Consider the following 72,089-nt stretch of genomic DNA (forward strand, 5'->3'; position numbering starts at 1 on the left):
ACAAACTCAAATCTTGATGGAAAACCTGTCAGCTGATGTTCATCGCTCGAAAATGCTGCAACTTTATGTCACTGGTCAGTCATTATTAATCTTTCTGTACTTTGTTAAAGTCTGATGCATCATTCTACAATTTCTATATCCATTTTTAACCATTACCCATTACCAAGGACTTAAAAAAAATTGCAAATTCACTGTCTAAATTTAGCAAAAATCATCATAAAATCGAAAGGAAGCTGTATGTTGAAGTCAATCGTTAGTCCACATGGACCTTGTACAATTGGACTTGGAAAACGAGGACATGGAATTCAATATGGGTTCTGGGGAAGAAGAAGAAGAGACTGTTCATGTTTTAGGACAACAACGTCAATATGATGATAATTATAAAATGACAATGAATTAGCCGAAAGGGCTCGGACTTCTCTGTCAATTTCTAATGGGAATGATGGGGATTTCCATCTCGAGCGCTATGAGGGAATGGAATTTGATTCTGAACAGGCTGGTAGAATTGCTTACAAGTCGTATGTGCGGAGGGTTGGGTTTAGCACCCGGAGTAGTGTGTATCAGAGGTCACGGGGTGATGGGTCCATCATTTATCGCCAAGTTGTGTGTTCGAGAGAGGGGTTTAGACGCGAAAAATCGGTTGAAGCGCCAGCGTACTGTCACAAGAATCGGTTGTCAATTGACTGTCAAGAGACAGGATTCTGGGAAATGGGCTGTGACAAAGTTTGTAAAGGAGCATAATCACGAACTTGTGCCACCGGATAAGGTGCATCCTTTGCTCGCATAGGCATGTGTCTGGACCTGCTCGAAGCTTGATCGATACCCTTCAAGCAGCTGGAATGGGGCCAAGTGGGGTGATGACGGTGTTGGCAATTGAATCAGGTAGAATTAGTAATGTTGGTTTCGCAAAGGTTGATTGCCAGAATTACATGAGCAGCAGCCGACAGAGGACCCTTGGAAATGGGGTCAGCATATCATTGATTATGTGAAGCATATGAAGGCTGAGGATCCTGGTCCTTTTTATGCTATCCGAGGCGATCTCGACAATGCACATGGAAACATTTTTTGGACCGATTCAACTTCTAGGATGAATTATATAAGTAATTTGGAGACAAGTTTACTTTTGACATAACTTATAGGACTAACTGTTACAGGGTTCCCTTTGCCCCATTTACAGGAGTGAACGATGCTGGTATTGTTCGGTTGTGCATTGCTCCTCAATGAGTCTTAGTCCTCCTTTGTTTGGCTATTCGAGACTTGGCTTGATGCTATGTCTGTTTGTCCTCCAATATCCATCACTATTGACCACTAGAGCCGGTCATGTAATTGTCGGGGCCTGAGACGAAGTCCGTAAATTAGGGCCCGGCGAAGTTAACGTAAATGCAAAATTCAACGGTGTATTATGCGATCCATTACTAACTTAAAAAACTAACATTAAAAAAACAATCAAATATATTATAAAAAAGATTTATATTATAAACTATCAAAACCAACAATGTTTCAAACAATTAGTTAAATAATATTCATCTTGCTATTTTAGAGGCAAAAATATCAATTAAATCTGAATAATTTAGTTGCTCAATCATTTCTTTCTCTATTGATAACATAGCCAACCCGTTTAATCTTTTTTGTGACATAGTTGATGGGAGATAGGTTTTGATCAACTTCAATTTCGAGAAACTTCTTTCCGCAGATGTAATTATAACCGGTATGGTTAATAAAATTTTGTAAGCAATATAAGTATTTGAGAAACAAACATTCAATGTCTTCAAATATTGTAGCATTTCAATTGTTCTTGTTGCTTCACTTGGTATATAACACTTCAAGACTTGTAACTCCAAACATAAATCATCTCCACTGATGTTCAAACGCCTATTATGTTGAAGATATTTCTCAAGATTCATACAAGAGTTCAACAAACTTGAACAAAGGCAGCTGTAATTTGGGTATTTCCGAATGCCTATCACTTCTGTAAATGGAATATATTTAGGGAAGCACAGGATAAACTGTCCCATATATTCCACTCTTGTCCTTCTTTTGAAGCAGAAATTCCATAAATGCGTTAATGAGACTGGAACAATAGAGTTCAAATTATGTTGGGTTTCTCTTCTTGAGTGATATGGTTTAACAGATAGTGACTGGCTTAAGTTGATGTATGATGATCGGCTGCAGTGGGTACCAGTTTTTCTCCTTGGTGCATTCTTTGGGGAGATGTATATTGCCCAGTCCATTGAGAACGTAAATTCATTCTTTAGTGGATATATCAATGCATCTAGAAATATACAAGTCCTAATTAAGCAGTGTGAGAAAGCCATTGCCTGTAGACGGGAAAAAGAAGTGAAGGCAGATTACAATACCATAAATACTATGGCAGTTCCATCTCCTATGGAAAACAGGCAGCTAGCATCTATACAAGGACAATATTTATGAAATTTCAGGAGGAATTGGTTGAGACTCTGGCTAATCAGGCCACAATCAATGATATAGGAGTGGACATCCTCTATCAGGTGGCAAAGTATGGAGAAGGCCATAAGGCATACTTTATTCGGTTCAATGTTTTTGAAAACAAAGCTAATTGTAGCTGCCAAATGTTTGAGTTTTCCGGAATTCTTTGCAGGCATATTATATTAGCAGTTTTCAGGATGACAAACCTTTTAACACTTCCATCTCGTTATATTTTGAAACGGTGGACGAGAAAAGCCAAGAGTGAGGTTGTATTGGATGAGAGCAATCTTGGTTTGGAAAATAATCCTCAAGAGTCCTTCACTGCTCGCTATGATAATCTAATCACGGGACGGAAGCCATCAAATATGTAGAAGACGGAGCAAATTCTGTACATGTTTACCATGTAGCAGTGAATGCTCTACGTGAGGCCGCAAGGAAGGTTGCTGCTGCAAAGCAGAACACACCATCTGTTGTTCAGAGCACTCAGATCATTATGTGGAATCAGGGGATCGATGTAAATGAAATACATGGTGATCCCAATGTAAATTCTTTTCTCATAATGTAGTTTTCAGTTTGCATGGTTTTGGCGAAGCACTGTACTTTCCTTACATTCAAAATTGAATATTCATATCGTTTGATATTTGATCAAAGCATGTATATTACCACTCACTTATTGAATAAAAATTAAGCTTCAATGAAAGCTTCCATATTTGGGAAAAGCCAATATTGAGATTGATTAAAGAAAGTTTTGATGATAAATTGAAGGGCCTAATAATTTGTGAAAATTTAACTTCATAGTGGTAAAATTATGTAGATTCTTAAGCTGCCTAATAAAAGTATGTGTGGGACTTATAGGTTTTTCCTTTATGTATCAAGTTTACACTCCCCCTTACTCAGGGGCGGAGCCAGCTTAGGACCAGTGCGGGCAGCACTCTGCGTCTGATTATGGTGCCTTTCTTCAACTGGTACTCTCTTGGTTTGATTATGGTGTTTTTCTTTTTTAAAGTTGAAGCCCCACATGTTGGCATATGGTAATGAGTGAAAAAGCCCAACAAATGCCCAATAAGGTAATACCATCAACCAATATTCCAACCCAATTTTCAATTTCAACCCATTCGTAATTCATTCATCATTCTTCCATGCTCCACCCGTGTCCGCCGACCTCCCGCCTCCGAGTCTTTGACTTTTATCTGCCGCCTCCGACGTTGAACTTCTCAATCGAGGCAACCAGCAGACCTTTGAGCCCTAGACGCAGGTCACGCAAGCAGCAGCACCACCTTTGAAATAGAGTCCTTGAACTTCTCAAGACGCGGCAGCCGGCAGCAGACCCTGAGTCCTTGACCTTTGATTCGCGACACCATCACCGGCACAACAGAAGAAGAAGGTAAGCCCCTTGATTTTGACTCCTGAACTCTAAAGCCTACTCAAGTTTTTGTTTAGTTTTTATTTGTTCACAGTTATTTACTTATTTTGATTTGTGTAGTTGTAATTGTTTCTTTTTAACATATGAAATTACTTTTGAAATGCTATTGAAATGCTTGAAATCTTGAATTGCTTTTGAATGCTCTTGAAATTAGACCTAGGAGCCTCAGGCTTGTGAAGCCCTCGAGCCTGATTGACTAATTCGGTGATTCCTGAAGATGCTCCCAGCCTACTCAAGTTTCAGTGTTAATGGACTCACTACTCCGTGACTGTGAGTTCACTTACTCTATGACTGAAGCTTGATTCCAATTTCATGTTGCTAAAATGCTAAATTTCTAATGCTGCCTCCGTGACTGTGAAATCATTCTGTAACTGTGAGTTGCTAATCATTTATGACTAAAAACTCAACGGCGCGGACAAAATTGTGCCCGCACTGAAAAAGAATCCTGGCTCCGCCCCTGCCCTTACTCAGTGGAAAAATAATTATATTGTACTAATAATTACGATATCATACTTATGGACTTCTCTAATTAATTGATATGTGAACACGAATTACTACGTTAATATGATTATTTTTGAATTGGCACTAGGTTGAATGACGGAACTATACTTGAATACTTTTGAACTAGATTTCCCATTTTATTTCTCCTCTCTTTCTTTTTTTTAGTTAATACCATCATTGCTTTAAATGGATTTTCAAGCATGCATAAGATATTTATTATGCATGATTAGAGATAATTATTTGTTTATGTGAACTGGAGCAGAACTTGGAAGTAAATTATCTTATTTCATACTTTACGTTTACAATTCTAGGCTTCAATAAATAATATACAAATAGGGACTAATAAGGTAACTATCTAAACATGAAAGAAAGAAGTTTACCTAATCAAAATATGGCTATACAATAATACTAAATCAATACAAAATCAATCCCATAATAATTACTTGATTTCTACCCTCCCCCTCAAGTTGGATTCTAGATATTGACCATGTCCAACTTGTAAATGAAATCCTCAAAGTTTTGTCGCGATAGTCCTTTGGTGAAAATATTTGTAATTTGTTCTTTGGTGGGCACATAAGTCATGCATATAATCTCATCTTCAACTTTTTTTATTGATGAAGTGTCTATCTACTTCCACATGTTAGGTTCAATCACGTTGAATTGGATTGAGAGATATGTTAATAACCGCTTTGTTGTCGCAATAGAGTTTGATTGGAAGTTTTACCATAGCTTGTAATTTATCCAATAATTTCTTTATGCAATCCTTCACATATTTCTTGTGCAGCTACTCTAAACTTAGCTTTAGCACTACTTCTAGCTACCACATTCTGATTCTTATTTTTCCAAGTTACCAAATTTCCCTAGATGAATCTACAAGATTATTGCAAAGGTACAAGCAAATAGATTTAAAGAGGTGTCTGGAAAAGTGGTGTCTAAATTTCATAATGTGGCACTAGATATTGGATTCTGTACTTATAGGAAATGAATGTATTGACTTGAAATTGTGCATAGGGGTTTCAGAGATATTATGTAAGTTTGATATTCATAAAACCTATGACCACGTGAATTGGGGATTCCTCTTGTATATGCTCAGGTGATGTCGCTTGGAGGATAAGTGGTGTAGATGGATTCAATTTCGTATCTCTGCGGTTTCCTTTTCAGTTTTGGTGAACGACACTCCTGAGGGTTTTTTTCGGAGTGGCAGAGATTTGAGATAAGGGAATCCTTTGTCTTCTTTGCTATTTGTTATTGTTATGAAGACTGTCAGTAGGATGCTTAAGAAGGCTGTGAGGGAGAGCCTGTTAAGGGATTTTATGATTGACCAATTGCAGGTATCCCATTTTTTATTTGAAGACGACATATTGATTTTCTGTGATACAGATGCTAAGCAATTCAGGAACTTGCATCGTCTGTTTCTATGCTTTGAAGCTGTATCTGGATTGAAGATAAATTGGGAAAATGAACTATCGCAGTGGGAGATATCGATAATGTGGAGGAGTTGGCAGCCATATTGGATTGTAGGGTTGCGCAGCTACCTATGTCATATCTTGGGCTCTCCTTGGGAGCACGCTTTAAAAAGTATACATATTTGGAACAGTATTGTAGAAAAGGTGGAGAGGAGGCTAGCGAGTAGGAAACATATGTACCTCTCAAAGGGATGTCATCTTACCCTCATTAAGTCCACCCTATCAAATCTCCCTACTTATTTCGTGTCATTTTCCTATTTCTGTCTCAATGGCAAAAAGATTAGAGAGGATTCAGAGAGAATGTTTATGGGGAGGGTTTGGGGAAGAGAGGAAACTTCACTTGGTTAATTGGGGTGCAATTTATTTTCTCATAAGGACGGGGGGCCTCGGATTGAGGAGTCTGGTATTGTTTAATAAAGCTTTGTTGGGTAAGTGGTTGTGATGATTCGACGTGGAGAGGGAAAGCTATTGGAGAGAAATTATAGAGGCGAAATATGGTGTTATCGAGGGGGATGGTGCTCAATCGAGGTTCGTGGCTCTTATGGGATGAGTTTGTGGAGGTATATCTGACGAGGGTGGAGACACTTTCTGGATAGATTGACGTTTGCGGTTGGGAATGACAATACTATTAGATTTTAGGAAGATTGGTGGTGTGAAAATCGACTGTTAAGAGTGGGATTTCTTTCTCTGTATCGTATTGTTTTGATGTCATCTGCTATGGTGAATGAGGTCTTACATGTACATAATGAGAATCTCAGTTGGAACATTGCTTTTGGGAGGGGTTTGCAGGATTGGGAGTTGGATGATTATGCGATACTTGTGACCTCTTTATACTAGAAGCACATTAGGGTAGAAGAGGGTGATTGTAGCAGGTGGAGGTTGATACGAGATGGTATTTTCTCAGTTGGTACTTATTTTAGGTTCTTATTGAGACCTGTGGAGAGCTCATTCCCCTGGAAGATGGTATGACAATGTAAAGTGTCCCCTTAGGTAGCATTTTTACTATGGACGGTTGGAAAGAGACAGCTGTTAACGGTAGATAACCTCCAAATATAGGGTTTTTATGTTACAGAGTGGTGATATATGTGTAGGAGGAATGGAGAGACGATTGATTAGTTGTCTTCATTGTGACGGTGCTCGTTCCCTGTGGAATGATATTCTGACTTCTCAACACATGGATTAGGTTTTTCCGCTGAGTATGGACGATGTATTGAAAGCATAGAGGAGAAAATTTCGTAATAAGGATATCAAGCTTGTTTGAGATCTTATTCCAGGATGCATCGTCTGATATGTGTGGAGGGAGAGAAACAGCTGCTATTTTGATGATCATTCAGGGAAGCAGAGCATATTAAAGAATTATTTCATTTGACATTGTATACTTGGTTTAATGCTGTGGCTACTATTTATATAGACATGCTGCCCAGTTTTATGTTGTTTCTTTCTTGTAGAAATTGATAATACACTTCAAGAATAGTCCGTTTTCAAGGATACCCTTTGAGATATCTAAGGATTCTATCTTCTGTTTCTAAGTGAGCTTCTTTTGGAGAGTGTATGTGTTGGCTTACCACTCTTACTGCAAATACATTATCAGGTCTAGTGTGAGAGAGATATATTAATTTTTCGACTAGTCATTGATATCTGTCCTTTTTGATTAACTTTCCCGTGCTTTTATCTTTTCTTCATACGTCCATTAGTGTATCACTTGATTTGTATCAAAGCATGCCGGTCTCAGTTAGAAGATCAAGTATGTATTTTTGTTGTGAAAGATCGATAACTTTCTTAGATCTGGTCACTTCCATTCCTAAGAAATATCGTATATGTCCCAAGTCTTTTACTTCAAATTCTATAACTAGGCTTTTCTTAACTTCAAATTCTGTAAGCCTTCGATTTCTACTATATTATCTCCAGTCAGTATAATGTCATCAACGTATACAATAGAGATCGTTTTCTTCCCCGTCTCAGATACTTGGTAGAATATTGTATGATCTGATTGTTCTTGCTGATATCTTTGACTTCTCCATACTTGTGCAAATCTGTAGACCCATGCTCCTGGTGATTGTTTGAGGTCGTACAATGATTTTTTTAAGTTTACACACCATATTTCTTTCATCATTTTTACAGAAACTAGGGAGTTGTGTCATGAATACCTCTTCTTCCAATTCTCCATTCAAGAATGTGTTTTTAATGTCAAATTGTTGGAAAGGCCAATCTACGTTTGCTGCTAAGGACAACTCGGAAAGTATTTCATTTTACTACGAGGGCAAAAGTTTTTGTGTAATCAATGCCGTAGGTCTGTGCATATCCTTTTGCAAGAAGTCAAGTTTTGTACTGCTCTATTATCTTATCAGCTTTGTACTTCACATTAAAGACCCATTTGAGCTCGATAGTTTTTTTTTCCTCTTGGACATTCTACCACATTCCAAGTTTTTTTTTTCCAATGCTCACATTTCTTCAAAAACTGCTTCTTTCCATTTTGGAATAGCCATGGCCTCCAAAATATATTTTGATATTTTTGTGCCGTCGAGGTTATAAGAAAAACTGTGAAATCTTGCAGATAGAATGTTATAGGAAACAAATTTTGAGATAAGATGGAGAATATATGACCGGGGCTGTTTTATGAGAGTGATGGGTAGGTCACTTTCTGAGGCTTATTATTTGAAGAAGTTTCATTTGGATATGGAGTTATGGTCGGTTCCAACTCTATTGGTACATCAGGTCTGAGTTCACTTTGTACGTTGATTTTGGCTTCTTTGAGTAAACTAATATCTCATTGTTAACTTGCTTTTTTGCATCTCCTATTGAGTTTAAATTTCCCTTTGTACATGGCATGTTAGGACCATGAGGAGTGATTGATTCCATGTTTATGATTGGTTAAGTAGGGGTGAGAGTAAAGTCTAAGAGTTGATTTGAGCTCAAGAGTCGATCTTCACTCAACTTTTCCTCCCTGAAGATAGGGTTTTTGAAAGGATGGAATTTTTTCAAAAAATGTGACATCACTACTAGCAAATACCTTTTTTTGTTGATGGATCATAGCTTTGTAGCCCTTTTGGGTAGCCGAGTCGTTGAGTTTACTTCAGTGATGATGGTATATATGGACAAAAGCAATACACCCAAATATTCGAAGAGGTAAGTTTGGTGGCAACTGGGAAAAAATTTCTGAAGTATTTGGAGAGGTGATTTGAATGAGAGGAATTAGCTGGGCAATCTGTTTATAAGATATGTCGATGTTAAGATGGTATGCCCCCAAAAATATTTCGGCATATTTATGGTGAACATTAAGATACGGGGTATTTCTAGGAGGTGTCTATTCTTCCATTCAACAATCCCATTTTTGTTGCGAAGTATCGACACAAGAGTTTTGGTGAATTATTTCTTATTTGTGAAGAAATTCTTTCAAGATAGTGTTAAAATGTTCTGTGCCATTTTCAATCTGCAAGATTTATATTTGTGTTTGAAATTGTGTTTGAATCATAAAATGAAGGTTTATGAGCATAGTTCGTACATCAGACTTTTCTTTTAGTAGATAAACCCAACACAATCTAATATGGTCATTTATAAATGTTATGAGCTATTTTTTGTTAGTTCGACTCGAGATTACTGAGGGACCTTATAAATCAATATGAATTAAAGTGAATGGTTCATATGGTTTTTATGTAGATTGTGAGAAGGAGTTATGATGTGCTTCACATGTTCTCAATTTTCACATTGGAAATCAAAGATCTTTTTATTTGGAAAAACAATGAAGGAAGTGCATGATGTAAATATTGAAAATTAGGATGATCCATTCTAAAATGCCATAACAAAGATTCACTATCACTCAAAGAAAAAACAGAATCACGAGTTGCAATTTGATTTTGTTTTCTCATATCAGGCTCTTCAAAGTAGTAGAGCCCGTCACATTCTTTAGCATTGTTAATCTTCTTTCTCGATGATAGGTCCTGAAAAAATGCAGTGAGATAAGAGGAATTTAGCTGAGCAATTGGAGTTTTTCTTTAATTTACTAATTGACATCAATTTGCAAGACAAGTTTGGAACATAAAGGACAGACTTTATTGTTATAAGGTCAGAGATTTGAATAGTCCCTTTCCCTGCTACGGGTGAGAGTGAGTCATTTGCAATTTTATCTTTGATATTATCAACACGGGTGGAATATGTGAAGAAAAGATGGTAAGAGTCCATCATGTAATTAGATGCACCTGAATCAATAATCCAGGGAGCTTTGGAGTGAGTGGTTATGTGTAATGTTCTAAAAGAATTACCTTTTTTTGGCTAGAGAACTTGATGGACGATTGAAAATTTGAGAACATTTTGTACAGTTGCTCTAATTGCTTAAGGTTAAATGCACTACTTTGAGTAGAATTATGTTTTTCTTCAATCTGATCAACACAAGCTTGGTACTTGTGTTTCCTATTATTCTATCTTGGTTTCTAATCAGTTGGCTTTCCATGTAGATCCCAACAATCGTTCTCTTTATGTCTCAGTTTACAACAGTGATCACACCAGGGACGTCCTCGTTGTTTTTCTTCGGGCTCATTAGCTCTAAGCCCATTTCCTTTAGTTAATGGACCCATTTCATTTGGCCCATTCCATTTTGAATTATTAATACTCGGTCCATTATGCATGTGGTTAGCTCCAGCCCTTTTTTATCACTTAGGCTGACCCATTAGGCCTAATACCTTTGGAAATCAAGGCTTACCCATTTTCTTCTTCTTCAACCCCTTCATTTCCGTCATTCAACATAATCTTCTAGTGATTTTCTTCTCTGCGCACCTCAGCGAAGACCTCCCAAGGTGATTGCAGCGGTTGACGGCTCAAAATCCTCCTTCACGTCATCCAAGTCTCGATTCAGGCTGGCCAAGAACTCATAGACCCTCTCGTTTTCCAGTTTCTTTTTGTATCTCACTGTGTCGGCCAAGCAGTCCCACTTTTCTTCAGTGTTTTGATCGAGTTCTTGCCACAAGGAGCTTATCTCTAGATAGTGTTCAGTCACTTCCCTGTCTTTCTATCTCATTTGCCATAGTTTAGTTTTGATCTCAAATATTTTGTTAGAATCTTCCGTGTTGGAGTACATATCACGAACCACATTCCATAGGTCCTTTGTTGTGGGAAGGAATATATATGGTTTTCCAATTATTGGTTTCATGGAGTTAACCAACCATGCAGTCACCAACAAATTTTTCAATCTCTATCTCTGTAGTCAGGCGGCATCAATTAAGGCTGGATGTTACTTCTCTCGGGTAAGGTACCTGAGTTTTCCTTTCCCTTCGACAATGAGCTTAATTGATTGAGCCCATTCTCGATAATTTTTATCGTTCAATTTTTTTCACGATGAGTTGGACCAAGGAATTGTCCAGTCCACCTGAGCCCATGGACATGAGGGATTCTACCTCATTGATTTGAGGCTCGAGTGTCGTCGATTGGTTGTTTTTTTCTGAGAGTTCTACCATTGGTCGTTGACGGCTAGGTCAGATAGTACCAAGCTCTGATGCCATGTGAATTGGAGCAGAACTTGGAAGTAAATTATCTTATTTCATACTTCTTAAACGTTTACAATTCTAGGCCTCAATATATGGTATACAGACAGGGACCAATAAGGTAACTATCTAAACATGGAAGAAAGAAATTTACTTAAATGTAAATATGGCTATACAATAATACTGTATCAATACACAATCAATCTCATAATAATTATGGGATTTCTATAGTTTACTTTTTAAAAGAAGCACCAAATATGAATATTTTGTAGGAATTAATCCAAATATTAAATGAAAAGGTGTGTAAAAATTGGAAAATGAAAAGGTGTGACTACGTGTCAATTTCGACCAAATATTCGGACTTGATCCGATGGTCAAATTACAAAAGTAAATAGACTAACTTATTCTACTCGTCGAGTAGATCGTCGTGGTATATTTGGAATCTCGAAACCAATTTCGGATGAGTGAGAAATTGCGGACCAAAATTGGAAGAAATGAAGTGTTGTAACTTTTCGAAAGGTGCAGGTTTTGACCAAGTGTTGCAACTTTTTTTGAAAGGATGTATGTTTTGGCCCACACTACTTCATTTGCACCCTTTCTACATCTATAAATAGAACCCTATTGACATGGTTTTGGGTACACCAATTGTATTGAGCATTCATTCTCTTCTTGCAATTCTCTTCTTTCTAATTCTATAGCATTTCATACAGTTCCTTTGTAGAGGGGAAATTCTGTCAAAAGTTCGTCGGTTTCTTGTGGTTTGAAGTGGTGCTACCAGAAGTTGTGAATCCATTGTATATTGGGAGACAAGTGTCATTCACCGTGAGCACAGTAGTGGGGCAATTTGTCTTAAGGAAAGAGATAACGTCTCGCCTTGGATTATTCTCCATTTCTACTCCTTTTTAATCCTTATTTTGCGTAATCTTTATACCAAAATTGTCCAAATTTTCATTCATATAAATTGTGTTTTGATCACGCTCTTGCGAGTTAAAACTGGTCAAACAAATATATCAAAAACCAACCCTTACATAACCCTTTTTATAAGTTATCTCCAACAATTTAAGACAAATTTGTGTCTTTGTGGTTGGTCGTGGACAAATATTACTTTGTTTGAATAGTGTTTTGTTCTGTTTGTGCAACAGAAATGACTGCCATCGGGTCTTCGTCAAGTCAAAATGGTTCCAATAATGTGGTACCACCCGTGACCATACCATTGCATAATACTATTATCCCACATGGGAAAAAGCCGGAAAATTTTGCAGGAGTAGACTTCAAGAGGTAACAAAAGATGTTTTATCTCACCATCCTTAATTTGGCTAATTTCTAAAGGAAACTGCACCGGCTGTACAAGAAGGGGAAAATAATCGTGAATTGATTATTGCTTTGGATACATGGAAACACTCGGACTTCCTATGCAAGAACTATATCCTAAACGCATTGGATAATACACTATATGGGGTGTATAGTTCAAAGAAATTAGTCAAGGAACTATGAGATTCTTTGGAAACAAAGTACAAAATCGACGATGTCGGAACAAAGAAGTTCATTATTGACAAATTTTTGGACTACGAGATGGTGGATACCAAAACCGTAATTAGTCAAGTGCAAGAGATTCAAGTCTTGTTACACGATATCCACGCCGAGAAAATGGAATTGAGTGAATCATTCCAAGTGACTGCCATTATTGAGAAACTCCTTCCTATATGGAGAGATTTCAAAAATTACCTCAAGCACAAACGCAAGGAAATGAATTTGGAAGAATTGATTTTGCGCTTGAGGATTGAAAAAGACAATCGAAAAATCGAACGAAGGCTGGTTGATCAAGATGGTGCAAATTTTGTTGAAATGGAACTAAAGGGAATAAATAAGAAATGAAAGGCTCCTAATTATCCACTGCGAAGAGACAATTCCAAGAAGGCTAAGAAGTTCAAAGGGAATTGTTACAACTGTGGCAATGTTGGACATCATTCAAGTGAATGTCGAAAGCCAAAGAAGAATGCTCAAGCCCACATGATTGCAAATAACACTCTATCCGATGGACTGCAAGAAATGAGTTTATCTGCAGTAGTGTCCAAATGCAACATGATTGGAAATACTAGAGAATAGTGGATTGACACCGGCGCTACACGATATGTGTGTGCGGACAAGGGGATGATCTCCAACTATCAAGAATTGAATGGGGAACAACTATACATGAGAAATTCTGCAAGTTTCAAAGTTGAAGGACAAGGCGAAGTCACTTTGAAGATGACATCCGGGAAAGAACTCGTCCTCAACAATGTCCTACATATGTCGGATATAAGAAAGAATTTAGTGTCCAGGTCTCTACTTAGCAAGAATGGTTTTAAACTTGTATTTGTATCCGATAAATTTGTGTTGTCTAAAAATGAGATGTATGTAGGGAAATGATACATGTGTGATGAAATGTTCAAATTGAACGTTCTTACAATTGTACCGAAACAAGTCGTTATGAATAAAACTATAAATTTCGTTTACTTGCTTGAGCCTTCATGTTTGTGGTATAGTCGATTAGGACATGTGAATTACAAATCGTTGCGCAAACTAATGAATCAAAGTTTAATTCTGGCGCATAAAATCAATCCTAATCATAAATGTGAAATATGTGTTGAAGCAAAATTAGCTAAAACACCGTTCCATTCAATACAAAGGAACACAAGCCCTCTTGAATTGATCCATAGCTATATATGCGATCTAAAATTTGTACAAACTCGAGGTGGTAAGAAATACTTTGTGACATTTATTGATTATTGTACAAAGTTTTGCTATGTCTTTCTTTTGAGAAGTAAAGACGAAGCCTTAGATGCATTCAAAACCTATAAGACTGAAGTTGAAACACAACTTGAAAAACGAATCAAAAATATTCGTAGTAATAGAAGAGGTGAATATGGGGCACCGTTTGAAGACTTTTGTTCTGAACATGGAATTGTTCATCAAACAACGGTACCTTACTCTCCTCAATCAAATTGTGTTGCAGAATGCAAAAATCGAACACTTAAAGAAATGATGAATGCCATGTTAATAAGTTCGGATTTACCACAGAACATGTGGGGAAATGTTATTTTAACGACAAATAGTCTTCTTAATAAAATACCTCTTAAGAAAATGGTAGAGACACCATATGAACTATGGAAAAACTATCCTCCATCCTACCTGTACTTGAAAATGTGGGGGTGTTTGGCTAAGGTTGAGGTACCTAAGCCTGAACAAGTGAAAATCGGTCCTAAAACGATAGATTGCATATTTATTGGATACACCAATAATAGTAGTGCATATCGATTTCTTGTACACAAATTCGAAATATAAGACGTACACGAAGGGACCATAATTGAATCAAGGAATGCGACGTTCTTTGAAAATATTTTTCCTTGCAAAGATTAGGGAAATACGAGTTCTAACAAGAGAACATATAAAACTACCAATGGAACTTCAAATGAGGAAGAACCAAAACGTAGTAAAAGGGCTAGGACTTCCAAGACATTTGGCCCAAATTTTCTAACCTATATGGTAGAGGATGATCCAAAGATTTTCGATGAAGCAATGTCTACGCTGAAAGCACCGTATTGAAAAGAAGTTATTAATAATGAGATAGATTCTATAATACAAAATCATACATGGGAGTTGGTTGATTTACCTCCCGGTAACAAGCCTTTAGAATGCAAATGGATATTCAAAAAGAAATTGAAAACTGACGGATACATTGATAAATATAAGGCTAGATTTGTTGCTAAAGGATATAGGCAAAATGAAGGACTTGATTTCTTTGATACCTATTCACCCGTGACTAGAATCACGTCGATAAGGTTGTTAATTGCAATTGCGACAATACAGAATCTTGAGATTCATCAAATGGATGTAAAAACAGCATTCCTAAACGGTGAGTTAGAAGAGGAGATTTACATGGAGCAACCTGAAGGGTTCGTTTCTCCTAACCAAAAACACAAAGTGTGTAAACTTGTCAAGTTCTTGTATGGATTAAAACATGCTCCTAAACAATGGCACCAAAAGTTTGACAAAATAATGTTGTCAAATGGATTCAAGATCAACGAATGTGATAAATGTGTATATATTAAACATACACCATATGCCTATATAATTGTTTGTCTATATGTGGACGACATGTTAATAATGGGCAATAGTCACGAAATGTTGCTTAACACCAAAAAGATGCTAACAAAGCATTTCGATATGAAAGATATGGGTGTAGCAGATGTAATCTTAGGGATTAAAATATCTAGAACGCAGGGTGAAATTGTACTTTCACAATCTCACTATATAGAAAAAGTACTTAAAAAGTTTGACGTGTTTGAGGAAAGTCCTGCGAAAAATCTTCTTGATCCGAGTATGCACTTAGTCAAGAATACGGGTGAAAGGATATCACAATTAAGATAGTCACAAATAATTGGCAGTCTTATGTATATTACAAACTGCACTCGACTGAATATTGCTTTTGCGGTGAATAAACTTAGTAGATTTACAAGTAATTCAAACTGTGATCATTGGAAGGCTTTGACGAGGGTTTTAAGGCACTTGAAGTATACCTTAACCTATAGATTACACTTCACAAAATATCCTATGGTACTAGAAGGATATTGTGATGCGAATTGGATATCCGATATGAAGGATTCCAAGTCTACTAGTGGTTATGTATTCACCATTGGTGGAGCTGCTGTATCATGAAAATCAATAAAGGAAACGTGCATAGCTCGATCAACGATGAAATCTGAGTTTATTGCTTTGGACAAAGCTGGAGAAGAAGCAGAATGGCTTCGAAATTTCTTAGAAGATGTTCCATGTTGGCCCAAGCCAGTACCTGCGATAAGTATACATTGTGATCGTCAATCAGCAATTGGAAGGGCTCAACGCAGCATGTATAATGGTAAGTCTAGACATATTCGTCGTAGACACAACACCATTAAGCAACTGATCTCAAATGACGTTATCTCCATAGATTATATGAAATTAAAGGAGAATATGGCGGATCCACTGACGAAAAGTTTGCCTAGAGATCAAATGTGTTGGCTATCGAGAGGAATGGGATTAAAGCCTACTACGTGAGAGTTTTTGCAATGGTAACCCTTCCTTATTAACTGGAGATCCCAAGATCTTGGTTCAAAGGGACAACTAAGTTGTGAAAATTCCATGAGCACTTAGGAAATTAGAATTCCTAACTCATTCCTATGATAAAAAGTGCTTTTTGCAGAGTAAATAGAGGCTAATATTATCTTTTAATGATTCCTATATCTTGATTAAATCAAGTGGCGTAGGGCAGAATACTCTTAATAGGAGGTCACCTATGTAAGTGTGAAGTGGGGCTGCTTCGATAAGAATTGTTTAAAGTTTGAATTCTTTAAACACTTCTGAAACCAAGAAGGGTTCAGGGCCAAAATGAACCAAGTCATGAGAACTAAGTACAGAATAGGTAAGATATCTGTGTGAGTACTTTTGTCTTGACTTACACCAAAGGTTGAGTGGTTCAAGTCCTATGGTTTACCAATTAGCCGAGTAAGGCCGATAGTATTTCACTAAGGGAGGTTCAAGGCCAGAAGCCACCATCCCTGATGCAGTATTTTTTTGCACCCTCTCTACATTGCATCATATCATCGCATTTGCATATACGTACCCGAATTTCGATTCATGTTGGGGATTGTAGGAATTGGTTCAAATATTAAATGAAAAGGTATGTAAAAATTGGAAAATGAAAAAGTGTGACTACGTGTCAACTTCGACCAAATATTCGGACTTGATCCGATGGTCAAATTACAAAAGTAAACAGACCAGCTTATTCTACTTGTCAAGTAGATCGTCGTGGTATATTTGGAATCTCGAAACCAATTTCGGATGAATGAGAAATTGCGGACCAAAGTTGGAAGAAATGAAGTGTTGCAACTTTTCGAAAGGTGCAGGTTTTGGCCAAGTGTTGCAACTTCTTTTGAAAGGATGCATGTTTTGGCCCACACTACTTCATTTGCACCCTTTCTACATCTATAAATAGAACCCTATGGACATGGTTTTGGGTACACCAATTGCATTGAGCATTCATTCTCCTCTTGCAATTCTCTTCTTTCTAATTCTATAGCATTTCATACATTTTCTTTGTAGAGGGAAAATTCTGTCAAAAGTTCGTCGATTTCTTGTGGTTTGAAGTGCTGCTATCACAAGTTGTGAATCCATTGTATTTTGGGAGACAAGTGCCATTCACCGTGAACACCGTAGCGGGGTAATTTGTCTTAAGGAAAGAGATAACGTCTCGCCTTGGATTATTCTCCATTTCTACTCATTCTTAATCCTTGTTTTGCGTAATCTTTATATCGAAACTGTCCAAATTTTCATTCATATAAATTGTGTTTTGATCACGCTTTGCGGGTTAAAGCTGGTCAAACAAATATATCAAAAACAAACCCTTACATAACCTTTTTTATAAGTTGTCTCCAACATATTTCCATTCAGAGTATTGTCCCAATAGGATATGATGGCATTAATATATAAATATTCTGTAATTAGATAACAAGCTCTAGAAGCAATTATTGCGTTCATGTATGTGCAAGTGTTCTATGACACCACTTTGCCCTTGTTTGATGACCATTATTTTGAGAAAATGGAGTTTTGAATAGTGAATTTTTGGAGAATGTGTGGTTAAAAAATAGGGAAAAGTTATGGATTCAGATGCAAAATATTTTATTGTGTAAATGTGTGATTGATAATTAGTATGAGAATTAAAAAGTTTTAAAATAATGGTTGTCAAACAAGGGCTTTATATCTAGTTCAGTTCATTCATAATTCTAGTCTCCAAATTATATCTAAATTTTGACTAAAATCTCTCTTTTCTTTTTTCAGAATAAAGAAAAGAAAATTCAGAAATTAACAGCTGAATTGGAAAATTCAAGTCAAATATGTGAAGCATACCGAGCAAAAGCTGCTGCTTCTTTTGAGAGAGATGGAAGAGCAGAAGTTAAAAATATCAGCGAAGGTGCAAAGAGTGAGGGTCAACCTGGAGACTTGAATTGAATTGGCTGAAGCCATAGTATTCCTTTGCATACTTGCACTAGAAGAAGTATTTTGGCCTGCTGTTGACTGCCAGGAGGGAGATGTTTTTGCCTTAAAACCAGATGTAACTGTATGTTTGCCAGTTTGGGGATAGAAAGAATGTACTCTTCAAGGAACATCCTCATTTCGCAGTGGTTTAGTACTTGAGTTCAAATCTATGCTTATGAATAATATTGTAGTATCATTTATCAATTATTGGATGTTAAGAATGTTAAGTGATAAAATCGCACATCGAATAAAGATGAAAATATATATCAACTCATAAAGGATTCGACTACTTTTAATAAGATTGACGATTTAAAATAAAATTCTAAGCCCTAATATGGTAAGCTTAAACGATCAATTCGATCCGATTAAGATTAAAAAAATGAGCACATGAGCCACCATCTTGTGAGGGGGTGTTAAGGGGTAAAATTTTTCATTGAATAAAAATGAAAATATAGACTAACATATAAAGGTTTGGGATACTTCTCTTAATTATGTTGACCTTTTAAGGTAATCCTAAGTCTTAAAAGAGAAGGCGATATTGAATCTTCAATACACCATTGACAGTGAAGTGATATACTTGAATATGGGTGCATTTCGAAATTTTGGTTCTTCAGTCTTTCATTTTGGTAGGGTGTCATGCTGAGGGTTTTCTATTTGTTGTAAAGACTCTTTCGAACACTAGTTCAGCACGGTCTCTTACCATATGTTCGTGGAATTTGTTGGGTAATGAAAAGTCTGGCAGGCCCGGAAAGCATTTGGAAGATGGAAAAGGCCAGTTTGCAATCTATGTGTAAACATTCTTTTTCTGATGGCAGTTCATTTGCTGGCTTGCATGGCTATGTCAACGTACCTTATTTCTCAATACCCATGCACTTGAAAAAGAAGCTTAAATTGAATTGTGATTAATATGAGAACTTCAGCGAATATTTTGGACATAGTTTCTGTTTGATTGGCTTTATCTATGGGGTTACTGAGAATGCAAGAGGTAGAATAGCAGGGATCCATGTAGACTTCACACTCAGAAATTTTTGCATATATATATATATATATGCTGGTGGTGATGTCGAAAAACTATCAAGACCTTCTCATCAACTGTACAAGAAGCGTAAGACTAGGTAAGTAAATGCAGTTAAAACAACTCAACTTTTGAAAGAAAGTCATTGGCAATCTTTGGAGCTTCCAATTTGTATTTTCTACTTCATGGAGTTTCAAAAATCAAATAACATTGACAAGGAAATACAGCTTTTAGAGAAAAATGTAGGGATTTAAGTGCTCGTGAATTTTTCGAAGGTTGGAAGATTTTTCCCCTCCCTCGAATGTTCTGTAACCCTTCTTCTTTCTTGATCCCAATCCCATTTGTTCATTTACATCATCCTTACCAGAAACTTCAACCAATGGATGGCCTAATATCACAAAACTGTGGAGTCTAATACCGGTAAATGTAAGTATAATGGGAAATGAAATGTATATTCTATTCAGGCTACGAGCCACAGGAACAACGTTGACCACAGAGTGAGTGTTAACGAAGCCAAGACATAACACCACAGCATAATAACTGAGCATTCACTCTCTCCAGCACCAAATAACTGAGACATAGTACCTACATCAAAGAATCAAGAACTTATTCATAAGGCAAAAACTCTGTATAATCATCTCTCTCTTCTACGTATCTACTCTCATATACATGTGACGTGCTCATTGGAGAAATGGGAAAACTAGAACAAAAAAGGAAAGGTTGAAGCTTTAACAAACCTATGTTCATTGCTGGTGGAAGTGCGAACTGAAGCAAAAGAACAAATTCATATAATGGATTCTGATGCACCAAACCAAAGCGAATTGCCCCTTTAACAACAACGATGCCTAGCAGAGGCAGGGCTACGTATCGAACAATTATTATGCCTAGAATAACAGACTTCTGAATCCCAGAACCCTTTAAGCCTGGAAGAAAATACAGTGATAATAAGAGGTAGTTTCTTTCCAAAAGGTCACTGACAGATAAAATCAAATATAGCCATGTTTAGAAACTGAATTTAACACCTACCCCTTAAAAGGTTTCCTCCCAATATCAGCGTGACAGCTGGAATAGCTCCATCCCTGTATTATTGGACGACAAGTCTGAGAACCTTCATGAATTATAATGCAGTTGAGCATTCAAGAAGAAAAATGACAAAACCTTCTTTAATTATGAATTTATGATTAGATGCCCAGTTTCAATGTATGGTAGCAATGCAAAGAGCAAAATAATCTTTATCTGTTTACGAAAATTGAAAATGGAAAGAGTTGACATTGATGCTGATTCTGATACTGATACGCCCTGAACTCACAAATTTAAGAAAAAAAAGACTTGCTGATTTCCATCCACTTTTTTTTTTTTAAGAAGCTTAAAGTGTAGTCAGTTTGTTGCATTAATTTTAGGATCATAACCAGTGTATTTAGATTATACTTTTCTGTGACTTCTGTGCAATTTCATGATCTTCTGCCTGGCAGATAATTTAGCGGATTTATATCATACCAAACATTCGCTCAAGATTTATATATCAGCATGAAGGAATTCAAGTTCTACTCTTTGGTCCATCATAAATAGGCAAATTCATATTTGTTGACTTATGTTTCTCCAGAGAACAAAGAATAAGCATTTGCTTTAATTTGATACATCAAGCTAGTCAATGATCCACTCAATTCTTCATCTTATCCATGCCAATAGTTTAACTATTGGCTTGATATGCCCAAATAAATCCCTTCAAATTATTCAGTTGATCACAACTCTGTCAGTATGTAATTTGCTGATGCAGGAGGTTCCGAATCAAGTGAGGTCGAGATGTCAGAGCACATTGATGGTGTTCAGATACCATAAGATGTTGGATCAGCGCAAAGATGAAAAGTGATTGCAATACTTTCCTTAATTGGGGCAATTTTGACGCGTTTTTGGTAATTTGACCATAACTTTGACTACGGTTATCAGAATCGCAATTATGACCCAAATCAGGAAAGCTCTTTTTGGCGCACACGTCGTGGTCACTAGCTATGCGTGGTGGGCATCAATTTCAAGGCCAAAATCCTTTGTTTTCCCCTTCAAATATCAATTTTTAGTTATTTTTTTCAATTTATGGTAATATTTTGTTTCTTTTTCTAGTTGATTACGAATCCGATTTGAGCTAAATTTTTGGCAAGTTACTTCTTTTATTCCGTATTTTATTTTGGTGTGATTTTCGAGATTTTGCTATTTTTGGTAAAATTTTCATAATTTTGTATTTTCTTAACTATTTAACCTGGCTTGTAGGTTAATTTTCGTAATTCTGGAGTTTTAATAACATTGAGTGAATTTCAGAGAAGTTTCTCTATGTTTTGATGTTATTCTTTCGTTTACTTTTTCTGTGAATCGTTTGTTGCAACAAGCCTGTAGGATAATCGTTATCCTGACCGACGTCATCTGCTAATAGTGTTTCCATAATTGCATTACAAGTTTCACACAACCAAATGCATGCATGCCCTTTTACACATGCTGTACTGCAGAAATGCAGAGTTCAGAGAATTAAATAAGATAGATTTCATACCCAAGAAGAAGTGCCGTATCTTGGATAACATGGACAGGAGCTGTGTCACCAATCAACAACCTTCGAATTTGAGGTAAGAGTCCAACTACAAAACCAGCAATCTGTAGAAGACTGAGCAATTGGTCAGTGTTTTTGTTCAATATTCATTAGCAAATCCACCAATGAGATACATAAACATGTATATTCTCTTGCATATATACAATAGGTAATTCATCAGACTATCCCAGTGTAGTGCAAAGTCACATCATTCTTTTAGCTGACAAATGAGTTTTCATGAGATATAGTCTCGTATGGTTGCATCTACCGTTGATCTAATGTCTAATTATCTCAGACGAATGGTTAAAAATGTCAGTGCTCAATTAGTGCACTAGGTTGTTCACGTTGTATATGAGGGTAAGCAGTGCAACAAACTATATTTTGAAGAGTCCTAGCAAATGTATGTATCTATGCATGCATGTGTTAGAACCTTGAAAGAGTTGCAGATAATTAAAGATCGTTTTGATCAACTTTCTCCAAGGATCTTTTTTCCTAGTTATTATAGTCATCCTCCCATATTAAAGAGGTATAATAGGTATCACAGATGAACAAGTCAGGTTTTGATTGTTTAAAATTTTCATGTATCTGCATAGCACAAGCTAACTGGAAAGCAAGTCTTAAAGCACCACTTGCCACAAGAAGAGGTTATATATGCATGCATTATATGTGAAATTAAGCAGCGATACCATACCGCTCCAATGGTTGATGGTGCAAATAACCTCTTCAAGTTCATCTTTTGTAAGAGCATCTCAAAATATTGCTTTATCTTATCCAAGAAAGACACCTGTAGCAGGACTTACAGAGGTTAAAATCCTTGTTTCACTTAGTTTTCCATTAAGTAAAAAGGAAAGTAACTTGTTTCATTTCTGTTACTGGAAAGGGGTGAAAAGAAGAGTTCTAGAATGAATTACAAAAAACATAGTGCACAAAAATTTCATATCGGCAGGATGAAATGTAGAACATTAGAATAAAGAAAAATGAAAAATATCATGCAAAATTTGTAATCTCTTCTTGAAGATAAATTGAAATAAAGCATTAATCCTACTAGCATGGTTGGCTCCACTCATTATACCTTTATCCCCATTCTCCTGACAAATTATCATGCTAGAAACAGAATATAATTGTTGCATTGAGAAAATTGGTTACGATATGTAATCGATGTAAACACTACCCAGACTGTTAAGATTCTCTATAACTGATGAAATTGTCTTCCAATAGCAATAAATTATTCTCTACTTATAAATTGATGACAAGAAAATTAGATATCAACATTCAGTGGGAGATAATTTATCAAGGAAATTCAGAATTTTCAATTGTTATTCATTTAGCAATATTTCTTGGTACCTGATAGTACCCACAAGTGACATCAATGATGCTTACTATTATCTAGGAAGTGAGAAACCCATAAAAGTAAATCTGACACTACTGTCTATTATATATTTGGATATTACGAGTGTTGACGTAAATAAATGCAATGATAGAACTCTGATTTCTGTTTTGATTCAAGGAATGCCAATGGACTTCTAAGGAGCAACAGATTGCTTCACCTCTTCTTCTGCATGCCTTTTGTTTACTTCTGTAGATTTTCAAAAAAGACGTATCGAAGTGATAAAAATGTAAGAAACTGGGTAGGACCTTTTATTACTATTGCACGACGACACGATCGATGTGAAATTTCCTGAAAGAAGCCACCGTCGCTGGCACTCCTTTATCCCTTTCCATATAAGCTTAGTTCATGTGCCTTCTACATCACTCGACAGTGCAGCATCGATTGAAGAGGCACGTGAGCATGTCTTAAGACACTACATCGTTTTGTTGTTTTTGTTGGCGGTGTTGTGTCGGGGCAGTGATGTTGATGGTGATGGTGATGTTGATTTGGTGGTATTTTTTTTTTTTTGCTTTTTTTTTTTTTTTTTTTTGGGAGAGTATGGATGTGCTACTACTATCAGTTTGACTTTAGCAGTTAGGATTTTTTTGACTTAGCCGTGTCTGCCTGACCTCAGTTAGGGAACCTTTATTGTCACTCTACAAAACCGTACATGAGATTTTCACCTCATACGGCTCTGAGATGTTTGGATTTTTCAAAACTCCATGGACATGCAGAAGAGAAATGCTATCCCCACTATAAGCTCATAAATGTGTTCTCAATTTCGAGGATACTAAAAAGATCTAAAATTCCGCCCGGAACAAAGTGAGTTCATGATGGAAGCTAAACATCATAACTTTAAGATGTGCTTGATATGCAGTTTTTAAAGATCTAAGCAGTAAAGAAGATAACAACCTGAGGCTTCTCCTCAAATCTAGTTTGTGGAAGTGCCAACTGATTTGAAGAAAGTAATGGTTCTGTCACTTCTTTGGAACTGCTGCCAGATGGAGTCATAGAACTTTCTGTTGAAGACTTCGTGATTGATAAGTCATTTATTTCAACTTCCTCCGAGTTCCTACTTGAAGATATCCTTATAATATTATATACATAGGACCATAGATAAATTGCTCCTATCTGAAACACCATAACAAGCAACATGAGATGAAATTTTAGGATCCGGTCAATCAGAAAGTAGTAGAAATAGTAACAGTTAATCTAAATTGATTCAAACAAATCAAATATATACATAAGGCAACATCTCTTCCTAGTTAACTTAGTATCCACCTTCAGTTCCCCCTTTCCATTATATTGGATTTAACGCCAAATGCTGAGAGAATAATTCATATCCATGATTATATAATATGTGCTTATTTACACATGCTTATTCACACACGAGCTCGCATAAGAAATGTCATATATGATTTCACAACAATCAGCAATTAACAATGAAAGGATTAAATCATTTTAAAACTTACTGCCATTGACAGAGAAGCATAACCCATTCCATATTCTGAACAAACATCAGGATCTCCAAATGGACTTCCTCTCTCTCTACAGACCGCTGGGATTATGATGAGAAGCATGTTGCCCAAGTTGCCTGTTAACACAAATCAGATAATATATCAGGATGAATCCATGCAATATTTGCTAAATAAATCTATGATTTTTTTCCTTAAATTTTCTCCCTTTTTTTTGCTCCTCTTTTCGTTATTGAATTTGTCTCTGAAGATACTTTGTCTTTGGATGGGTTGGGGTGGGTTGGGTTGGCCAAGATAGAATTAAAGAATGGTTTGAAAATATTAAAAATTGTAACCATAACCCCCTTCCCTTCCCCTCCCCTCTCTCTCTTTATCTCTAATGTCCAGAAGTGGTATCCACATTTTAGCCTTTGAACCATTTACTTTCACCAAAGAACAACATTTAAGTTCTCCTTATCTTCATGGAAGCACAACAATCCTAGCTATAACACCACCTTAAATCAGAAAGACTGATGAAAAAAATAAACTAAAATTGTATAAAAGTAGAAATGAACAAAAAATAAAAGCATGCACGAGGTTCATAGATCTCTCACACGGAAAATATTTAACAAGGTAACAAAATTAGCCCATTTTGGTCTAGCCCTCACATCATATATTATATTTGAAGAACTTCAATCATCCGATTAACAAACCAAACTTTGAGAAGTACAAGTCCATTAATGGCATTCAGTTTGTAATTTTGAACACATAGTAAGTGGTTCTCTCAATTTCCACTCTTTTCTTCCATATGTTCTACCAAGAAAGATTCAACCTTACCGCAAAAATTAAATAGAGTACTCAGAAACAAAGATAACCAGCAATACATGAAATCTAAAATAATTCAACTCTTGACCTTCTCTATCAGGTGTGCATCTCCACCTTGTGCAAAAACCAATATTCTTTACTCTTTCTATTTTTATTGTTGTGAGTTTATTGTTAATTACACATACCTGCTGCACAACAACCTATAACAAGTCCGTGGAGATGTGGTGGAGCTCTTGTAATTTGACTGACCCCCCACCCAAGAGCTGAACCAATGATGAATGTTATAAGGATATTAAATGGCATGAACCACCTGCAAGTTTGGCCAGTGTCACAATCATAGTTATATGTTAAGAGAGGGGGGAGGATAAATAAAAGGAAAAATGTTTTACGCGTAGAACAAGGAAGAGAAGTTTACATCTGAACCATGCTTTCGTATGTTATTGTTTTAGCTAAATTGCTCGAGATAAGTGCCGGATTGAATACAAAGAACACAATCTGTTCATTACAAATATCCAGTTAGTTAAGCAGTAGACAATTAATCCACTTGAAGAAGAACTTCAAGTTTTGGTCTGTGTCTCACAGTTAGCTATATTGCTCGAGATAAGTGCCGGATTGAATACAAAGAACACAATCTGTTCATTACAAATATCCAGTTAGTTAAGCAGTAGACAATTAGTCCACTTGAAGAAGAACTTCAAGTTTTGGTCTGTGTCTCACAGTGACTGTCAGACAGTTCTCCTGAACAAACTGGAGAAATAGATTTAGTTGGAAAACCAGAGTAGCACTTCAGGACTGTTTTCTTATATTGTAATATGTAACAGATAGTAAACCAGCAAATAATATATAAATAAATATTAAATATTAAGAAGCATCCAGATAAATATTGTCAATCAGAAGAAGAATCTTTGGTTTTAGGTAAGCAAAATCACAGTAAGGACAAAATTAGTCAGTGTCCTAAATTATGGATAAGAAGCAAAACAAAATAAGTGTTTTTTCAGGGAATAAGGTAGCCAAATCAGAAAGCTTAATTTCACCTTAACTAGTTAGAGGTCTAGTTAAGATAAAATTTTGTAGCTTTCAATAGCACAAGCGCCAATAGCTTCAGAATAGAGGTGCAGTGATACAACTGCAGTGCGTGTGCATATAATTCTAGCTATTCTTCAACAAGAATGGAGGCTGAACATGCAATGATTTTGAAAACGGGAAGCTAATTGAAAAGTTGTGCATCTCATTAAAGAATGGCCATCTTATTCTGACTTAGCTAGGGGGTGGCTGACATTATAAGAGGTTTTTGGTTGCAAAGCTAGTGGCAGCTTATGTACCTCAACACAACCAGAAAAGCGCAAAATTCCATTCTTTTATGGCACAATATTTGTCTGTGGCAATCAATTTCTGTTTAAGAATTAAGACAATGATAAATACAGAAGAGAGGACACAAATAAAGGTAGAACTAGAAAGTCTGAACAATTAGACATACAAGGAGTTAGCTAAGTGCTTCAGAATTCAGAAGAAAGAATGTTATTATGAGGATCTCGATGGTATTCTTTGGTCCAATCGATTAATCTAAGCAAGCGTGTAATGAGGATTCAAGTTACATACCTCTACATTTTGATATCGGCATCAGAATTCCCACAAAATCAAAGAAACATAAACTGGAAGAATAAAGAAAGAACTACCATCCACGCATGCAATGGACACTTACATTATTCAAATGCTTCCTTGCATTCCCTCCCAAAATATTGACATGATCTAATGCAAGATATGATCCCAGTCCAGTCACCAAAAGCACTTTGAGGACAGGCATTGATGAAACAGCAAAAAGATTCAAGAAACCCATGTTGCAATCTGATTCAACAATATGCGCAGAACGTGGATAGAGGCTTTCAATAAATCACACCCACCTAAGCATTGAATTAGTGATTGAGGCAGGAATAAGTATATATCTGCAGCAACAGGACCAAAGCATAAAGACAGCTTTATCGAATAATGATACGTTATAATATTATAATTTTAGCAATGTTATATAAAACATAGATTGGCAAGAGAAGGGAGTTTGGGATAGAGAGAGTTATCTATGGTGACGTACTCCTTAAGTGGACGTAATGCTAATGGAAAATCAAGTTATAGTCTATTATTCATTAAATCTCTTCATCGTCAACTTTTCCTCAGACGATCTTAAGATACAAACTTCCTATACCAGTTTAAGAAAGCACTTGCCACTTTTGCAATCACCAACAACTAATTGAATTATTCTCCCACAGAAACGCACTATTGATCCAACCTTCAACTCAACTCCCGTATATATATATATGTGCTGGTACATCTATTGCTTCAATTACTAATTTCACTTGCTTATAGTTAAAGCGTAAGGAAGAATATGCTATAACAGTGCCAAGTAAGACAAATTCATGAAGTTCAGATTGAGTTCCCCAAAACAGATGGTAATTTGGCAATTTCAAGAGTCGTCAACGAACAATTCCTCTATTTTTTATTCCTAGTCCCTGAGTTGATATCATTATAGGTTGTTCACGATCCTCAAGACATTAATTTGTTGAATAGAATTATATAATCATGTCTAAGAAAAAATATCACCTCATTAATGAGGCAAGGCATCCCAAGATTACCAAGTTGACAACGACATGTGGATAAATTTAAACACAGACTAAAAGAAGATACTAGCATTCAACATGGAATCAAACAGCGAATTTTTTAATTCGAATAAATCTGAAATCCAACAAGATCAGAATAATCTGCGGGAAACTATATTCAAATTCAGAATAAACTTACATGCAGATGATAAAATCAGAGTGATTTTTCTATAATCTTTCCATTTTAATCAGTGTTTCGTAGAAAATTATTCCGAGAACTCCGAAACTGCAGAATTATAATTCAGAAAGGAATGAAGGTTCATGAAGAGAAAATTTGGGGGAAAACGCTTCTGCTTTTCCTCTTTTCACATAAATATTTTCACATTTATGCCAGGTGGAAATCAGTCTAAAGCTGCGAAAAAATTGCAGAGCATCTATTCAGCAGTTACAATTAAAAACACGTGATTGGGTAGTCGTGCATGCATCTAAACGACGGCGCATAGTGCTTGCGGAGTCACGCAAATTATCAAATTATTCCGTATATGTATAAAAGCAATGAATCTAATGATTCTAATCATAGCTAGTTCGACTCCTCTTCTTTAAAAAAATTATTTTTTCTTAAATTCATTTTCAATCATATATTCTATTAATAAAAAACTTTATATGAAAATTTAAATTTTTTCTTTACTTTTTAACAATACTTTTTCGAAAAATTACTATTACAAAATTTATTTTACGAAAAAATAAGGGCTCAAACATACCCGTGATGACATTTTGATTAATTAAACAATGTATTAGTAGGATTCAATGCGATTTAGAGAGAGGTTACCGAAATATTAGCCAAATGTTATACGTAGCACAATTCATGTTTAGCACCACAACATAGTGGTATTAAATTACTATTATTATTATTATTCATCTAGAGTTTATATGATTATCGATCTTGTGACAGTAACCTTACCGTTTTATTATTTAGCCCTTGTTTGGTGTAACTAAAAATTTTGATAAAAATCAAAATCAATAATTAATTTTAATCACATATTTCTTAGAACACATAACTTCTTTTTTTCAAAATTTTAACTACACGTTTTATCGTCTTTTATCAAAATTTACTAAAAATGTGATTTTTAACTGCACTAAGAAGGCTTAAACTCTAAATGAATAGTAGTATTGAAAAATTAAAGAGTAATCATATACTAAATAGAGTTGAAATCTGCTGTTCAATTTGTTGTTCACTAATTAATGATTGATACGTCATTTTACATTAAAGTGTCACATAATTTTAAGCACAAGTGAAAGATAGAGAAAAATTGAATATATTAATTTAAAATAATACGTCAATCATTCATTGAATGAACAACAAATTTTAGACAGTAGATCTCAACTCAGCTTGACTAACATTGGTGATACATGCCATTATTCTATTTTGGGAATAGAATTGTTTCCCATGAGTCTTTGACATGAATAAGGGACATTCATTCTAGTAACACGTAATGATTGTGTATCGTTTTCAGCAAAAAGAATATGTTCCATCGATTTTAATAACACTTTAACTAATGATTGTGTTAGCATTTAATCACTTGATTTCACTTAATTGTGTCGCTAACATGAAATATGGTGCGCATGCGAAGATAAATTGATAATTGACCGATTGTGCAATACTATCTCCTGGGTAGGTGGGTCAATAGGTTGGTGAGTGAGGATAAACAGAAATGTTATTTAACATTATTTGTATAAAAAAAATCAGTTTAAGTGACATTAATATAATATTAAATAAAAGTTATAATTAGATTCATTTAATTTTACATTTCATTGAAGCAATTACTACTTAACATTACCTAAACCAGTGTTCTATCACTAGATGTGGTTTATCGAGGCTAGTTGAGCCTCCGAAAGAAACACCACACTAGTAAGGATAGATCAACCTAGTAAGTTAGTTAATTTTAGCTCCTGTTTTTCTCTTTGTAAAACAAAACTCTTTAATTCTCATACTTATTTTTAATCATACATTCACACGGTAAAATTTTGCATGTAAATCTAAAAAAAAATTTCTACTTTTTAACCATATATTCTTAAAAAAATCAATATTCAAAACATTATTTTTTATTTTTTTTTATCATCAAATGGGAACTTAATATATCAATATTAAGTAAAATCATCTAAAATTCAAGTTATTAGAGGGATGATTAAATTTACTTTTTAAAAGTTTGTTCTACAAAATTCATATAATGCAAATTGCATTATTTTTAATTTAAAAAAAGTGAATCCATTACCATTAGGGATGTCAATGATTTGAGTCAAAACTTGAGGCTCGGACTAGACTCGAGTAAAAATTATTCGAACATTTTTTGGCTCCAGCTAAGCTAACCTTTTGTTTGGCCAAAAAATTTAGGATCAACCCGAGCTTTCGTCTCAGGCCTTATCGAGCGAGGCCGAGTGGAGTTGAGCCAACTCGTGTTTTTTAATAAAATGCAGGCATCTAATTAGCTGCACACAAAAGGTAACAGCTGCTTGTAGCTTCATTTCATTTTCATTTTTTTCAATTTTTGGGGTTTGCTCGATAAGGGACAAAAATGGCTCTAGCCAATGAACCACACCGACTGGCTTGGGCTTAGGTCGACGCCTTCAAAATGAGACTCGACCTAAGCCTCGAGCTGAGTCGACTCGAGCTTTTTTGGAGCCGAGCCACGGGAGGTTCAAACCGATGAGCCAAACTGACATCCTTATTTTACTATGACTTGAGGCTTAAATGGGTCATGTTGATGTCAAAAATTGATGTCTCACCTTTTGATGATTGGACGATCTCCAACCTAAAATACCATAAACTCATTGCGTAGTCAAATATTTCAGGGGAGTAATGACTTGAGAATCTCAGGACTCCGGTGTTATAATTAGAATGGTCGGAGCAGAGTTTGGATATTAACTAACGGTGGGTTATAGGAATGGATTGGAGAAGAATCTTCTTGATCATGTCAAGTCACAATTTTTTGGCCTCGAAAAAGTGTGTAGCGACTATTATTGAAGGAGCGGAGTAATAATAGCCTAAGATTTAGTGATGGCAATAAGCCGAGTCGAGTCAACTAGACCCATGTACCCACAAACTTGGCTCGTCAATTTCAAGCTCATTTAAGCACGAGCGGGCTAAGCTTAGTTCAGCCCACGAGCTCGTGAGTTCACTAGTTGAGCCCAAGACTCGAGTTATTTTATTTTATTTTATTTTGAGATACCAAACGATGTTTGATCACTTTTTTGACGAGTCCACAAGCTATTCGTGAGTTTCCATGGGTTAAGCTTCGACAAGCTAAGCAAATGAGCTACTTGAACCTTTTGTCACCTCTACTAAGATCTATGTTTCTAGTGTAGGCTTGTCTTACAAAAATTTGAAAAAAGAACCATACTGCACTTATAGAAAGGAAAGTCACAGAATTTTTTCAAACAACTCACGGTGGCGTGGGTGGGTGATATTTTTTGGCATTTTATCATGCATGGAGCCCCCAAATGGATATTTCATTGAAAAAGTTATCTCGTAGGATTAGAGAAGAACTGCACTCATCATGTTATGTTAAATTGTGTTAGCCTCGAAATGCATGTAATTGCAACTTTTGAAGGTTGTGACTGATTGTTGAGGACGACAATGGTGGAGCCATGACAACCTAGGACCCCTTATATGAGCGTTTCATTAGTACGATACTCATTATTGAAGGAGGCATGCTACAGTGACAGGGCCAAATGACAGGCCCTAATCAATAGTGCCGAGGTTGATCGGAATCTCATTTAAAAATGAGATTCAGATCACCTGTTCACATGGCCTATCATTTGGCCCTATCGGAATAGCTATTCCCTTATTGACCTTTGGTAATTCCTAGCTCAGATGTGAGAAAATCTGGGCAAACTCTGGTAGGCCATAATTCATTTAACGTGACAGATCAGGTTGTCGCAGATGTAGCTCTTGTTTGAGCCCCATTATTTTCATCAAAATGGATTTTTAACAGTGATTTGATATCATTTTAACCACACATCATTTATTAAAATAATATTACACGTAAATCCAAAACTTTTTATTTTTATTTTTAATCACATATTTTTCATCAATATGCTAATTACTATTTAAAAATGTATTTTTGGACAATAATGGAGCTCAAACAAGGGCGTAACAAATTATCTTCAAAGCTGCAATATGTTCAAATCCCCAAATATGGCACAGATTCAAGTCCAAACCATTACAACACGCATTAATTAATTATTATCACTACAAAAGCTCGCTATAACAAAAAAGAAAATGTGTCACGTCTTTCTATTTTCTTTCCACATATTCCAACTATACTTTGTATATTAAGAAAATAATATGAAGATCTAGGCCCCGTTTGGAAGGGATTTTCAGAATTAATTTTTTGATCGTTAGAAAAAAAGTGGGATCCACCTATGAAAGAAGAAGTAAAAAATTACGGCTAGAATAATGAAATAACGGTCAAAAAATTAATTTTTTGGGACAAAAAATCCCTCCCAAATAGGCTACAAATACCTGTATGAATTACTCGATATACCCTTTATGGGGTCGGTTAAGTAGTAATAATGAGAATTGATTTTTTACCCGTTACAAAGAAAAGCGGGTCCCACATGTGAGTGAAGAAGTAAAAAAAGACGGTTAGAATAGTGAAATAACGGTCAAAAAATTAATTTTTGAAATTGAAAAGTTGCTACCAAATGAGAGCATAATATTAAAATTTTGCTTCAATATGGAATAAAAAAAAGTAAACAATATAATTAAACTCTACATATTTAACATTATAACCACCCTATGTCCCTACAAATCCCAACCTGAACAATCAATTGTCAAACTAATGAAAGATTTGTACCAAGTAGAATGAAGATCTCTATCATACCTCTTGTAGGTAAGGCAAATATTTAGCCCCCCAATATGGGCTAATGGATGAAAGATCATCTAAAATGAAATTTGAATAGAAATATAGAATGAAAGAAAAATTATGGAAAGGGCACAAACTATTAAAGTTGTATTTACTATTTAGACGTACATTGTTGTTTTAATGAGAAAATGTAAATGATTTATTTATTTGAGTATCCATAGTATCATTTTCTCTTGATTACTATTTAATAAATATTGTTATTGGGCAAATTTTAAGGATCCATACATGAGAAATTGTGAATGATGTACATAAATAGTTTGTGCAGAGCATATATTTTCTTAGGTTATCACTAAATTAATGTCCACGGTGTATAAAGTTTGGCGCTTTATCGCGTTTCATTCATATATTTTAAAATGATATTTTTTTTTTAGGTAGTGATGAATTTTGATAGCTTAAAGAAGCAGATCATAGCTAGCCTTGGTGATATGTTTAGCGACTATTTGGATATTTCGTCGGCGCACGTCACATTTCAAATTAACTAGGACGATTCAATATGGATGGTGTTAGTTGATCGTACTATCAATGACTTAATTTTTTCTAAAGCAGTTTGGACTTCGAAATATTAGATACGACCTAATGAAATTTAATTTAGCGCAAGGCTAGCTCAATAAATTAAATTTTAATAGATTGATAATACATTTTTAATCATGTTCTCGCAAGTATTTTTTTCGCACTTTGTGTTAATGTAAAGTCTTAATAATTGAGTAAAGAGATAACAAAATTATTATGTTTGTTATGGATAACAACGTTAATTATTCATCTAAAAGAAAAATATGAATAAAAAACAAAGATAAAATCGGAATGATAAAATAATTATTTTGTTCAACATATTTCTCGAGTAAGTATAATTTGCTTTACAAGATATATCGTTAGTAGAAAGACCAAAGCATTGAAACAGCATTATTAAATAATAATATATTACAATACTTTTAAGCAACGTTATGGAAAACATAGATTAGGGAGAGTAGGGAGTTTGGGATAGAATCTATGGATTAGGAAATTTTTGTCGATGGGTTGAAATTTATGAAGAATTTGTCTAGTGATATATAATGGGGTGTAACGAATTGTGTACACCCCACTCACATGGGTGTGAAACTCATGTGAAAGAAAAGAGATCCATCATCCATGTGAGCGGGGGTGTACATCATTAGGTACACCTCAATGTACCACTAGCAAAACCGATTCATGAAAGTCAGTATAAAAATGTTTATAAAAAGGTAAAAGTTGATAGATAACATTTATATATGCTTTAAGATATATAATATTTTTCATTCCTGAATAAATAAGTCATTATGAAAGATAATATGGTTTTTCGTTTATAAAAATGCAATATGCCCAACTATCTTTGAAATAAAACGTTTGTAAGTAAAGGAAAATTGCATTATTGGTCCCAAACTATTGTCAATTGTAGTAAGTCTTGGTTATTAATTTCAATCATGCTACAAGTATAGAATTTTTTAAAATAATACAAAGAATACATGACGCAATATCATTAGAAGATTGGAGAAAACAAAAAAACAGTCTAATCGTATTTTGCCACATCAGCATTGGTACAAGTTTAAATAAATAAATAAATAAATAAATAAATAAATATATATATATATATATTAATTATTATTATTATTATTATTTTGGTACTCATGGCTTTATTGCATTAATTTCATATACAACAAGATTTTATGTTATAATATTCATTTATCGTTGAATCAGCAAGGTCTCAATTAGCCCCTGTTAGACAACTATCAATTGTGGAAAACAAAGTTTTAAACAGTATTTTTTAGGAGAATATTTTGTTAAAAAGTAGAGAAAATTTTGGGATTACATGGAAAATATTTTATTTTGTGAATATTAATTAAAAATAAGTACGTCGAAAAAAAGTTTAAAAATAATGATTGTCAAACAGAGTTTAGTGTTCTCACTTTACAAAGTGAAAATCATTGATTGACAAAATTTGTGAAAAAAAATAATAAAAATTCTCAGGGCGTCTCCATTGAGGGAAACACCAAATTTGGTGTGACAATACAACCCTAAATAGCGTAATTCGGTATAACACTATTAATTTACACCAAATATAAAACTTTTTAATAACCCCATTTTGCCTTTCTTTCCACTTTACAAAAAAATTGTTTCTTCCCTCTATGTCCCTCTTTAATATGTTAGTTTTAATAGATTTTAATTGATTTATAATTATTTTAATGTGAAGGTTATTATCATTTAACATTTATTTTAAATTCTAATCAATTAATAAGTAATAATTATTTCAACAATAAATTAAATTTCTAATCAATTTTATTTTCTTCTCAAGGCCATTTTTTTTTTCAATTTATTGATAAATGCAATATTTTAGTTTATTAAATATAATTTCTAGTTTAACTATTTTTGTAATAATTCAATTTGTAATTAAATGAATTCAAAATGAAATTTGGCGTAGAATTTAATGTAAATTTATCTCTAATGATCTACTTATACCAAATTTTGTATAATCATTGGAGAGGTTACATCAAATTACACCAAATTTAGTGTAGACCATTGGGTCTACGATTTTCATGTTTTTATCATTTTACTATTTGAAACTTTTGTCATTATTGTAGAGGAAGATGTCAAATTCTATGAGCTCGAGAAAGTGATTTTCTCTGTAGAATTCACAAGTTTTTTTTTTTTTTTTATACCCATTTACAGCGACTAATCTTGAAGCCTACGATCCAACTCCTCTTTACGTAGACTAGGTAAATCGCGGGTTGTGCCCCAAACTGGCCAGGGTCCAAGAGCCCTTCCAACTGAACTGTCAAAATGTCGAGCGAGTCAAACCCATGTATGCGTCTTACCTTCCAAGAGAACTCCTGCCTTCTATGAAATATCCTGCCTTCCAAGAGCCCCATGAATCGAATTCGTGACCTCTGAACTGCCCGCCTTGAAGAACTCCATCCTTTACCAGTTGGGATGTGTCCCGGGGGCAGAATTCACAAGTTTTGGTACTAGAATGATGTTTGTTATTCTTCCTAACGATAATGGTGAATTTTTTGGTCCTTTCTTGAAAATAATCTTATTCTTTCGTTGATGAAATCTTTAATTTTTGGGCTTTTCAGCATAATTAGTTAGCAGGAAAATTTTATATTTAAGAGATTAAGTATGACCAATTTCAAAATTAAAAAACAAGATTTTTAACTTTCAAAAATTAGATATTAACTAAATTTTATTTATAAATAAATTAATTAAAGTATAGTTTATTAATTAAATATATTAAGGTCTTATACTATTTGGTTACAAATTATCGAATGAATTTGTTACAAATTATTTTTCAATCACGAACCAAAAATTTTATAATTAATACTTTATTTATCGGTCACAAATAAAAAATAATATATGTAGGTCAAGATTTATTTATTGATCAAAAATCACAAATTTTATAAGTCACATCCCAATTTTTTAGATAATATATAATTTATTGATCAATTTTATTGGTTAAATATTATTTATTGATCACAAAATATCCAATTTATTTATCGCAATTTCAAATAATTGATCACAAATTAACTAATTTATCGGTCACGATAAATCAAATAATTGGTCACAAACATGACATCCCAACCACAATCACTGCCACTGCCACCATCGTCGCCGACGACCATTACCACCACCTTACTAGCACCGTCAACATTACAACCACCTCACCACCGTAGTTAACATCACATCCACCACCACTAACTACCCCAAAAGCCTCGATACCTAAAGCTGTAGATTTTCCACCATCAACAACTGCGCTCATGCCCCAAATCACCGTCGCCCAAAATCAGCACCACTATCGTGCTCCCAAAAATTGCACAGCCTTGATCATGACCATTACAGCTTGCATTACCACCACCAACTGCACACAACTAACAAAATTCAACCCAAATTTTTTGGCACCAGATCGTGACCAAATCTTCCCAAATCGGACCTACAAAACTCACAAAACCAACAAATCTCCGACAGCAGCAGCGCTACCCTATCATTCACCTCTTGTAACAACATCGCAGTGGGTGTGAGCATTGTACAGTAGTTGTTTTTGCAATGCCTTTCACTCTGCACTACAACGACGATGTCGCACTGCAGTAGCGACAACACATCATCGTAGCAACGACATCTATGGTGGTGGGGGGTGTGGAGTGGTGGGAATAAAGTTTGTTAGTTTTGAAATATGATTCTTATATGTAAGAATTATGTATTGTTCTCATTATTATTGTATTAGGCTTTGGGCCATACTAGAAAATAACCGGACCCAACCCCTATAGTTACGTACTCCTCAAGGAAATGTAATGCTAATGGAAAATCAATTTATAGCCTATTATTCATATATCTTTATTGTCAACTCTTCTTCCAAAAATTTTCAAAACGAACTTCTTTTGCTCATCTAAGATTATCAAGTTAACAACAGACATACAGATAAATTAAACAAACGCTAAAAGAAGATTCTGGCATTCAATATGGAAAATAACAGAGAAATAATCAATTATTTTAATTTGAAATCAAACAAAACGATATAAAACTAATTTTAACCAAAAATTTAAATAGAGGAAAAATTCAACAACATAAGCAAAAATTCACGAAAAACTTACATGCAAATCGCAGATGACAGATTGAAAATCTCCAGTTCAATAAGTGATTCGATGAAAGTATTTCCAGCATTCCACTTCTGCAAAATTTATTTTTAATTTTATTTCAGAAAGTAGGACAGGTTTGTGAACTGAGAAAAATTTGCGAAAATAGAGCTGTCCAGTCCAGTAGTTAACGTTAAGGACACATAATTTGTGGTTGTGCATGCATCAAAAACGACGGCACCTTATGTATGTATTCTCGGCTAAGATTACTAAATGAGTGATGTGACGTAGCACGAAGTTAGTACCCAAAATACATTGAACGAAAAAACATATGAAAATAGGTCCCCAAATTTGTTTTCGATTCCGATTCTTAGTCACTTGATGATAAATCATGATGGTAGCGCCCAGGGTCTTCGTCGAGGTCAATAGATTGACAAGTTAGGATATCACATGATATATATATTTTATTGTGAGAATATGTAGTTGAAAATGAGTTAATTTTTGTTTTTAATGGTTGTAAAACGGGAGCTAAATTATTATAGGGATGAGTAGGTAATTTTGTTCAAATTTTACGTTGTACTTTTAACGTGTTGACTGAATTTTTGATCAAGTAATTGACGCTCACAAAATTCATCTTATACAAATGTGAAATTTTAAGTTTGAAGTATACGATTCGATTACTATGAACCAAGACTAAAGATGGATGCAAAGCCTAAAATATATTACAAATCCCACTCCTTATGTGTTATGCATTGAAAGCTTAATTTCGTACTGTCGAGAATAATAATAATAAAAATATAAAACATTAAAATCATTAAAAGTGGTCATAGTGATTCACTCTTAATTTCAAAGTTGCATGCACTTGACATAACTTACACAGTGATAGATCCAAGAATTTAAGTGAGTTAGGATGATCGTTGATATTTGACCATCAATGCCTCAATTACGAATTATTAATTAATATTTCAATTAGATAAAATTAAAAATTCTTTAATGAATATTATATTGAACATATCAGCTTATGCCCAAATAAATGGATACATCCAAAATTTTGTGGCAAACCCATCTAAAGAAATTCAAGAGAAGANGAACCAAAAATTTTATAATTAATACTTTATTTATCGGTCACAAATAAAAAATAATATATGTAGGTCAAGATTTATTTATTGATAAAAAATCACAAATTTTATAAGTCACATCCCAATTTTTTAGATAATATATAATTTATTGATCAATTTTATTGGTTAAATATTATTTATTGATCACAAAATATCCAATTTATTGGTCACGATAAATCAAATAATTGGTCACAAACACGACATCCCAACCACAATCACTGCCACTACCACCATCGTCGCCGACGACCATTACCACCAAAATCACCACCACCTTACTAGCGCCGTCAACATTACAACCACCTCATCACCGTAGTTAACATCACATCCACCGCCACTAACTACCCCAAAAGTCTCGATACCTAAAGTTGTAGATTTTCCACCATCAACAACTGCGCTCATGCCCAAAATCACCATCGCCCAAAATCAGCACCACTATCGTGCTCCCAAAAATTGCACAACCTTGATCACGACCATTACAGCTTGCATTACCACCACCAACTGCACACAACTAACAAAATTCAACCTAAATTTTTTGGCACCAGATTGTGACCAAATCTTCCCAAATTGGACCTACAAAACTCACAAAACCAACAAATCTTCGATAGCAGCAGCGTTGCCCTATCATTCACCTCTTGTAACAACATCACAGTGGGTGTGAGCATTGTACAGAAGTTGTTTTTGCAACGCCTTTCACTCCGCACTACAACGACGATGTCGCACTGCAGTAGCGACAACACATCATCGTAGCAACCACATCTATGGTGGTGGGGGGGTGTGGAGTGGTGGGGATAAAGTTTGTTAATTTTGAAATGTGATTCTTATATGTAAGAATTATGTATTGTTCTCATTATTATTGTATTAGGCTTTGGGCCAGACTAGAAAATAACCAGACCCAACCCCTATAGTTACGTACTCCTCAAGGAAATGTACTGCTAATGGAAAATAAATTTATAGCCTATTATTCATATATCTTTATTGTCAACTCTTCTTCCAAAATTTTTTAAAACGAACTTCTTTTGCTCATCTAAGATTATCAAGTTAACAACAAACATACAGATAAATTAAACAAACGCTAAAAGAAGATTCTGGCATTCAATATGGAAAATAACAGAGAAATAGTCAATTATTTTAATTTGAATCGAACAATATGATACAAAACTAATTTTAACCAAAAATTTAGATTGAGGAAAAATTCAACAACGTAAGCAAAAATTCACGAAAACTTACATGCAAATCGCAGATGGTAGATCGAAAATCTCCAGTTCAATAAGTGATTCAGTAAAAGTATTTCTAGTATTCCATTTCTGCAAAATTTATTTGTAATTTTATTTCAGAAAGTAGGACAGGTTTGTGAACTGAGAAAAAGTTGCGAAAATAGAGCTGTCCAGTCCAGTAGTTAACGTTAAGTACACAAAATTTGTGGTTGTGCATGCATCTAAAACGACGTCACCTTATGTATGTATTCTCGGCTAAGATTACTAAATGAGTGATGTGACGTAGCACGAAGTTAGTACCCAAAATACATTGAACGAAAATACATATAAAAATAGGTCCCCAAATATGTTTTCGGTTCCGATTCTTTAGTCACTTGATGATAAATCATGACGGTAGCGCCCAGGGTCTTCGTCGAGGTCAATAGATTGACAAGTGAGGATATATATATATATGTCGTAAGAATGTGTGGTTGAAAATGAGTTTATTTATTTATTTTTTTAATGGTTGTAAACACAGGAGCTAAATTACTATAGGGATGAGTAGGTAATTTTGTTCAAATTTTACGTTGTACTTTTAACGTGTAGATTGAATTTTTGATCAAGTAATTGACGCTCACAAAATTCATCTTAAACAAATGTGAAAATTTAAGTTTAAAGTATACGATTCAATTATTATGAAGTTCCCATTTGGTACCTTTTTTTCAAAATGCATTTTTCTCTTTTTTTTAACCACACATTCTTTATTAAAATAATATTACAAGTAAATAAAAAAAATTTCCTTATTTTTTAACCTCACATTCTAAAATGCATTTTTACATAAAAATGACTATCAAACACTCCCGAACCATGGCTAAAGATGGATGCAAAGCCTAAAATATATTACAAATCCAACTCCTTGTATGTTATGCATCGAAAGCTTAATTTCGTACTATCGAGAATAATAATAAAAATATAAAACATTAAAATCATTAAAAGTAGTCATAGTGATTCACTCTTAATTTCAGAGTTGCATGCACTTGACATAACTAATTCACACAGTGACGGATTCAGAAATTTAAGTGAGTTAGGATGATCGTTGATCTTTGACCATCAACGCCTCAATTACGAATTATTTATTAATATTTTAATTAGATAACATTAAAAATTTCTTAATGAATATTACATTGAACATATCAGCTTATGCCCAAATAAATGGATACATCCAAAATTTTGTGGCAAACCCATCTAAAGAAATTCAAGAGAAGATTCACACAATTTTACAGTTAAACTTCATCAAGCCATCAACATTGCACAACAAAACCATTTTCCTTTTCCTTCTATGCTTCCTTTTCCATGTCCCTACATAAATAACAACAATAGAAGTCCCAATATTACCATTTTACACCAGACATAGGGATCCATCCGAAGATTTATTATAGGATAACATAAGAGCATCAAATAAATTTGACTTTACTGCTGTATATTTATTATTTTATTCATCATCTTTATCCCAATTAAAAATTAAAAATATTAAATAGTACCACTATAATTATTATATTAATTTATATGTTAAACTGTGTCATCAAGTCCCACTCACGTGTCCGTTTCGTTTTATCTCTTTGTGCATTGAAATTAAAAATTAAAAATATTAAATAATACCACTATAATTATTAATATTAATTTTTTATGTTAAATCGTGTCATCAACTCCCACTCACTTGTCCGTTTCTTTTTATCTCTTTGTGCATTGAAATTGAAGAATTGAAAAGGAGAAAACAGAGAGAGAAATTCATTCAAAATTCTCTATTCAAATTAATTCTAAGACATTTAATTGTAAAGATAAAATTTGGATGGAAAGAAAATAAATTCAGAAAATTGAATTGCTTAGAAATTATTTTACTGACATAATTGTCAATTACTGTGTTTGATTGGTATAATTTTTCATGTAAAAATTGTTGAAATAAAAGTGTGTGTGTGTGTGTGTATATATATATTTGTATTCATTTGGCTTTTTTTAATATGAAAATTGTCAATTAAAGTGATAGAATTTACTGATATCGAGGATAGAATTTGTTTTCATTGTACAAAAAAAATAAAAAAATAAAGAAAATCATCTATCTTTTGGTGTTCGTTTAACTTTATTTTACATGGAAATTGTTATTAAAGGATTTTTTTTTTTTTTTTTACAAATAGGGATAAAACTCGTTTTCATTGCCCAAAAAAATAAAAAATAAAAAAAATCGACAGCCTACCTAGAAAATCAAGAAAATGCCCACTTTGCAAGAAAATTAATTCCATAGAAAAAATATATGCTATCAAACAACTAAAAAGTGAAAGTTGGAATTTGAATTCCATTTTCCATGAAAAATAATGGCCAATCAAACATGGCCTATGTCTTCTTTTACATTTCTAGAGAGAGAAAATTAAGGCTCAAGACTTTGATTTTTAATTTCTCTTGCATAAACAAATTATGAAAAATTGTTTCGATACACAAGGAAAATGAAGAGAGGCTCACAGTCACAGTCATTAACGACAGCAGGTTACAAGTATCAAGCTGGCAGTGCGTCGTTGGCCTACGCGATGGAGGGAGCTTAGAATCAGATAGGGTTTGGTAACTCTGGTTTGCTTGTGTGTTTGCAAATGCGTATGTAGCTGAGACAACATCCACATTAATTCAGTTTGTAATTGATGGGCCTAATGTTTTTTCTAAGAAGGCCCAACTAAATAAAGGCCCACAATTAAAAAAAAAATAAAATCCCCAAAACACCCGTCTTCCCAATCATCTTCCCTACTCTTTACTTCACAGCTGGTGATGCCCTCTACTTGCCCAACCCGTAGATTCCGACGGAGCCAGCACGGACGGCAGCGCCATCTCGCCGGCTTACGTCTTTCTTTTTGTTTTACACATAGAAAAATGCTCGAACTAATATCCTTTATGTGTAGAAAATAATATGGTGACCGATGAAAACATGAAAATATGAAAAGAGCAAAAGTTAACAGAATTGTATTTACTATTTAAATTTTAAATTGTTGCTTTAATAAATAAGTCTATATTTAGCTCATTATTTTAAAGCATTTATTAATACTTTTGTTAAAAAATACTTTTGATTTAATCAATTTGTGTCCAGCATAAGTTTACGTTGCCTTTTGTGGTGAAGCTCGGGTTCTTTCTGCCACATTTGGTTTTGAGCTATAATTACTTGAATAATAGTATATGTTGAATCAAAGGAACATGAAAGGACAGAAGCAATTATTATAGTTTGATGGGGGGGTATTTTAAGTTGAGGAAATATATGAAAATGGTTGGTTGGTCCGATCATATTTTCACAATGACCTTTGACCATCAAAAAAATAAAAGTAAAAATTGAAATAGTGAAAAAAGTGATTATTTGTAAATTTTGCCCTCATCTTCAATTGAAGAAAGAGAGGCAAGAAAAAAGGGAAAAAAAAGAAGAAAATTTCACACAGTCAAATCAGATCGAGAATTACCTTCCCTACAGTCTACCCAACATCGACAACCATAAAACTCGATTATTATCTTCAATAATTTTAGTTTTTTTGTGAGATTTAGAGAATGATTTTTCATTTTGCATATCTTGTGAATTTGTGATTTAAATTGTTATTTATAATGTTTATTCTTCATTATTTGATAGATTATTGGTTTATGATTGATTTTTGGACAAAAAAGTGGTTAGTCTTGCTGGAAATGACTATTTCTCTCCATTTTTGCCGAGTAAAGTCAGCCAATTTATTTATTTATTTATTTTTTAAATGGGTCGACTGTTCGGCCTAGCTCATTTAGGTCGAAAAGTCGGCCCTTTTTTCCCCTTCTTTCTTTTTTATCCATTTTTTTAGTTTTGTAAGCCTTTTGTTTAAAATAGGCCCACTCTTCTTTTCTTTTTCCTTTATTTTCCTATTTTTTCCTCTGTTTTTCTCTTTTTCCTTTTTTATTTCATTTTCTTCCTTTTTTCTTTTGTTTTTCCCTTTATTCTTTTTCCTTCTTTCCTTTTTTCCCCTTTTTTCATCATTTGTTTTTTCTTTTTCTTTTTTTCATTCTTTTTTTCTTTATGTTTTTAATTTTTTTCGTTTTATGATAAAACGTAATTTTTTTAATTTTAAATAAATAATATTTATTTTTAATTTTCAATTTTAATTAAAGAACTTTATAATAACTTTTTTATTAGTATCGGTTAAAGTAAATCTACGTCTTATGTATAGTAGTTACAATTTTGTTCGTTTAATTTTCTGAGTCTATGCTTTATTCCATTATTTCTTGGTCAATGTTTTAATATTTGAATCTTTCCAGAATGGAATACCATCTAGACACAGAATTGAGACAGATATCCTGAAAAGCTACTTTAAATAGTAACTTTGACAATTTCACTATTATATTGGAGCTACTGAATGATCAGCACGTGAATATTTTACGCTAATCCTTTTCTCTAGCCCCTGTATCAATTGAGGAAAGTATAGTACTCTAAGCAGATTATTGATGCACTACCATGTCAACTGCTTAGGCCAGTCGATGACGACGCCATTTACTTCGACCTTAGGGGGCAAGGTCGCTACTTTTTTTCTATTTGAGTTTGACCTGACAAATGGACTAAAGATAACGGGGGATGAAGCAGCTCATGACTGTACATAGAGAAGTAATAGGCTACACAACGCTTATTTCTAGGGACGGGATGGTGCTTCTACCGTAGCTAATTTGCACAATCAGGGAGTGCAACCAGATGTTAGACAGTCTAAAGTGGTATACATCCTTGAAAGTGTGGTATAGTATCATCACAAGAAGATTGCGATTGACCTCTTCTATCTGGAGATCGTTGATGGTATCAATTCCTTCAACAACTATCCATAGGGTTGGAGATGTTTTTAGGACACTGTACATGCCTTTACCGAATCACACTCGAAGTCCAAGGGGTCTGTGTGTAAGTACGATACTTATGGATTGACCCTAATAGTGTAGGTAAATATTTAACATAATTAACGTTAAAATATTTTTTATACTAACTTTATACATAATAATTGTATGTGTTGCAGATTTAGGTATATGAGATTGTCCCCCTTTTTGATAGCCAATTTGTAAAGTGTGAAGAGACACGCTGCCCTCGAATGTATCATTGACGAGATGATGCATTAGAATCATTTTTGTTATCTATGAAGTCGGAGGGGGTAGTCTCGATGGGGACGAGAGAGGTGACGGAGGAGGGAAGGATGGAGGGAGTGGCTCTAATGGGGACAAGAAAGGTAAAGGAGGAGGTAGCAACCTCGAGGAGGTGATCGTTCCCTTGGCCTAGGAGGTAGTGGGGGTAGAGGAGGTGGTGATCTCCGAAGTGGAAGAGGAGAGGATGCCCATCGTGATTGAGGGTAAAAAGCTTGTTATCGACGTACCAGAGCAGGTGGTCAATAAGAGGTCGAGATTGTCGTCACAATACGTCGTTTCTCCTTTCAAGATCGAGGTGAAGATGAGAGGTTCGTCGATAGGATGTACCTTAATATATTTCGAGAGGTGGACCATACCAAGTGGAAAGCATTCAAGATGGAATGGAGTATAATTTTGCCCAGGTAAGTATTGTATGATTTTAGTAAAGTACGCTACGCTAACTCATATATACTTCTTTTAACATTTTCTCTGTTTCTTTTTCAGAGCTAGTTGCATGATAGCTCAAAGAACGTTCTCGAATGCTTACAAATGGTTTTATGACATCACCACTTTGGGAGCTGGCTCATCGACGATGTAAGTGAAATAATCTTGTTGTTATTTTTTAGGTATACATATTTTTTTGTTTATTAAATGAAATAATTTACTATTTTTTTATTGATGTTTTCTTATGTAGCACATCGACCTGACCATAGACTTGTTATATGATCGAGTTCAAAGATATTCAAAATTATTTGACATTCCTGGCCGAGTTATATTGAAATATCGAGTTCGTATGTACCATTACCATTGAGTATTAGTCCTTCCAACTTATGGGCAATGAGTACATGATGGCCTAATATATGCCTGACTGGGTCATAGGGATGTTGTTGAGTGTCAAGAAAAAGTCATGGAAGGGTTATACACATATGTACATTTCAATGATCATGATCATCACTACATTGTCGTGGAGATTATCTTCGCTTACTCGATTATATATATGTACGACCCAAATCATTCATATCTAACATAGGATCAACTCGAGCAAAACCTGAATCTGGTGGCTGTGATCGTTCCTCTAATGGTTAGATGAACGAGGTTGAATGTGCAGAACAGATTAGCCATCACGTGGGATATGATGACGGCAAGACAGTCCATATCGTATGTGTGAATTTTTTTTTAACTTAAAAACTTAGTTTTTAGCTACACAATACCGAATTAGCACATTATTGTTCAATTGTAAGGGAGATTGTAGTATGTTCGTCATAAGTATATTGAATTTTTGAGTATAGCATATAACGTTGATGCAATCAACCAATCATGGATACAAATTTGGAGGAATAAGTTAGCTTGTGATTTATATAAATTTAATTGTGATCCGTAAATATTGTATATTGAATTTTTGTAATTACGAAATAATTGTAAATATTGTAAAACGTATGTAAACATTGTACATTTAATTGTTTATTTAATTATGAAATTATTGTACATATTGCAAAATTTATATAAAAATTGTATATTTAATTACAAAATAATTTTGAACAGCCACATCATTACACGAAATAATTTTGTTTATTTAAATATTGTTCATTTAACAGCGACATCATTACATATCGGTCCAATTGTCATTTAGAAAAATTTGGCTTGTAGAAAATTGACGAGTATGCTATATTGCTCTGCACCTATCACACCTACTCGGTCGAAGAAACTCTCTGATTAATGGTATTATAGATGTACGTGGATGTTTAGGACTACGCGGTTTAACTTTGGGCGGTAATAATGTATTAAGTGGGAGAATATGGTCAGGAACTTTCCACTTGACTTCATTTGGTAGAGGAAACATAATCTCAGCATATGTTGCTCTCCAAGAATTAGTTATGTAATAAGAAGATCATAATGTTCTTGCTGCAAAGTTTCGATATATAGTCACCATGATGCATGCTGACATGGATAACTCCTCAACTGAAATCAACTAGAACTACATCTGTTATCAATCAAGTCTACCATGTATACTGTATTATGTCACATTTCACGAAGAAGAGCAATTCATCCAATGGTTCCACATTCAACTTTCTCACAATTTCTGCAGCCTTGAAGAGTTTATCCTTTTGAGCTGAGGCTAGCACGCTCGTGTAACTCTGTGATTTTTTACGTTAATTGTCAAACCACTATTATCGCTTTGTCACGAATGTTCTTAATTATTACAAGAATTGGCAACTCTCAATCTTTCTTGAATAATACATAGAGAGACTCCACATTATTTGGCATCATCATATTGTGTCGACATCCTAAAAAATATGACCGCGCCTAATTCTCGATCCCCATTTTTGTTAGATAATCCCATGTTAGGAATAATTTACTTCTTATTTCGACTATGAACTTATTAACTTCCTCAATATGTAAGCTTTGGTCGTTTTTTTGAATAATGAAACGATGCCTTTGTTTCGATACCTAATCTTTATATTATCTTGTATATGATAAATGCAATACCCATGATATGCCTCGGGAAAAACTTTTAGCGATAGCATTTATTATAAATAGTCCCTGATTAGTTACAAAGTCAATGTCCTCTACTTCTCCGATCACGTCCATCACCTTTGTAAAAAAGCCAACACACCATTTTCGCTATCAACAATGCCGAATGCAAGAGTGTAAATTTGGATGTTGGCATTTTGATATGTGGCAATAATCAACTTCCCTCGATATCTAACGTTCAAAGTTGCATCATCGATTAGAATTATAGGTCAAATCGCATTTCAAAATCCCTGAATGCTTTGTCTAAGACCTACGAAGAAAAATTTAAAGCAATTCTCGCCTATGTCTCAATAAAAAATGTTGAGCCAGGTTTAGTTGTTCTCATGTTATGGTAATAATTGGTCAATTTAGCGTATCTCACCTCGGTCGAGCCCATTAAATCCTCCAACGTGCATTCTTTGACCTTCCAAACCTTCTGGTAGCTCATGACCACTTCGTACTCTCAATGGACATCATTAATGATGTTCGAAGGTTTCTAAATCATTCGTAGATCCTGATACTTGTGTATTTTCTGTCAACCAATAAACCATGCTCAAGTTTGCCTGTGATCGTTCAGACGAATTCCCACTTTACTAGTACATTCCCCTTGTATCTTGTGAAGCACAAATAACTCATACATGTCCATTTTAGTCACTCACAAGCGCCAACGACAACTGTAGTTGGCGAAGGCAATCGTTAATAATGACTTGTTCGATTTCTTTACCTAGAACTTAAAGTTGTATTTTAATAACATCATGTGCACACCTTCCTACAAATCTTTCTTTGCTTCAAACAGTTGTTCAATATGCAAATCCTCATAATTGAGAACCACACACGAATAATTTGATGACGGTCTACTCGATTTAGCCCCCAACCTCCCAACGCATTTATGTCTCTGATGAGATAAATCAATCAAATCCTAATTTGTAAATTCAATTTCAATTTCCTTGTCATGAATTACCGACGAAATTCTATGTAACAACGAGATCATGACGATGAGCAACTGTCTCGGGAATAACCATATCATCTTCGCGAGTTATTTTCATTGTGTCCAAAAAATTATTGGCATTATCGTTCATTCCATTCAAATCTTCATGTTAACTTTCGACGACATTCTTCTTCACTAAAGTCACACAAAAAGGAGTTAGCATTAGAAGTAACCTTTATAGGTGGAATCGAAATGGATGAATGCTCGTTGAGTAGAAATCTCAGTTCCATATCATAATGAGAGAGATCGATATTTAGCTTGTTTCATAAGTTATGGTACATTCCTGCATACCATGTACTCTCTGTTATGAAAATTGGAATACCACCACGTATATCACTCGTCCATTTTCATACACATTGATCCATTTCATCCAATTCGAAATCACCAAAGTAACAAATTGAGATTACAACCAATCTGCATAACGAAACATAATTTTTAATTATAAGAAAAAATAGTTAGAAATTTGGTTCAATCACTATGGCAATAGAAATTTATAAATAAAAAATTACAGATGATTGGGCCGACTATTAACAGCTGACCTAGCCAGTCGTAATGACCGTCCATTACGGTCGACTGTAACATAGCCTATTGCTTTGTGTCTTGATTTGAAAGAATTCATTATGCAGATAATTTTTTCTTATTCATGCTTAAAATTCTATATCTGTTAAAAAAATTATCTACGTGTTAATCTATGTCGAAATAAGATTCGTCGATTAAAAACATAAATCAATTTAACCAAAACGAAACTTAATGTACGTAAATATATTTATTGATTAGAAGTAACTGATATAACAAATATTTTTCTCTTCAGCGTTCGATAAATTTATGAGATTTTGAAGTTGAAGAAAATAAAGACGAGAGAGTTTTTATCTGTATTAGAATAAATAGATAGTTAATTTTGAAATTTTAAGTAGGAAGTATTTGATTTTCGCTTATTAACTAAAAAGGTAGTATTGTCATTTAAACAAAATAATATTTTGTAATTGTGTAATATATTTAAGGATATTTTTGTCTTTTACCATCCTAAAAGCATTGTGCAAACATTCAATTGTTAAAAAGTCAAAATGAAAATTGGATGGTTTGACCACGCTTTTTTTTTTTTTAAAGTATCCCTTTCAAGTTTGGCTATGTCATTTTGAATTTTCATCAATTGCATATTTCCACAATGGCATTTTGAATGTTAAAAGATAGAGATACCCTTAAATAAACATACACTTACAAAATATTATTTTATTTAAAAGACAATACTACTATTTTAGTTAACAAGTAAAAATCAAACTTATTTGTTTATTCTAATACAATTAAAAATTTACTCATTTTTCATCAGCGTCAATATCAAAATCTCAGAAATTTATCAAATGCTGAACAATTAAATATTTTTTTTTGTATCTATTACTTAAAATCGGTAAGTTTATTTACGTATATTTAATTTCATTTTCGTTAAATCAATATACGTTTTTAACCGACAAATCTTATTTCGACATAGATTAACTTGTAGATAAATTTTTTAATATAATTTTTTAAGCATAAACAATAAAGAAATTCTTCTCCATGTATATTCTTTTAGACAACATTCATGGCAATGATTCTAGCCAGCCTTAACAACTGGCTGTTAACAGCCAGTCCGACTTTCTTGAATAAAATTTTGTTGCCCAATGGTTGGGCCAATTTTTTTGACTATTTTTGCTTATAATTAATATTTTTTCGTTGTGCATATATGATTGTAATCTCAATTTGTTATTTTGATGATTTTGAATTGGATGAAAAAACTCGCTGGGTATGAAAATGAATAAGTGATACATGATGGTATTCCGATTTCCACAACATCAAGTACATTATATGCGAAATGTACCATAATTTATAAAATAAGCTGAAAGTCGATCCCTCTTAGTACAATACAGAACTAAGATTTCAATTCAACAAGCACCTATCTATTTCGATTCCACCTATGAATGTTGTTTCTGATACCGAAGTGAATTAACAATTTGAATTGAACAAAATACACACGACTCTTCGGCGCATAGCTTTAGTGAGGAATGATGATGTCAAAGATGAACATGAAAATTCGGATGGAGGAGATCACAATGTTTATTGTTTATTGAACACAATGATATAGTTCATGAGGATGATGTAATTATTTTTCAAGACAGTTGTTCCTCATCGTGATATGGTTATTACACGACAATGATAATGAAAATAAATTTACAAATAAGGATTTGATTGTTTTATCCCATCAGGGACATGAGTAGGGTGGGAGCTCAAGGGCTGGATTGAGTAGACCGTCATCTAATTGTTCGCGTGTGGTTCCCGATAATAAGGATTTCAATATCGAACAACTATTTGAAACAAAGAAAGATTTTCTGAAAGCTGTACACAAAATGGTATCGAAATAGTTCAAAGTAAAAAAATCAAACAAATCATTGTTGACGATTATCTGCATCGACGGTAGTTGCCATTGGTGTTTGCAAGCGATGAAGATGGACATGAATGAGTTATTTGTAGTTCGTAATATACACCGAACATATTTACAAAGTAGAATTTTGTAGAAATGACCATAGGTAAGCCTGATCATGATATATTGGTCAACAAATAATGTAGAAATTTCAAGAGCCATGGATGATCTACAGACTTATGAACATCATTAACGATGTTCATCGAGGGTTATTTCACGACTAAATAAACAATTAAATATACAATATTTACATTTTTTTATAATATTTACAAATATTTCATAATTAAATATACAATATTTACGGATCACAATTGAATTCATATAAATCGCATGCTAATTTATTCCTCCAATTTTGTATCAATCTTATGTGCTATACTAAAAAATTCAATATACTTTATTGTGAACATGTCACAATCGCCTCTGCAATAAAATAATAATGTGTTAGTTTGGTACCGTACTACTAAAAACTAAGTTTTCAAATAAAAAAAATATAAATACTTACGATCTCAACTGTCTAGCAATCGTCATGCTCCGCACAATGGCTAGTCCGTCTTGCACAATCATCTCACTCGTCTAGCCATCAAAGGAACGATCACAACCACTGATTCCATGTTAAGCTCAAGCTGACCCTGTGTCAGATGGAAATGATCGAAGTTGTACACATATATAGTAGAATCCACGCGGAAGGTGACTGGATGGGAGAGAAGGAAATTCCATCGATGGAAGTAATCCCCGCGACGAACTTGGTCCCATCAGTGAAGTATAACTAGGGCGAAGGTGATCATCGATCAACTGAACCACGCTCTTACAAAAATAACAACATTAAAAATTATTAATTTAATTAAAATAGACTAACTCGTACAAAACGGCAATCAATAAATTATATTCAATCCACATAACCAATCTCGATACAGGATGAAATTGGATATCTGATTATCTTGAGTATGTAGAATGGCTAATTCATGCACAAAACTCGACCCTCCTCCGTCGATGGCATCGACTCAGTTAAGACTTCAAACTAACATATTGACATTTTGATAAGAGTGTAAAATTTAATATTTCTCCCTCTTAATTATTGCATTCATGTGATTATTTGATACCAAAATGCACTCATTATACTTATGTTTTGATTCAGGTTGCATTTTGATAGAAAATATGGAAGTTAGAAGAAAATAGCGAAAAAGGTCCAAAGTGGAAGAAAATGAAAGTTTTAGGACTAAAGTGCAAATACTCAAAACTTGTGTCTAACCTTATGATGAAGATTCGAGAGTTTTAGAGGTCAAGCGGATGAGGAAAGGAGTAAAGGGATGAAATATCATCAAAGTATGATCATACATCAATTCCCAATCGAAAAAGTTATGCACCGATTTCAGCCTCACATTGGGACCGCCTTTTAACATGTCAAATGATCGAATTGGAGGATGATATCTGAAGAGATATTGTAGCCCTTTTAATTATATTTTCAACGCAATTTGAATCACCTCAATTAGACATTGAGAGAGAAAGTTATGGTCAAAATACTAAAAGTTATTCGGCGGAGAAAATGGTTGAATTATGCGGTCGCATAGAAGTCTTTAGGGAACTTCAGGGCTGAAATTATTTGTTCTATGCGACTACCATGCTTAATACTATGCGGTCGTATAGAACACTTTCGAGGCACGAGATTTTATTTCCGATTTTCACAGCACTTATGGTAACCTAATTTTCCATGAATTTAAGCAAAAAGTCATCCCAGATGCAGTCATTCACCTTCATATCACTTTTCTTTGGTTTTTGGCTAAAGAATTTCATGAAGAACTAAAACCCTTGGTGAAGTCACGAAGGATCTTGGTCGGATTTCAGGATTTTGACATCTTTTCATTCATGTAAAGTGATTTTCATTGTCGAATAATTATAGGATTTAGATTTCCACTTTATTATACTTTTGAAGTTTGTTTAAATTTTATTAAATTGTTCATGGATTCAATTATGTTTTTTTCCCATTGAATGACGAAACTATTTATTGGATTTAAACTTAAATTGATTTATTGATGTGATTTGATTAATATTTTATGCTTGAGGTATATAATTGTTTCTTGAATCGTATTTCAGTAAATCAAAGCGGAATATGTTCTTAGGAAGCTTAAATTCAAGAATTACAAGTGAAATTAAATTGATCTAGATTTTACTTCATGAATTGGTTTTGAAAATGGTTTAATTCTTCTTAGATTGTTCATAAAATTAGTCATGCTGTTTCTATAGTTTGATCGAATATTCATTGAATTCCAATTTCAATTAGGCCCTGTTTGATAGGCGCTTCTTTTCCATGGAAAATGAAAATTAAATTCCATTTCCCACTTTTAAGCTTGTTTGATGGTAGAATTTTTCCATAGAAATGATTTTCCCCAAATCCTTGACACATCAGATTTTTCTAGCTTTTTGAGAAAAAGCAATTCCTTTTCTAGGTTTTTGCTCTTTTTTTTTTGGATATTGAAACAAATTTTAGAAACAATTGTAAAAGAGGATATCCGTAAATTGACAATTTTCTGATAAAACAAAACCAAATGAATATCAAAAGATAGATGATTTTTGATTTTTTTTTTTTGTGCAATGGAAACAAATTTTAGGAACAATTGTAGAAGTGGATAACCCTTAAATTGACAATTTTCATAAAAATAAAGTCAAATGAACACCAAAAGACACTTTTATTTCAACATTTTTTAGGTGAAAAATCATGTCAATCAAACAATATTAATTAACAATTCCTAGTGAAACAATTTTTAAGCAATTCAATTCCATGAAATTCATTTTCTTTCCACCCAATTCCATTTTTGCAATCAAACGGACCCTTAATCTCATTGGTGTGATTTTTTACTGCCTTATACTTGATGTACATGGTCGCTTTTGAATCTAATTTCAATAGATTAACGTGAGAATGTATTATAGGAACTTAGATTTTTGAGTAAAATGTATGAACGAATGATGTTGATTGACCCAATTCGGGAGAGTGAATTTCGGTGCTTCGCTAATCTCACACTTTGATATTTAAATTTCATTCAAATTGATAAATTCCTCTCACAACCACGAAAACCTAGTTTGTCAAATCCTTTAAACAATTCGTCCATCTCCCTGTGGAATCGACATCCCAAAACTATGCTACAACTTTCGAGTTATACTTTGGGAGTAATCACATTTCAACTAATTAATGATTCTATATTTAGATTTTGAAACGATATACACTATACTTCGCAAATGTCTAGTACTCGCCTGAGGATCATCGGGGATAGATAATAACTGTTTGACAGATGGACAACCATTTGCTCAGGATGCTCGTTGATGATGCATCCGAGATAGTGTGTCTTTACTCACATCGCAAATCCAGTACCTAAGAGGGACACAGTTTCATATGCCCAGATATGCAATTCATACAATTATTATATATAAATTTAATATAAAAATATTTTAATATTGATTGTATTAAACATTTACCTATACTGTTAGATACAATTCCATAAGTATTGTACATACACAAGGACCCCGATTCAATTTGTCCAACATTTGGTCGCACTTTTTGATTGTAAACTCAACTGTGATGGAAGTACCATCCACCGTCCTTGAAAAATACGTGTCGTACATCTTATTGTTTCTTTGAACAGTGTCGCTATTGACATATGTTCGACTTAATCCTCAATGTTTTGATCATTACAAACAAGATTATTTTTATTTCTAAAAAATTATTTTTAGTGATAATAGTTCAATGTTCAAATCAATCATGTATTATTAGATTTCAAATGAAGATCAAAAGTGGAAGCCATGTATTCAAGTCAAATTATTCGAGACAAAAAACTTAAGAGATAAATGCCAAGAAAGATCAAGATCAAGAGTGTGAAAGACGAGGTAAACTTCGGAGTAAAGATTTGATTTCTTAGGCAAAATGTAAAGGTACTAATGCTTTAATATTTGGCGAAGAATAGTTGAGCTCAAAATCTTGCTATGTATTAAAAACAATTTTTGTGCACTAACTAAAATAACTCGAATGCAACCTTTTCGATCAAACATGAAAATGACTTTTAAAAATGATATATGGACTTTAAAGATATTTTTATTATGAAAATTTAGTTAAAAATATTCTCCAAAAGTCCATACACTTCAAAACTTTCAAATCGGAACTAACGAGGCCAAAACGTAAAAAGACCGCACTACCGGGGCGGTCAACCGCCTAGAGAGCCGATCGACCGGATTCCCTCCAACGGTCCAGAATTTGACCGTTCTGACTTTTGATTTTTACTGTAAAAATGGCTATATTGGTCTTCCGAACAAGAGGCGGTCGACCAGACAAGTCGTTCGCAAATTCAGATTTTTTAACTTTTTGGACTCTATAAATACCCAAATCTCTTGCATTCATTATTATCACTTCTAAGAGCATTAAATTGAGATACTTTCAAGCTTTAACTCTCTATTCCTTGTTTATCTCTATCAATTAATTCACTTTTGGAAAATTTTTGATTGAGTTTACTTTTGAAAATCATTGATCAAAGTTTTTCAAACCTAACACTTGAGCTTTACTTATTGCCATTCATTAAAGTGTTAGCCTACTTTTTTCCATTGTACTCAACTTTGAATATATCCTTATTGTGGGAGAAAATTCCTTTTTGTAAAGCTTTCTTTTGATTGAATTGTGGGTCGTGTTGAAATCCCGAAAAGTTCAACGGTTGTAAAAGGATCGGTGGTCCTTGATTGTAAGTCATTGGAAGCATTGTAAGGATTGTATTGCACCATAAATCAATCAATATAGTGAAAAAGGTCTTGCTCGTGACGGAGAGATTGGTAATGGAGGATGAAGATCGCTTGAGTTGGATTGAACCTCCTATTAAATTGTTTGCATTCTCTATCCCTTTTACTTATTAGCTTTACATTACCTTCATTATTCAATTTCATATTTGTGCAATAGATATATCCAGAATCATTTTTTGAAAATTTTTTAAAAACCAATTCACCCCCCTTTTAGTTCGTCAATCTCGGGCTTTCAATTGTATCAAAGCTAGGTTCTCACTTTTAAAGAATTTTACAATCTTGAGTAATGGCTAACCAAGTGTTTCAAACTCTAGTGGGACACTCCACTAATCGACCCCCCTTCTTTGATGACACACATTACAATTATTGGAAAGCTAGAATGATGATATATGTGCAATCTATTGATTATCATATTTGGGAAGTTATCGAATTTGATCCATATGTTCCTACTAAAAATATTAAAATAGATGGTAGACCGGATTAAACTATTCCTAAAACTATGGAAGAATATGATGAAGAAGATAAGAGAACATTGTCCTTAAATGTCAAGGCTAAAAACTTGCTTTATTGTGCACTTGATAGAAATGAATTTAATAGGATAAGCACATGTAAATCGGCATATGATATTTGACATGCTCTTGAAATCACTCATGTTGGCTCAAGCAAGGTTAAAAAAACAAAAATAAATTTGTTAGTTAAAGAATTTGAAAATTTTCTTTATGAAACAAGATAAGCCCATTGTTGATATGATTACATGTTTTATCGATATTGTAAATGGTCTTAAAGGTTATGATCATAAATTTACTAACGGTGAACTTGTAAGTAAAATGCTTAAGTCCTTGTCGGAGGAGTGGAGCCCAATAAGAATGTTGATAGAAAATATCAAGGATATAAATACATATCGTTTGGAGAAGCTCTATGGCACATTAATGACCTATGAGCTAAATAATGCCGAGGTTAAGGAGAAAACAAGAAAAAGCAAGGAGGAATCAAAGGAGCCTCCCAAATGACGAATTGCACTAAAATCGGCAATTGAAAAAGGAACATCAAAAGAAGACATAAGCGATGAAGAGCTCGATGATTTGGTCCTTCTTGTTAAGAAATGGAGAGACTTTCGCAACAATCAAAAATTTCAAAAGAAAGAAAAAAAAGGGGAAGAAAGAAGCAAAAAGATTATTTGCTATGATTGTGATAAGCGCGGCCACAAGAGAATCGAATGCCCAAATAAAAAGAAAAAATTCAAGAAAAAGACACTCCAAGCGACATGGGATGATAGTGATGATGAAGAACAAAGTGAAAATGATAGTCAAAACGAATCGACAATTATGTGCTTCATGGCAATCGAAGACGAGACACGTTTAGATGAAAAATATTCTTATAATGAGCTTTCCAATTCTTATGATGAAATGCTTGAAAATTTTGAAAAACTTGACTTAAGTCATACTATCTTTAAAAAGAAAAATTCTTTGTTGAAAGAAGAAATAAAGAAAATTTTGAAAAAGCAACAAGAAAATGTTGATCATGATTTTGTAGTAAAAGAGAACATTGATTTGAAAGAAAAAGTGGATGACTTAATAAAAATCATTCATAAATTCACCGAGGGGAAGAAAAATTTTGATTTAATTCTCGGTAGTCAAAAATGCGTTTCTAATAAAGGGGGAATAGGATATAAACCCTCCTTAAAGCAAAAATCCCTCAAAAATATGCTTGTTAAAACTTCTAACACTACATGTAGTTTTTGTAATAAGAGTGGACATGTAGCCTTTAATTGTGTAGCTAAAAAGAAGTTATTTTTTGAAAACAAGTATAAGTGGACTCGAGAATCCACTAAAGCTAACTGTCAAGGACCCAAGTTTGTATGGGTACCAAAAATCAAAACTTAAAATTTTCTTGTAGGAACCGAAGAAAATTAAAAAAAAATGGTTCTTAGATAGCGGTTATTCAAAGCATATGACCGAAGATCGATCCTTGCTATCAAATTTCAAAGAAAAGAACGGAGGACATATAACCTTCGGGGACAACGCCAAAGGTAAAATTATTGGTATTGGAAATATTGGTAATCACTCAACCCCCTCAATTGAAAATGTTCTACTTGTTGATAACCTCAAACATAATTTACTAAGTATTAGTCAATTATGTTATAAAGGTTATAACATAAAATTCGATTCTTCAAAATGCCTTATTAAGGATGCTACATCTAAAGAGGTGATTTTCATAGGAAACCAAAGTAAAGATGTTTATATTTTAAACATTGAATTTGAAAATAATGAAAATTGTTTACTTAGCTTAAAAGAAGAATCATGGCTATGGCATAGAAGACTTGGTCATGTAAGTATGGATCTTCTTTCAAGAATTTCTAAAAATTGTTTTGTAAAAGGTTTGCCAAATTTAAAATTTCAAAAAGATAAAATTTGTGATGCTTGTCAATTTGGAAAACAAGTAAAAAATTCTTTCAAACCTAAACTTTACGCTTCAACTACAAAATCTTTACAACTTCTCCACATGGATCTTTTTGGATCTTCTAGGATGGCTAGCTTAGGTGGTAAACATTACGCCTTTGTTATAGTTGACGATTTTTCAAGATTTACTTGGTTCAAATAAGTTTAAAAGAAGAAGCCTTGAAAGTTTTTAAACATTTTTGTAAAAAAGTTGAAAATTAAAAAGGCTATTCTATTACAACAATTAGAAGTGACCATGGTGGATAATTTGATAATGTTGGTTTTGATGATTTTTGTAAAGAACATGGATATGAACATAACTTTTCGGCTCCTAGAACACCTCAACAAAATGGTGTAGTAGAAAAGAAGAATCGCACATTACAAGAAATGGCTCGGACCATGTTAAATGAAAATAATTTGCCTAAGTACTTTTGGGCCGAGGCCGTTAATACCGCTTGCTACGTCATCAATAGAATTTTAGTGAGCAAAAGGAAAACTAAAACACGTTATGAACTCTGGAAAAATAGAATTCCAAATATTAGTTATTTCAAAGTTTTTGGATGTAAGTGTTTTATATTAAATACAAAAGATAATTTGGGAAAATTCGACTCCAAATCCGATGTTGAAATTTTCCTAGGATATTCATCAACTAGCAAAGTTTATAAAGTTTTTAACAAACGAACTCTAGACGTTAAAGAATCCATGCATGTTACTTTTGATGAGACTAACTCTTTTAATCAAGAGAAATGTAGTTATGATGTAGGATTGGAAGTTCCTTTTGAATAAATGAAAATTCAAGACCAAAATAAGGAGACACCAAATGAAGAAAAGGAGAAATCAAATGCTCAAGAAAATGAGGAAAGACAAACCGAAGAACAAAATAATCCCTCGTTACCAAAGGAATGGAGATTTGTTCCATCCCATCCTAAGGAGCTTATTATTGGTGATCCGTCGGAAGGTATTACTACTAGAACTTCTTATAAAAATCATTTCAATAGTTGTGCATTTATTTCTTAAATCGAACCTAAAAATTTTAAAGAAGTCAAGTTTGATGAGTTTTGGATTATAGCGATGCAAGAAGAATTAAATCAATTTGAAAGAAATCATGTTTGGGACTTAGTCGCCATACCAAATCCTCAAACCGTTATTGGTACCAAATGGGTCTTTCGAAACAAAAGAGATGAAAATGAAATAATTGTGCGTAACAAGGCTAGTTAGTGGCCCAAGGTTACAATCAAGAAAAAATGTATCAATTTTGAAGAAACATTTGCACCCGTAGCGAGGCTAGAATCCATTCACATGCTTCTTACATTTGCATGCTTTAAAGGTTTTACACTTTATCGAAATATACGTGAAAAGTGCATTTTTGAATGGATTTATTCAAGAAGAAGTTTTTGTTGAGCAACCTCCCGATTTTCAAAATCACAAGTATTCGGATCATATTTTTAAACTTAGAAAAACTCTCTACGGCTTGAAAAAAGTCCCAAGAACTTGGTATGAATGTTTAAGCAAACTTTTACTTTCAAATGGTTTTCTATTGAAAAAGCGGATCCTACACTTTCCATAAAAACTTATGAGGATATGCTTATCGTTCAAATTTATGTTGACGACATTATTTTTGGTGCTACAAATATTAGTCTTTGTGAAGAATTTTCAAATTGTATGAGTTAAGAATTTGAAATGAGCATGATGGGAGAACTAATATTTTTCCTTGGCCTTCAAATTAAACAAACAAAAGATGGAATCTTCATAAACCAAAATAAATATGTCTTAGAAATGCTCAAAAATTTTGATATGCATGACATTAAGTCCATGAACATACCGATGTGCACGACTTTAAAGCTTGACAAAGATGAGCATGGATCTCCGATTGATATCACAAAATATCAAGGTATGATCAGATCCCTTCTTTATTTAACTGTTAGTAGACTCGATATTATATTTAGTATATGCTTATGTGCTAGATTTAAATCTAATCCTAAGAAATCAAATCTACATGCCGTAAAAAGAATTTTTCGCTATCTTAGTGGAACTAAAACCTTAGGACTTTGGTATCCAAAGGGTACTCACATTGATCTAATTAGTTACTCGGACGTCGATTGGGCCAGATGTAATGTTGATCGCAAAAGCACTAGCGGAAATTACCATTTTCTAGGCTTTGCACTTGTGTCTTGGTCAAGCAAGAAACAAAATTTCGTTGCATTATCCATCGTCGAGGCGGAACACATTTCGGCCGCAAGTTGTTGTGCGCAAACACTTTGGATGAAACAAACCCTTTGTGACTATCACCTATCTTATGATTATTTGCCCATCTTATGATAACACTAGTGCTATTAACTTATCTAAAAATCCCATCTTGCATTCACAAACTAAAGATATTGAAATTTGTAACCACTTTCTTTGTGATCATGTACAAAAGGGAGATATTGAATTAGAATTTATCAAAATCGAGGACCAACTAGCCGATATTTTTATCAAGCCTCTAGCACATGACCGATTCTCTCATATTAAAAGCGGTTTAGGAATTATTAACGAAAGTGAAGTGATATAAGTTTAAATTCTTATCACTAATGTTTTTGCATGATTTTTAATTCCATGGTAAATAAAAAAAAAAATTACCTGATGACTTTCGATCGATCGGAAAAGGTATACTGGAAAACCAGAGATTTGAAACAACCAAAAATAAAAATAAAAAAATAAAAAGGTCCGATCGACCGAACGGCTCAAGTGGTCGACCGGACCGACGTGATTTTCGGGTTTTAAAACCCTTTTTTCTTCATTTCTCCTCCATTTTTCCTCACTTCTCCCCTTCTTCCTCTTAGATCTACCTCAAATCTACCTAGATCTACAACTTTTTCTTGAAATTTCCACAAGATTTGAAAAACCCATCACTTTTTCTTCTTCAAACTCTTAAAATCCTCATTTCTTTCCAACTCCAACTCATCTCTCTCTTTTCTTCCAAATTTAAATCATCATGCCTAGAGTGAAAGTGTTGGGAAAGAAACCAAGAAGGAAGAGGCTACCAACTCCTTCATTAGAGGACGAACCCGAAGTGCCGAAAAATCACTTTGATAAATCTCCCATTCTTATAGGTAAGACTGTAGATTTTGGCGATTTTACACTTCAAGCACCTGCATTTCATATAGCAGAGTTCTTTGAAAGCATGGGTTGGACTTCCATTGCATCCATGGATGAAAATTCTTATCCTAAGCTTATGCAAGAATTTTACAAAAACATAGTTTGTATTCCTCATCCGGGTAGTATATCTTGTTTTCTCAAAGGTAAACGAATTACAATTACCCATGCCCTTCTACGTTCTCTTCTTAAGTTAGAAGATTGTTCAAATCAAGTGTTTTCTCATATGGCTCATTCAACCTTTGAAGGTTATAATCCTATTGTTGCATGCCATAGAGTGACCGGAAGAATTTTGAACACTCGATAAAACTTAGTTCAAATCAGTTAACTTTACCTTGTAAGGTTTTACACAATATCATCGCCCATATTATTCTACCTAGGAAAGGTCATCTCGATGAAGTAACTCACTTCAATTTATTCCTTCTTGATTCATTCTCAGTCAGACGAAAATTAGACTTTCCAACTATTATTATTGGTCAAATGAAAATAGTCCATTCCGCCACTTGCATAAAAGCCTTACCATTTGGCATGCTATTCACTAAGATCTTTAAATATTTTGAAATTTCTCTAAATGGCGAAGTCTCCATTTCTCTCCGTCCCACTGACACTATCAACATTCATACTCTTAAACGAATAAAAATTGTTAAGAAGCATGGGAAATGGGTGGCCCGTACTAAGGGGTTTGATCTGTATTCGGGCCCTTCAACCTTACACTTCGAAGGAGATGACGAGGAGGAAGATGTTCAGGCTGATGACACACCATTCGTTCCCAGTCCTCCACCTTCCAGCCGTTTTACTTTTACCGAGGATCACTACAATCTTCTCAATGGACAGCTTGACTCTCTTACCTCATCTATCGACGGGCTTAGCGGGATGCTTCACCAATTGCAAGTTCAGCAAGACACAATACAAGCTCAACAAACGACGATGCAGGCTTAGCAAGATGCTTTCTATACTTATTACATTGCTCAGCAGGAAGCCATGCAAGCTCAGTAAAATGCATTTTATGCTCGGTTTGATGCACTTTTCCCGCCACCACCTCCTTTGAAGTCTTAGATATAATTTTATGCTTTTGTATTGTACTCTTTATGTGGGTCTAAACTATTAACCACTATTGTCTTTAAATATGCTTATGTATGACATCTAAACTACTTTTATGCTTGGTGTGTTAAATTAAGGGAGAATGTTGAATGATTTTATATTGCTCTTAAATGCTATATCTTTTTGCTCATGTCAAAAGGAGGAAATATGGTGAGATGATTATGCATGATTTAAATTGCACATAAAATATATGCCTTAAATATATGGTCATGATTTGTAAACATTAATCCTCAATGTTTTGATCATTACAAACAAGATTATTTTTATTTCTAACAAATTCTTTTTAGTGATGATAGTTCAATGTTCAAATCAATCATGTATTATCGGACTTCAAATGAAGATCAAAAGTGGAAGCCATGTATTCAAGTCAAATCATTCGAGACAAAAAGCTTAAGAGATAAATGCCAAGAAAGATCAAGATCAAGAGCGTGAAAACGACATCAAAGAAAGATCAAGACGAGGAAAACTTCGGAGTAAAGACTTGATTTCTTAGGTAAAATGTAAAGGTACTAATGCTTTGATATTTGACAAAGAATAGTTAAGCTCAAAATCTTGTTACGCATTAAAAACAATTTTTGTGCACTAAAATAACTCAAATGCAACTTTTTCGATCTAACATGAAAATGACTTTTAAAAATGATATATGGACTTTAAAGACATTTTTATTTTGAAAACTTAGTTAAAAATATTCTCCAAAAGTCCATACACTTCAAAACTTTCAAATTGGAACTAAAGAGGCCAAAACGTGAAAAGACCGCATTGCCATGGCGGTCAATTGCCCAGAGAGGCGGTCGACCGACGGTCCTGAATTTGACCATTCCGACTTCTGATTTTTACTGTACAAACGGCTTTATTGGTCTTCTGTACAAGAGGCCATCGACCGGACGAGTCATCCGCAAATTCAGATTTTTTAACGTTTTGGACTCTATAAATACCTCAACCTCTTGCATTCATTATTATCATTTCTAAGAGCATTAAATTGAGATACTTTCAAGCTTTAACTCTCTACTCCTTATTTATCTCTATCAATTCATTCACTTTTGGAAAACTTTTGATTGAGTTTACTTTTGAAAATCATTGATCAAAGTTTTTCAAACCTAACACTTGAGTTTTACTTATTGCCATTCATTAAAGTGTTAGCCTACTTTTCTCTATTGTACTCAACTTTGAGTATATCCTTATTGTGGGAGAACATTCCTTTTTGTAAAGCTTATTTTTGATTGATTGTAGGTCGTGTTGAAGTCCCAAAAAGTTCAACTGTTGTAAAAGGATCCGTGCTCCTTGATTGTAAGTCACGGGAAGCGTTGTAAGGGTTGGATTGCACCATAAGTCAATCAATATAGTGAAAAAGGCCTTACTCGTGACAGGGAGTTTGGTAACGGAGAATGTAGATCAGTTGAGTTGGATCGAACCTCCTATTAAATTGTTTGCATTCTCTATCCTTTTTACTTATTAGCTTTACATTACCTTCATTATTCAATTTCATATTTGTGCAATAGATATATCTAGAATTATTTTTCGAAAAAGTTTTAAAAACCAATCGACCCCCCTCTTGGTTAGTCAATCTTGGGCTTTCAGTCACGAGCTGCCTTATCACCCGTAATCTTCAGTCTAGTCTTTTGGGCAAACTTAAACATTGTGAAACTAGTGACCTTGCCCATTAGGCCGAAGTAGAGGGCATCATCATCGATTGACACAAGCAGCCGATATAGTAGTGCACTAATGATCTGCCCAGAGTATCGCACCTCTCTCAACTGATACAGGGACCAGAGAAAGTATTGCCATAACATATCCACATGTTGATTATCGAGAAATTCCAGTACAGTAGTAAAACTCCTGCCATCTATCTTAATTCAGCATCCAGATGGTACTCCATTCTATAAAAAATCAAATGTTATAACCTTCAACAAGAGATAATGAAATAAAATATAATCTTAGAAAATTAAGCGAATCGAATTGTAATTACTATATGCAAAAATAGATTCATTTTAATGTCCACACTAATAAAAAATAAATAAATGATTTAGTAAATCAAAGGAGAAGCACAAAAAAATTACAGACAATAATAAAAAAAGAAAAATAAATTAAAGAAAATAACAAAAAAATAAAAACCAAAGAAAGAATATAAAAAAAAAAGCATTTTAAATTGAGAAAAATGAAATTATGATAAACAGAAAATAATTAAATTTTTTTAAAAACAATTAACAAAAATAATAAATTAAATTAAATACAAATTAATGACCAAAAATGAAAAAGAAAAAATAAATTAAAGAAAATTAAAAAATATATAAAAATAAAGCAAGAATATTAAAAAGTACTTTAAAAAAAACTATGATAAGAACAAAACAATTAAGGAATTTTTCAAATTATTATAAAAAGAATAATAAACAATTAAATAAAAGGAAATTATAAAAATTAAATAAAGAATATAAATATTATTTAATTAAAATTGAAAAAAAATTAAAGATTTGCTTAAAAAGAATATTTAATTAAAAAGAATTTTAAGTTGAAAAAAAATAAAAGGAAAAAAATTGGTAATTTGCTTAAAAAGAATATTTAACTTGGTCATTTTCAAATTTTTATTTAATTTAAAAAGAATTAAAATTTTGTAATATAAAACTCTAAATTGCGCTTTCATCTCCAACCAATTTTCTTGGACAAGATTTTCTCCACCTTTTGAAAATAGGCGTCATTCATCCAAATGGATGAATTCCGTCCAATTCACCATCAGTTAACATAAGTCCGCGCATTTGGTCCACCACAATAAAAAAGTTGAAAGGGCAGTATAGTCCTTTGTCAACTTCCACGAATACATTTATAAGACAAACAAATCTATGGGTAAAATATAACAAATTAACTATCAAGGACAACTATATGTATTTCTTTGTATTAATTTTATTTCCCATTTGATAGAAAAATAGTTGTTCTCAAAAGTGAATTTCCTTTGATGAGCGCAACCTTTGTGAAATCATATTTTCAAGCATTTGGCTTATTTGATGGTAGAAATGTAAATGAGTCGGGTTGAGTTGGCTTGCGAGTCAAAGCTCATGGCTCAGGCTTATCTCGTGGCAAAAATGACTCGGGCATCTTTGGCCAGAGTCGAGCTGAGCCAAAGTTTCGGGGAAAAATCGAGGCTTGGCTTGAGCCATATTGAGTCGAGGCAGCTCTATTTATAATTATTATTATTATTATTATTGTAGTGATGCAACTACGCCTGCAAAGGCAGCAATTGCCAGCTGCCTACAACGGGCTTTTGACACTGGCCATTTTTGGTCGAGCCACATGGGTTGGCTCAGGCTCGGGCTGTAACTTGAAAATGAGGCTTAGATCCATTGAGCAACATGTCCAAGCCATCAAGTCTAATTGACATCCCTATTCGATGGATAGAAAATGGTTTCATGTAATTTAAACGTGAAAGAGCATGTGATATGATTTGAAAAGATAAGCTATCAACAATATCAGTGTGTATTTTTCTATCTAAGCCCTTGTTTGGTTCTACTAAAAAAGTGAATCAAAATTAAATTCAAATTCAATAATTAATTTCAATCACGTTTTTAATGAGATCCACAACTTTTCAACCATATATTTCATCAACTTTATAAAAATCTAAATTTTATTTAAACCAAATAGAGGCTTAATATCATATTTTCCTTAACACAAGCCTAAGCATTGTAAATGGAAGATTTATTTTCCCAACAAACATCAGAAGATGTCAAGTGATTTTTGACATCTTTTAAGAATTGTACAATGAGATGTGTGTAAAACATGATCATTAATGTAGTGGTTTGAGTTATCATCCATTAAGGAATAATTGTTATCTGTTGTTAACTAGTTTCAATCAAATTTGATGTTTGTGATACAAAAAGAGTTTTAGTTATTGTAATTGTCCAAACTTAAACTACAAAATGTGTAAAAATATGATTTTTTTAAAATCAAATTATGAGACAAGTGTATTGGATTTCAGAATCCACCTATTGATATTTATTTCCAATTCTTGAATTATTTAGTTTAGCATGTTCAAGTGCTTGTGACGATAATCCTACATTGTCTAGCCGTTTTTTTTCAAGATAGATCAAACATATTCTAAGTATGACCGATCATACTCCTAGTTCGAATTCATATGTGAAAAAATGCATTCAACCACACAATTATCAAATAAGATTGCTCATGCCACAAATATTATTCTTGACATCTATTGCCCCATGCTTAATTGTGCAATGTTCTAAACATATTGAGAGTATCCCAAAATTACAACAAGCAACAAATTATCTATTGGTGGCCAATCAATCAAATAATACAATGATCATATATAATTAATCAAGAACAAAAGCAATCGCCATATTACTTGTTCTTTAAATTAGAAATACATAACCAATGGTCTCATTATCATTCAATACACATAAAAGAGTTAGCCTAGCAGATTCGAATACAATTTACCCTAAAAGTACTGAAACAACATCACATTAATTGAAGAAAAGAAGGAAGAACTTGAAAAGTTTCTTGGCCTTTAGACTTGAATTCGAGATTCGTAACTTCAATTCTTGTGTTAAATCATCTTTTGACGTGTGCTAGAATTCTCGTGAAAGATAGAATATATGATAGGCTCTTATGGACAGCCTCTATAAGGTTAAAACATGCTTGGAAAACAGGTTTTTCTTTCCCTAAATACCTGAGCCTAGGCATGGGCATCTATGGCTTGTGGGCCCATACGTACGCATGGTTAAACTTTGGGGACCAAATTTGCAATTTGATCTCTAAAGCAAATCTGGCCCCTAAAGTTTTCCATGTGTGCATTTTGGTCCATTTTTATTTAATTTCATCTCGTTGTCTGCTATTTTTAATCCAATTGACTTTTAGTGCTTTCGATTCTTTGTCATGAGGTCCTACACAATATTAAAATATTTATACTTTAGTCCCAAAACTTTGAATTCCTTGCAATTTAGACCTTCGTCCTTTTTCTCTAATTCTACGATTTTCGTCAATCATTACCTAACAAACACAATATATATAGAATTAAGTAATAATTAATAGAAATCTCTAACAAATAGTATAATATAATTTATAGGTCTAAATTAAGTGTACAAAATATACTCATCACGTTCTCTTAAATTTACAACCGTCATGCCAAAAACCTCTAAAAGGATATTTATCTTGATCATAATCGTATTGTACTCATTGTTTTCTAATTCTTAATATATAGCACGCATTATGACAAATACTAGAAGATTTTTCCAACTCTAAGCTAGTGAAAAAAATTTCTTTCCTCATAAAACAATAAATTTACATTCCTGTGATCACATAAATTTTTCTTTAATTACATTCCTGGGTTTCAAAATCCATAAAACATCATATTCTAAAGATAAAAATATTCACAAGTTGTCACTCATATACACTTTCATTCTATTCTAAGCCCTGTTTAGAGTAAATAAAAATTTGATAAAAATTTTAAGACAAAGTAAACAATTGATTTTAATTATATATTTTATATTATCTCAATTTTTCAACCACACATTTCACCATCTTTTATGAAAATAAAGCACTTAAAAATTGATTTTGATCTACATCAAATAGGGACAAAATTTCTAAAATTCTCGTGCCAAAAGCTGCAAACCCATCACATTCTAGAGTTCATCAAGCATAAATATCCTTGTTTTAACATTTATACAAATTGTTTCCCATATGTAGCTCATCATATCAAATTATTTTTGGTATAAAAATTCTTGTTTTGTACAAATCATTTCGGGTCTATTTCACCTCATCTCCTAAAATCTCAATTTTCTGAAATTTATTTTTAATTTCACGTCCTTTAAATAAAATATTTTATACATAAACCCAATTTTTAATCAAAAAATTCTCATGAAAAATTACTTTTTACAAAACTTATGCCAAATAGGGCTTCTTCATACAGGCATAATCGAACATTTCACACACAACCTTCAACCATTACACAATATCATTACACATGGAACATCATAAATGACTTCATAAAATCACATTAAGTCACATCGATGCCTTTCATATGAATTTCATAAAATATGTGCATATCAAACAAAAAAATTAAATAAAACTCTGATAAATCAATTTTTGCTCGTTTCATAAACAAAATATTTTTCACTTAGCATTAATTATATAGCATATTTCATTCATAATGTCACCTTTTAGTAACAATTTTAATTAGAATACGCCACAAAACTAATCCTTATTCACAATAAATTTGGGATTCACCATATAAATTCAGTTTCGGGACTCTATCCAAATCGTTGCCAGATTAAATAGAAGATCCGAAGGAATCAGATCTTTAGTAAAATATGTCCTTGTATGTTTTGGTCTGCACCTTCCTCTTCTAACTTGATGTATCGAGGTGCTTCATTCTTGTGATTGAGTTCGTGGAAAGAAAAGATTAAGAACAGCTAAAGCAGCAAAAAGGGAAAAATTTAGAAGAACTCTCAGCTTATGATGAGAATAACTTCTTTTAGCTAAAATGGAATTCTTTCTTGTAACAGTTAATGTAAAGTTTTAAAGAACTCCACTTATCAGAAAAATAAGCTATCTCCATTCAGAAGGGTGCATATATAGACGAGGTATGAAGAATGCACAATCCTAATGAGGTGGTGCATTCATGTCGGACATTTTTCAAATACTGAGACTTCTCGGAGACTCAAGAACATGTGACATGTTCTCAACAGTATACATTTTTCAAATCTCTTAAATTTAAGTGACACTACTCAAAATTTCCTCGTGTATATGTCTTGCACAGTTCCTATATTGTTCATTTTCTTTATATTTCTAACACAAGAAGAACACCTTAGCCTATCAAGGACACATAACTCTCCATTTTGTAAATTTTGAAATATAAAATAGCAGAATAAAGTGTAGTCTGATTAAAAGATTACACTCTAAGAGAGGTGTTGATTTTAAAATAAAAATATGATATAAATAATTTATTTTAAATGATTATATCGATGTGTTGGTATCCTACTTTGAAAAATTACGTGTCAGTGTGCCAGTGCCGGTTCACGTTGGTGGCCATATGCATCCATCTTAGTATATGAGTCAATATGATTGCTCAATGAGGATTATATTATTGCTTCTTATCATGCCAGAAGTTTTGCATGCATTTCCACAATAATTTGGGAACTCAGCAAATGAACAGTAGAGTAGACCTAGCTGCCATAAAAGCTAAAATGGATGCTCAAATTTTGTTTTTCAGCATGTTCAAATCAGTATGTTGGGATATTCAATCGTCATTTATCACTTTTATCATTATTATTGGCTGTGCTTTAGCAGCTGTAAATATAATTTCCCAGCAGGAAGGACATCTGAATTCTGAGCCACTATGAATGTACTATTAAAAGTTCTAGAGTAATTTGTAATCTTCATCTAGTCAAAATCCAAATTGGAAAATTCAACAACAAAAGAAAATTCAAAGAGTTCAAATCAAAATTGAACACTTCAACCAACAAAGGCTTTTATTTATTCAATGGTCAAAGGATAAGATTTTCAATTCAAGTTGTATACTCAACTTATGCAAGCTGGAAATTAACATAGACAGCAATCAATTCACATTCTGATGTTCTACAATCTAGAAATTACATCAGGGAGCAACCATTTGACACTTATGATGTTCAAACACAGTTGTAAATACATACGTTCCAGCTGTAAATGATAAAGAAAAAACAGCTTTTACCTAGTTGTAATTGTAGAGAATTAGCAAGATTAGTTTACTCAATGTTTTCTATAAATAGGGAAGTATCCATCTAGTGTGATGTAAGTAGAAGAAGTGAGAAAAATCTCTCAAAAAAAAAAAAAAATTAAAAATAAAAAAAATAGAGAAAGAGTGTGCTGTAACAACTCCTTTGTAATTCCTCAAATTTCATAAGAAAAAATTCATATTTCTCTTATCTATTTCCTTCTACACCCAACATGTACTCATAGTAAATTCAAATTCATTTCATCAGCTATGAACTAAAATGCTTTTCAAGTGAGATTGCAAACTAAAATAATGCATTTCTTTTCTTCATTGGTGGACTTGGATGTGAGTTCTATCCAACCCTACTAGACTACTTTTTGTGATAACAGGTTAGCCCGAGCAACCAAATTATTGGAACCTCCCTCATCCTAGTATTATATATGGAGGTATTCTCCTCTTCATTCCATGCACCAATATTTGAGGGATTTCTTCCTCTCTAAATTTCTCTCTTCTTTCTTTGTCATCAAGAATCTTGTTCTTCAAAGTCTAGATAATTTGTTTGTTCTAGCTTGGTGATAGAATTGTTTAGTCTAAAATAGTGATGAGGTGCTAGTCAACTACTTTCAACCGTTGTATCCTGTCACATGGACGCCATCAGTTCTCTTGCATCACAGTGGGAGGTGAATTTATTTAAAGAAATTTGTGTGCAACACAGGCTTTGGTTCCTTACAATACCATTGCTACATAATAACCATTTTTTGTTGGGAAATTTTAATTATTGCAAGAATAATTTTACCAATCCAATCAATTAACTATGCAAAAAAATAATCCAAGCAAAAATAGGAAAACGCAACACCAAATTTTTACGTGAAAAAAACCATCCAATGTAGAGGGAAAAAAACTAAGGGGCAACTCCGGCCAAAATCCACTATAATAATTAATATAGATTACAATATTCAAGTTTATGCCCCAAAACTTGAATTCTCCAAAAATTGGAAATATCACAATAATCTATCTCTAAGACAACAATTTATCTCACCACAAACCAACAATTTGATCAACTTTGTGAGTACCCACTTTGAATACAAATCCAAAATATATCTTAGAGAAATTCCCAATTTATATAATCTAGAGAAGAAAAATAAACATGTATGAATCCACACCCCAAATTGAAATTGAGCAGCCCACTTTATTTAATATCTCAATTTCTAGTGCCTTTCTTCTCTCCAGAATTTCCAATCCGGCTCTCTCTCTACAATATCCTCTATAATTTTGTCAACAGCAATTGTATTCTTTTCTTCAATGGGAGCCGCCGATTTTGACTTTACAATGGCAGCCAATTGTATTTTTCTCTCACTCAATTGAATATCAAAGTTTTCATCTCTCTCTCACGGCCACAATTGTTGAACATTATATATGTTTAACCTATTGCAAACAATATAAGATTTGGGCCAATTAATTCTCATAATGGGCTTAGTGGGTTGGACCAATGTATAACAATCTCTCCCTACAGCCCACTGAGGAAGGAGATAGAGTCCATGCCGGCCAGTCTGTCACAAAGCTCAAGCTTTTATATGGTTACAACATTTATCATCATATCAGCTGGATTCATCACTTTATGAATCTTCTCTAACAATATCAATTGTTCTGCTACTACCTGTCGTAGCTAATGATATCTCACATCAATGTGTTTTGTCTGAGAATGATTAGTATTCTTGCTCAAACCTAATACACTCTGACTGTCACAATTAACTACATACACATCTTGCTTCAACCCAAATCTTGGAGAAATCATTTCATCCAAAGCATTTCTTTCGCTGATTCAATTGTTGCAATATACTCAGCCTCAGTTGTA

The 72,089-nt window shown here is 33.6% G+C and overlaps 1 protein-coding gene and 1 pseudogene across 6 annotated transcripts; one reads left to right on the forward strand and one right to left on the reverse strand.

The window, feature by feature from the left end:
• Positions 1–16: 16 nt before the first annotated feature.
• LOC111397794 lies at positions 17–6,183 on the forward strand (annotated as a pseudogene).
• A 13,323-nt stretch (positions 6,184–19,506) lies between these two features.
• Positions 19,507–40,161, reverse strand: LOC111396747 (protein PIN-LIKES 3-like). 6 transcript variants are annotated; one of them, XM_023023247.1, is made up of 11 exons: positions 40,036–40,161; positions 27,303–27,501; positions 26,016–26,095; positions 25,786–25,910; positions 24,794–24,915; positions 24,234–24,452; positions 22,644–22,736; positions 21,917–22,017; positions 20,404–20,456; positions 20,115–20,300; positions 19,507–19,962 (listed from the first exon to the last, which is right to left on the reverse strand). In XM_023023247.1, exons 2-11 carry the CDS (start codon positions 27,435–27,437, stop codon positions 19,838–19,840), a joined length of 1,239 nt encoding a protein of 412 aa, XP_022879015.1. In that variant the 5' UTR covers positions 27,438–27,501; positions 40,036–40,161; the 3' UTR covers positions 19,507–19,837. The 6 variants fall into 6 exon arrangements, with proteins under 6 accessions (XP_022879015.1, XP_022879016.1, XP_022879013.1 ...); XM_023023248.1 differs by lacking the exon at positions 40,036–40,161 and adding an exon at positions 37,709–37,834; XM_023023245.1 differs by lacking the exon at positions 40,036–40,161 and adding an exon at positions 37,709–37,834 and having other exon boundaries at positions 27,303–27,543.
• Positions 40,162–72,089: the final 31,928 nt, after the last annotated feature.

This window comes from Olea europaea, chromosome 7 (genome assembly GCF_002742605.1).
Source record: "Olea europaea var. sylvestris chromosome 7, O_europaea_v1, whole genome shotgun sequence".
NCBI classification, from domain to species: Eukaryota; Viridiplantae; Streptophyta; class Magnoliopsida; order Lamiales; family Oleaceae; genus Olea; species Olea europaea.

Excerpts from the sequence above, each read along its gene's own strand:
- LOC111396747 (XM_023023247.1), bottom strand. The coding sequence starts at position 27,437 with ATGGGTTTCTTGAATCTTTTTGCTGTTTCATCAATGCCTGTCCTCAAA. Across the intron at positions 26,096-27,302 it reads CAAGGAAGCATTTGAATAAT|ATTGTGTTCTTTGTATTCAA; the intron begins GTAAGTGTCCAT and ends TGTAATGAACAG. Across the intron at positions 22,737-24,233 it reads GATTTGAGGAGAAGCCTCAG|GTGTCTTTCTTGGATAAGAT; the intron begins GTTGTTATCTTC and ends GTCCTGCTACAG.